General features: G+C 41.3%; 1 protein-coding gene across 1 annotated transcript; it reads right to left on the bottom strand.

Moving 5' to 3' along the window:
- Positions 1 to 17570: 17570 nt before the first annotated feature.
- On the bottom strand, positions 17571 to 20495 carry LOC148039485 (benzoate carboxyl methyltransferase-like). The gene is made up of 3 exons (XM_087665112.1): positions 19430 to 20495; positions 18983 to 19273; positions 17571 to 18338 (listed from the first exon to the last, which is right to left on the bottom strand). Exons 1-3 carry the CDS (start codon positions 20309 to 20311, stop codon positions 17973 to 17975), a joined length of 1539 nt encoding a protein of 512 aa, XP_087521238.1. The 5' UTR covers positions 20312 to 20495; the 3' UTR covers positions 17571 to 17972.
- Positions 20496 to 64172: the final 43677 nt, after the last annotated feature.

Raw genomic sequence — 64172 nt, 5'->3', positions numbered from 1 at the left:
TACCCATTGGCAACAAATGGGTTTATAAAGTAAAATGCAAGTCAGATGGTTTGTTGGAAAGATATAAAGCCCAGCTGGTTGCAAATGAATATGCATAACATTATGACCTAGATTATGAGGCAAATTTTAGCTTGGTTGCTAAGATGGAAACGATGAGAACGGTCATTGCATTAGCTACTTCTAAGGGCTGGAAATTATGGCAAATGGATATGAAAAATGCATTCTTGAATGGCGACTTGCTTGAAGAGGTGTATATGGAGCAGCCTGAGGGTTATGTACACCTTGACTATTTGACATATGTATGTAAGATGAAAAAGACATCGTATGGGCTGAAATAGGCACCAAGAGCATGGAATGCTCACATAAGCACTTATTTGCAGCAGCTCAATTTTTGTAACGTGTCCACCTGTTCTCTCGTAGGACACGCCTTAGCAGCCCATCGGGAAGAGAATCCAGAAGGCGCCGCCCGGCACTCCCATGGAATGTCACGGGGTTTGTGATCTAGGTCTTCCCGAGTCTGCCATGTAGCGGAAGCATTCCGGCTGTTCCCACTTAGGACTGACCTAAATCAGGGTTTTCCTAATGGTCAAGTTCCTAGAGAGTAACTAGCATCGAACCCTAGACGAACTACTTTACGCAAAAAGTCAGGGTCGAAGTGGATGCTGCACTTGGTTCAAGGAGAATGGGAAATGAGAGAGATGCAACGCTCAACCTCTTTGCCCGTAAGGCATAGTCCCATTCTGTTCCCCTAAAACAACACAAATTGGGGACTCTAGTACTCTAGATTCTAGGTCATCGTTCCTTGCTGTCAATTTCCTTCGAGAAAAGTTCCCGGCCAATCGGGACCACCCTTCCGTAGGACGGACCCATGGTCACATCCATCGCACTTTCCTCAGGGTTGCTTTAGTTATCTAATTATCTACCACATTTAGTTTGACACACAAAAACAACTTCCTTAATTAGCCAATTAATCACCGATTCCTTCACGTAATCTTAGCACTGACATAGAAAAACAATGTCAAGCAAGTTCATTTTCAACAATTGATCTTATTTATCAATCTTTGGAATACATCACATAATCCAACCCGAAGGCTATTCCATAATCCGCCCTAAGGCAATTCCATAATCCACCCGAAGGCTAATCCATAATCCGCCCAAAGGCAATCCAGCAATCCTCAGGGATTACTAATCCAAGTTTTCGCCCGTAGACTAGTATGCGGGCCTCAAGATCCAATCTCGAGTCACGTTGGCCTCTTGTGCAGGACCCGGAGGCAAGGGATTTACGGCCAAAGCCCCCCTGGCACCCAAGCGTCCTCCTACTCCAAGTAGCACCCACGGCGCGGCTAACAACCCCCTTGGATAGGGTCAGGCAGACAGTCGGGGGTAACTAACGCTGCCTCTCCCTCCAGGCCTTCAACCTGAAGCATTAATTATTTTTCCGGCTTTAGTTCCTTGAGCAAAGAAGTACAAACAATGCTCCTAACTATACAAACACAATCAATCCAGTGGTCGTTTTAATTTGGCCAACTGCTAAGGTGTGAATCCTTCTCTCCGAATGCATCCAACATTCAATCCGGGATCAATTGCGACTTGGAAAGTTCCCCAAGGGTTTTGTTGTTTGTTTACCCTTTTACCCTTGGGTTAGGGTTTATACCCTGTTAACCCAAATTAACAAACACATTAGGTTTCTTAAACTAAGACAGTAAATCTTGGGCAACCTCGTCGCCCCAACTTGATTGGTCAATTTCTTGCTAGGAAATACATAACTTCCCTAACTTGGCAAATCGGTCCAAAGAAGGGTGATGTAGCAGGATTTCTACTCATCCTCTTGCAAATTAGACTTGCATTAGAACCTACCAACCTTGTTCCAAGGAGTGGCAATTCTATTTTGTGATTTAACACAAAACCATGCGACGTTGCAACTTGTTGTATAGGAGTCACATCTGACTTGCAGATCATTTCTCCCAGCAAATGGTGTTCCTTGGTCAAGAAATACATTTGGTCAAGATGTAGGGTTTGGGATGTCTTCTTGACCCAACCCAACCCTAACCGTACTAGGACGACAACGTTTGGCCCTAGGGTTTCTAAACTCAATCGGAAGACTAGTATTAGGCCAATTTACCATAGGGTAAAACCCTAGATCGTTATTGTATGGGTGTCCAATTAACCCTAACATTGCGAGAATGTGGGTAGGATCCTTGGGAATTGGAAGTCTTGTCTTGGCATCCCAAGTGCGATACTAGGCAGAATTTTTAGCGTACTAAACTCTACCTAGTGCATTGAGGTAATCATCGTATGAGTTACACCATTGCAAGCGGAATTACCTAATCGAACCAATTATCTTGCGACAAGAAGTGATCTTTCCTTAAAGATGCTAATACTTTTTCCTAAAAAATGTAAATAATTTCAAAATGCAACATTCCTTGCAAATATGCGGTTCATGGACTTTTTCCTTCTATGCAACTATGAAATTTACAACGACCATTTCTTTTCTTTGCCTAAACTATAAAGATTGAGAATTTAGGACTAACATGTATGGAAACTTATGTTGATGCAACGAAATCAAAGCTTTGATAAAAATGCATTCATAAATTGACAAGAGATCTTCGTGCATGAGCGTCCTTTAGCACCTAGCCCGACTTTAAATGCAAACATCCTTTTCTAAATACAAGCTTCGATAAAAGACTCCATGAATGCCATGAGATCATTAATGATTTAATTTGTCCTTCAGCACTTAGCCCAACCTAGGATGCAATTTTCACCACATGCAAATTGCCATGCAATGCGACCATTTGGACATCATTCAATGGCGTCTAAGATTATCCTCTACACAATTCTCATTCATGGATTTAAATCATAAGTGCAACATGCGACAAGCTCTATCCTTCTTAGCACGATATCCTCATCTAATTTGCGTTATCATTTAAGAAGATTGTAACTACCCTTGTTGACGGGAGTGCAAGCAACTTCAATTAGCTGGCATGCACTAAGCTTTGTAAAAAGAATGGATAAATGCATTTAAATTCTCCTAAAATCATCATGCTTGACGCATCCATTTCATGCAAGAAAACAATTAGAACCTGGACATGAGGATTCGTAGCATTGTCCACGCGTGAACTTGGGTTGGAGACTCTTGCGTGTACGCCTCGCGTCTTTAGCTTTGGAGCCATCAATGATGTAGTGGACTCGAACTCTGCAATTTCTCATTGCCCTTATTCTCAATCTTCGAAATTGCCTACTAGGCCGATATTTCTTTCCTTGCGCAGAAGTTGGGGCTTACGAATCCGGTTTTTGAAACCGGGGAGGCACATGAAAACAAGTTTTAAGGAAGCCCTTGGTGGAAGCTTCCAAAGAAGCTTCTAAGCTTCTGATCAGAAGCTTACATGGAGAGAGAAGAAGATAAATGGGAGAGGGGGGAAGATGACGATGAGCAGGAGGATGATGATGATAATGATTGTGATGATGATGGTGCAGGTGGAGGCGAGGCGGCTTGGTGCAGCAGCAGTCCTTGGCGGATATGGTGGCAGCACGGCAGCCTGGCGGTGGACGTCACGACTGTCTTCTCTCTCTCTTCCTTCCTCCTCCCAAGCTTAAGGGGGAGGTTATATAGAATAAGGGGGGGAGAGATGGCCACCCATGTGGCTTATGTGCATGCCTCCTCCCTCCCCCATGGTCTCCACCTCTCAAGGCCTTCTCACACACTCCCTCTCACACTCCTCTCCCCTGCCATGCATCGGCTGAGGGGAGGGGGTAAATAATTAAAAATTTTGCCTCAATTTTAACCATTATCCATTTACCTTTTCCTTTGAAGGGTATTCTTGTGCGGCCTACGGGTTTTTAGCCTCGGCCTCCTACGCTCGATGCGGTGAGGTGTCTATTGAAGCATGCAAAGTAAACACTTAGCCACCAACATTATTCCTTTGCGGGAGATTATTTTTAACTACTTTTTGCGCGTCGTGTGTGGGGTCATTAATATTTGGTATGAAAATATTACAGTTTTCATATAGGTCATGCAGATCAAATCATGTTTAGAAAGAAGACAGAGTATGGTTATGTTATTCTAGTGGTTTATGTCGATGATTTGATCATCATTGAAGATGATTCTTGAGATTGAGAAAATTAAAGCAATCGTGAGCTAAAGTAATTTCTTGGAATTGAGGTTGTGTCTACGCCTCACGGTATATGGCTGTTGCAAAAACAATATGCTCATGATATGTTGCTGAAATATGGCATGATGGAGTGTAAACCTATGGAAACACCATTGGATTAGAATGTCAAACTTACAGTTGATGTTGGGACTAAGATCGAGACTATCACTATGTATAGATAGATGGTGGGCATCCTAATTTACCTTACTATTACCCCTCCTGACTTGAGTTATGCAATGGGGCTGATTAGCCACTTTATGCAGAAACCTCATAAGCCACACTTAGATGCACTTAGGAGGATTATGCATTACGTGAAGGGTAATACTAATTATGGGCTATTTTATGAGAATGGGAAATCATTCGACTTAATAAGTTATACGGATGGTGATTGGGTTGGTTGTGTCTATGACAGAAGGTCAACTAGTGGTTATGCCTTTAGCTTGGGCAGCAATATGATCAACTGGAGTAGCAAGAAGCAGCCGGCCATTGCTTTATCTAATATGGCAGCAGAATGTAGGGGTGTAACCTTAGTAGCATGCAAAGAAATTTGGCTTGTTAAACTACTACATGACTTGGGTATACAATTAGACAAGAAGGTCACATTGCATTGTGACCATCTCAGTAGTGTGATTCTAGCTAGCAACCTTGTCTATTATGCTAGATCCAAACACATAGAAGTTCATTACCATTTTATCAGGGAGATGGTACTTTGCTGGAAAGATTGATCTACTCCATGTGAAGATAGAAGACCAAGTAGCAGATATCTTTACCAAATCACTTGGCAAAGAGAAGTTTGTGCATTTCAGGGAGCTATGTGGAGTACAATAGTTCGCTTGAGCTTGAGGGGGAGTGTTGAGAATCAAACTCGTGATCATTATCATCGACATGATTAACCTTATCTAGATAGCCGTCGTCTTAATTGCCACTCTACATGTGTGTTATATTAACTAAGTTGGTTAGAATCAACCACAATTAGTGGTACGGTCAGTTAGTGACCTAGTGTATTTTTAGTTATGTGCGATTAGACTTTAGCAAGCATTATGAAATAATGAGAAGAAGAGAACAATGAGAGTTCGTGACTCTCTCTTATAGATCCATGTCTTTGTCTCTCTCTCTCCCTCTAAATCTTGAACAAATATGTGACTGGCCTTTCCTTTATTTAAATATCACTAGAATAATAAATAATGAAGTGATAACAATGGGTGCCCACCACCTGTAGTATGCAAGTTCAGGTACTGTTAGTATAGTAATTCATGGGTAGCTAGGCACATGTGCATTTACCCCCAACATAACAGAACCAATCAAGACACCAACAAAACATATCAACTCATCACTAATAAATCAAAAACCATTTCACTTAACCAAACTTGTTTAACCACAATTCAAAATATCCAAAACACTTTTAAAACCATTCATATATGATCATTCATACACTAAAACAACCAATCAATATGACAAATCTTACAAAAAAGAGCCAAAATACAATCTCTTTCACTCTCAATAATATGGTGGATTTTCTAGGGTTTTAGGCCCACCAAGTCTCCTACATATCTTGAAGGGCTCGAGAAAAATTAAAAAACCCATGTGGGTTGATCATTATAGGAAGTTTCATTGGATTAATGCTGTTAACTTGAAATCATAAAGTTAATGGCATGTTATTACTGTAAGATTATAAAAATATAGTCATGTCATTGTGACCATTGTCTCGAGCATGTCTTGTATGGCTACAATAGTCCATATGAGTTTGATAATGAATTTTCTCCATACCTTGATTGACGACACTCATAGACTATGATATTCATTGGCAAATCAAGGGGTGTGATTATATATAATGTGTTGCCATACCCCTTGGCAAACCAAGGAGTGTGATTATTTGTAATGTACTATTGAAGCATAAGAAAGGATGCTAGATTATTACTAAAATTTTGATTAAGTGAATGTGGTTTATCAAATATTATGAACACAATATACCATGCAGTAGGTGATGTGTTGATCTATCCATGCATTACCAAATTTCACTTTTTAAACTCATCCATTGTTATTTAAAAGGCATGATAGTCATGTGAGTTTCATACTTGCTTGTCATAAAACGTAAAGATTATATCTTAAGACTTCCAAACATTTGCCTTGCTTGATTATGCTCCACCACTATCAACGTGGTTATTAACAACTACGTTATGGATGCACTTCAACCTATTAAATGGAATTATTTGAGTAAGCTATATTATTTAACAAGGATTATTTGAGGACGCAAATAAAAATCTTCATGCTTTCACACCTTCAATGAAAGTTTCTTTAGCATGTCTAGACCATCCTTTGACATTTTCTCAACATTTTCAATCATCATATTTCCACTATCCAAACTGATGTCTTGCAATGACTTCTCATGAAATATGCCATTTCCTTGACATTTTCTCAACATTTTCCATTGTCATATCTCCACTGTCCAAATTGATGTTTGGCAATGACTTCTCACGAAATATACAATTTTCTTGACCTACATAGAACTAGGTCACATTGTCCATGAAAAACACATATAAAAGAAAAGTAAGTTATTAGTGATTTTGCATAAACCATGCATTGTACAAATTCAGACTCTAGAAAAGGAAATATCTAAGATTACTTGAAAAATTTGGATCTTTGAGGTGCGTGTCATATGTCTTTTTCCAATTCTTTTTGTCAAGTTTCTTTATCACATATACATAATATACACATGGGCTCTTCAAATTATCCCCTTCTAAAACATTGTATGTGCACTTTAGTGTCTTTAGATCACTTGCTAGATGCCACACTACTTTGAATCTTCTAAATCCTTCCATATCCAAATTTTGCCATTCATAAGCTCACTAATGATTTGGAACATAGTTGTCTTATAAAAAATATTACATATCAGGTTTGAAATTCCTAGATATAACATGGAATACACACATATTATAAGTATGTGGCACAACCACACTATTAGCATAAGCAGTACCTTAAATATAGATGTATTGATCATTTCAAAGGACCCTAGAGAGAATATATTGACCTCAGATTGGACACTAAATCATTTTAGACTTTTCTTTGAAATTGTTGCATCAAGTATCATATTAATAAGGGTGATGGTGGTCCATTCTAGCTTTGTATCCTTCGTAAACTCGGGGAGTCCACATTATAGAACATGTAAATATAGATTTGTATCCGTATAAACTTGGGGAGTCCACGTTTAGTAAAGTAAAAGGGGTTATTTTAAGGCCTTATAACATGTAAAGAAAGGGTATTTCTTAATATGCTTTGAACACATGTTATATAGATGATGATTTCTTATAGGTGGACCCCTCAAGTTCGTAATCTGGCACTCATTGTATAAATTTTAGGACATCATCACATTCATCTAGATTAACATCAAATTATTGAATAGAGTATGATCATAAGGCCTTTAAGCTATAAAATATATTGTTGTATTTAATATAAACCATCGCCTTCCCTATTGCTCCATAATATATATCTTTGATATGAAATGGAGTTCCTAGGATCTCTAGAGCTTTACCATTTACTTTTTTTTTTGCATTCTTTTGAGTGATGTTGGATTTCACAATATCAATCCATGCAGCTTAGATTTATTCATCTTTGATCGAAGAGATTTGTAAATAATTATATATCCATTATTGAATACAATTGTCTCATCCAACAAGGCCTATATGTCATTTGAGTTAAGTTGATTCCCTTTCAAGAAGGCATCAATCTCTAGCTTGTCTTGTAATCTTTTGATACTTTGGATTCAAAATTTCTTTCATAGCATCTTTATTGAAAAACATTTTAATATGTGTAATTGATTTCTCCATGCTTGAAACCTTTTTTTCATTGTGTTGTAGGATATCTCTATATTGAAAATCAAAATACTCAGTTATCACAAAGTACTTCTTATGAGATGGAAAAAAAGGTAACAAACAACTTAGTTACTTCACCGCATAAATCATTATCTCAATCTCATTTCTTTGTAACTTAATATCTTAAATACTTTAAAGTTTTATGCACCATTTACAAACTCCTAGTACTATTTCTTTAAGCTTCAATTGATATCTTTATTTCTCCATCTCTAAAATAATCCCCTTGTTCTATAGTAGTTTGTGCTTACATTGCTCTAGCATTAGCCTAAAAGAAACATTCTTCTTCTCTAACAAACCTCTTTATTACTTATATATATTGCTAATGGCATCAAAAATGTTATGTATATCCTAAATTTCCATTATAACTATCTCATGAAGCTTACTAAGGATATAATCTTTGTGAATAGAGGTGTGGAGTTATGCGAAATATCTTTTGAGTACAGTTTTCCATCAATCCATAGATCTATATTCCTCTTTCCTTGTCACCTACATAGTTCTTTGGATGTAGAAGACATGAGATAGGATTTATTTTTCTTACATTATGGCCCATATTTGTGCTCAAGCAAAGCTCAAACTCATCATGGAGATAATATGCCTCTCTTCTATATCTCTTTGGTGATGATTTGGGCATTGCCATCTCCATTTGCAATGTTGATTTCACTCTAGTCGTCTCTCGTTGTGAGGTTGATTCGACTCGAGTCATTCCTGATGATTCCACCCCCACCATCTCCATTTGTGATATTGATTTAGTCCTAGGCATCTACGTTTGTGTTGCTTCCAAAAAATGATAGAATATACATAGGACATTTCAAAATGTAGTGTGGCTAGTACAATTCAGGGCTTCACGTAGTCCTTTGGCTCATATTTTGATGAAAAGAAACTATGTCATTAGTTCTAATCAATCTAGATACGAGCCATCACTTAATTCCAAGTACTAACCTCTAGAATCTTAGTTAGGGCTAGTTCATAACTTAAAGGCTGAGATTTAATTTATAAATTTTTAAAAATGAGAAAAGTTTAAAAATTTATTAGTTTTTATGATTTTAATGATTTTTGAATTACCTCTCTTCATGTTGAGGTGGAATTTCTTACAATGTCCAAACTTGATTCCAAATCTCCACTAATAATATATTTGGCCATCGTCATCAACTTGGGAAAGGATAGCACCAAGGGAAAAATATGATTCATCAATCTCTAAGAAAAAAGAGTGGGATGGATATGCATGTATCAATATGGGGGCATAGTGAAGACTTACTTAAATGTTTGAAAAGTATTTTCTACATCAAAATTCTGCATAAATTGATAATTCTCTATTGATTTTGTGAGTGACACCATAATCTTGGAGTGCTCACCAATCAAGATTTGTTAAAAGTTTATGAATCCCAAGATACATCACACATCTCAAATTCATCTTGATATTTTTCATTCAAGAATATTTTTCACCTTCTTCTTGTCCATTGAGATTTTTTTTTTAAGGACAATATATCCAGTGAATTCTACTTCTTTGATTGATAAAAGTAGCACTTTTTTAATTTAGTATACAAGACCTTTTCATATGGCTTATCAAGAACTAATTTTACATTATGTCTAAGCTCTTTTTTATGATTGAAAAATATTAAAATATCATTTAAATATTTTACCACAAAGGCATCTAGGTACTCATGGAAGATGTTAGTTATTAGATGTTGAAAGATCGTTGGAGCATATGTGAGATCAAACAACATAATATATTCAAATTGCTTGTATGTTGTATGAAATTTGTCTTCCATTCATCATCTTCTCATATCTAACAAGATTATAAGCCCCATAAAGATCAATATTTGTATCTTTACTCTTCTAAGTCACTCCAAGAGTTCTGGGATCAAGGGAGGCGGATAATGATTCTTAACCATTATCTTGTTGATTCTTATGTAGTCGATATACATGTAAAGAGAGCCATGCTTCTTCTCGACAAATAATATTGAAGCTTTTGCCAGTGATATATTGTATGAAACCCTTTTCTATATTCTTATTAATATATTTTTGTAGGTATGTCAATTCATCTTGACATAGCTTCCAGATTGGGCTAAAGGTTGATTAAGCTCCGTATTGCAACTTGATGGGACAATCATAATGTCAATGCTTTGTTGAGATATCGAGCTCCACTCGTGATATGCCAGGGTGACCCTTGTGCATTTATGTCACCGACGTGTCAGTTGCAGATGCGATTGGTACATCGCCCATGAATAATAGCTAGATGACAACTATCCTTATCTACTCTAGTTCGTGGCTCAGTTAGTATGCCACCTTAGTTAGTTGTCTTTGGTTTGAGACCCATATATAGGGTTCTTCTATTTCTTTGTATGAGAGTTCTTTTTGGCTTACACAACTAAGAAGAGGAAAACTGTTTTCAGCCTCCACCTTTGTGTGTATTCCCCCATTGTGCAAGCAAGAAAGCTACAAGTGAGACTCCTTCCTTCTCTCCCACAACCTTGACATGGTATCAGAGCCTTGTTCGTGGTAAGGAGCTCAAGAAAGCAAGCCAAGCTCGCAGTGTTCTGGTAAGAGGAGCAGTGTTGCTTTCATTTTTTGTTTTGGGAGCAGATCTCTGCAGGTAGCACAACCAGAAATTGCAAGAGTGCATTGTCTCAGGTTGAGATGCCCTTCGCGGTGAAGCAAGAGGGCAGTATATGCTGCGGGAGAGGGCTTTAGCCTGTTGAGACCCTGTTTTTTTTATTTGAGGCCATTTCGGAGCCTGTTTTGGAGGCGGAAGTTTTCTGCACGCACTCAGGAAAAGGCCCAGTTTTATGCTGTGCAGCCCCACTGTTCTACAGGTCGGTGAAAAGTTACTGTAGAAATTGCATTGTATGCCTGTGCGCAGAGACATTGGGAGTTACAGAATCATCCTTGTTGCCTGTTGATGCAAAATCATCACTAAGAAGTGACTGTGTGGTTAAATACCACTTTCGTCAGTTTTGCAGATTTGCCCTTGTGAGGCTGAATCTGTGTTCTCTGCAGTGACATAATTTTTTGCAGTATTCTGTAATGGCGTCTGATTCTCTTTCACAGATTGTAATTGAAAATCTTGACAAGAACAACTTCCAAGCATGGAAGTTTAGAATGGCGAATTTCCTTATGGGAAAAGGATATTGGGAATTTGTTGCAGGAAATGAAGAAGAACCAGTTCTTCCTGATGTTCCCAATCAACAGCAAATGCAGGCATTCAAAGCATGGCATGAGAGAGCCAGGAAAGTTATGTACTGGCTGTCTATCAGTATTTCAGACTCTATGATTGTGCATATTCAGGATGCAAGTACGCCAAAGGAGGCATGGGATACTTTGTCAAAAATGTATAGCACAAATACACAAGCCAAGAAAATGCAGCTCAAGCAAGAGTTGCATAATGTGCAAAGAGAAAGTACGAGCATCAATGACTACCACATGAAGGTGAAGAAGATTGCAGATGCACTTGCTTCCATTGGGTCGCCAGTGGAAAATGATGATTTAGTTTCTGTGACCTTGAATGGTCTAGGAAAGGATTATGCACAGTTTCGGACATCCATTTCAGTTTGTGAAAGATTTCCTGATTTTGAGGAGTTGATTGCTCTTCTAATTTCTGAGGAGCAGAGAAATGGTGGTGTATCTTCTTCAGGAGGAACTTCAAAAGAAACTGTCTTCTACTCAAATGCTGGAAGAGGTAGAGGCAGAGGTAGAGGAGGCCGATTTGGAGGCCATGGTAGAAATCAGAATATGCAGCAAACTCAAGAAAACCAGTCCTATGGAGGAGGACATGGTAACTCTAGAGGCAGGGGGAGCCAAAGAGGTCGTGGTGGATGGCAAAAAGGCCAAAATGCAAACAGCAATGTTGAATGCTACTACTGTGGTAAAATGGGTCATATGGCTAAAGACTGCTATAAAAAGTAGAATGACATCATGAATGGGAAATTGCAACAAGGGAATTATGCATCTTCTAGTAGACAAGGTGATAACAGAAATGAGCATTTGTTTATGGTGCAGCACATGAACAATTCTGTGACAAGTGCAGAAGAAAGCAACGATGTGTGGTATGTTGACTCAGGTGCATCAAACCACATGACAGGTCATGCAGAATGGATGGAGGATGCAAGGAAAATGGAAAAACTAGGATTTGTGGAGACTGGTGATGATACTGCACATCCTATTGTGCAGATTGGAAAAATTCCTTTGTCTATGCAGGATGGGAAAAAGAAATACCTGTTCGATGTATTTCATGTCCCGAATATCACCAAGAATCTGGTTTCTGTTGGTCAAATGGTTGAGCAAGGCTTGCAGGTCAGATTTAATCCTCATGGATGCTTTGTTGAGGATATGAAAAATAAAGGTCGCTTGATAGCAAAAGGAAAGAAGAAGGGCAGAATGTTTACATTGGATGCAGACATGCCTGAATTGAGTGCAACAATGTTTGCACATGGGACCGGTGTAGTTGCAGATATTGATATCTGGCATAAATGCATTGGTCATGTTAATGTACAGCGACTTAAATCAATGCAGGCCCAAAATATTGTTGCAGGATTGCCTAAATTCAAGGTTGCAGAAATGCATAAGGTATGTGAAGCCTGTCAGTTTGGAAAACAGGCAAGGAAACCATTTCCTAGACATGTTCAAGAGAGTAAGAAGCCATTGGAATTAATCCACTCTGATGTGTGGACTACTAAAGCTGTATCTCTTGGAGGCTGTCATTATTTTGTCTCTTTTATTGATGACTATAGCAGAAAACTTTGGGTGTATTTTATGAAAAAGAAAAGTGAAGTTTTTGGGCATTTCAAAACTCTTAAAGCTATGGTTGAAAAAGAAACAGGCTTGTAAATAAAATGCCTAAGGTCAGATGGAGGGGGAGAGTACCTCTCAAATGAGTTTGCAAGGTTCCTGCACGAGCATGGCATAAAGCAGCAATATTCATGCAGTCATATCCCACAACAAAATGGAATTGCAGAAAGGAAAAACATGCATATTGGAGAGGTATCTCGTGCCATGCTCAATGAAAAAGACTTGCCAGATTTTTACTTGGCTGAAGCAATTGCTACAGCAGTCTATATAATGAACAGGACTCCCACTGCAGCAATACATGGGATGACTCCAGAGGAGAGGTATACTGGTAGGAAACCAGATATTTCTCATTTGAAATTTTTTGGTTGCATTGCCTATGTACATGTGCCAGATGAGTTGAGATCCAAGTTGGATCCAAAAGCTGAGAAGTGCATCTTTATTGGTTACTCTCTGCAGCAAAAAGGGTATAGATGCTATAACCCTTCTACTCGTAAGTTTACAGTGAGCAGAGATGTTGTTTTTGATGAGATGAGTAGCTGGTATAAACGAGCAAATGTGATTGATGATGTAGATGCACAAAACAGTAATGCTGCGCAGAATTCACAACAGTAGTCACAAAATATTAGTGGACCTGGAGCGTCCTCTAGCAGTGGTTTACATTCTTCGCCATGGACAGGTAGATTGAGATCATGAGAATCTTCTAAAAGCAATGCAAATAGTGGTATTCAGGTATCACGAAAAGGAAAAGAGAAGGTAGATCAGCCCATGTTTGATGTGAATGCAGGTCACTCTTATGTGGATGGTGAATCCAGTGGCTCAGAACAGAGCATTGTTGATGAGTTGGGTATTCCTTCTATTGTTACACTTGGAGTAAGGAAGACCAGGGATGTTTTGAGAGTACCTGGGAGTGAACCTACTTTGCGCAGGTCTACCAGAGTTAGGTATCCTGTGGATAGGCTGAAATATGATGGATTTACAGCCATTCAGTATGCATATATGGTCAAAGTGATACAGGAACCAGAACCCACTTCTTTTGAGCAAGCCATGGGAAAAGAAAAATGGGAGAAAGCCATGGATGAAGAAATGGATGCCTTGGAAGTAAATGCTACATGGGAATTGGTATCTTTGCCTAAAGGTAAGAATGCAATTGGCTGTAAGTGGATTTATAAGGTGAAGCACAATGCAGATGGTTCTGTGAATAGATACAAGGCAAGATTAGTAGTCAAGGGGTATGCACAAACATATGGCATTGATTATGAAGAAACATTCAGTCCGGTTGCAAGGATGACAACCGTAAGAGCAGTCATTGCTATGGCTGCATCAAAGGGATGGTCTTTACATCAGATGGATGTAAAGAATGCCTTCTTGCATGGTGATTTGCAAGAAGAGGTATATATGGAGCAGCCACCAGGTTATGTGCATGCTGTTCATCCTGAGTTTGTTTGCAGGTTGAAGAAATCATTGTATGGCTTGAAGCAAGCACCTGGAGCATGGTCTGACAAGATAGGATAGTATCTTGTCACTATTGGCTTTCAGATTTCCAAGGCAGATTTCTCACTTTATGTGAGAAAAACAGAGAAAGGTATTTGCTACTTGTCATTTATGTTGATGATTTGATTATGACAGGTGACAGTGATGAAGATATCCTTCATGTGAAAATGCTATTGAAGCAGAAGTTTGAGATGAAGGATTTGGGAGAGTTGCGTTATTTCTTGGGCATTGAGGTGATTAGATCACCAAGTGGGATACAGCTCTTGCAGAGGCAGTATGGATTGGACATGCTGTCCAAATATGGGATGACAGGCTGTAAGCCTATTTCAGTTCCTTTGGAGCAGAATGTGAAGCTGAGCGCAGATGCAGGTGAGCTTCTGGAAGACCCTACTATGTACAGACGCATAGTAGGAAGCTTGATTTATATGACTATTACCAGGCTAGATTTGAGCTATGTTGTTGGATTGGTAAGTCAGTTTATGCAGGTTCCAAGAAAACTGCATTTGGATGTGGCTAGATGCATACTCAGGTATGTGAAGTCCACATTGCAGTATGGACTATTTTATGAGACTGGGGTTCAGATACAGTTGCATGGATACACTGATGCTGATTGGGCTGGTAGCATTTCTGATAGACGATCTACCAGTGGATATGTGTTCTCTTTTGGGAGTGCTACAGTCACTTGGAGCAGCAAGAAACAACCTACAGTTGCCTTGTCCAGCACAGAGGCTGAGTACAGGGGTGCAGCAATGGCTGCATGTGAGGTAGCTTGGTTGCATAAGCTACTTTATGATATGCATCAGCATACAGATGGGCCAGTTGTCATTTATTGTGACAACATGAGTAGTATACACTTGGCAAATAACCCAGTTTATCATGCTAGAACAAAGCACATTGAGGTGCATTATCACTATGTGCGAGAGAGGGTTTTACTAGGTCTTATTTGATCTAGTTTATGTCAGTACAGAGGATCAGGTAGCTGACATATTCACGCAGGCATTGGGTGCAGAGAAGCTGTGCAAGTTCAGAGACCTGCTTGGTGTGCAGGAATTGGGATTGAGCTCGAGGGAGAGTGTTGAGATATCGAGCTCCACTCGTGATATGCCAGGGTGACAGTTGTGCATTTATGTCACCGACGTGTCAGTTGCAGATGCGGTTGGTACACCACCCATGAATAATAGCTAGATGACAGCTATCCTTATCTACTCTAATTCGTGGCTCAGTTAGTATGCCACCTTAGTTAGTTGTCTTTGGTTTGAGACCCATATATAGGGTTCTTCTATTTCTTTGTATGAGAGTTCTTTTTGGCTTACACAACTAAGAAGAGAAAAACTGTTTTTAGCCTCCACCTTTGTGTGTATTCCCCCATTGTGCAAGCAAGAAAGCTACAAGTGAGACTCCTTCCTTCTCTCCCACAATCTTGACATGCTTAAGAAGCATATTTTCTTTCTTCTTTTCAAACACAACTTGATAGTCTTGATAATAGGGTGGGTGAGCTTACATACCTTTATCACACAATTGGGAAAGCATATGTTAGAAAACTAGGATTTTTATTGGTTTCTCTCATTAAATTGGCATTCCATTTTCTCTTTTAGTAAATTGTACTTGAGCTTTTTAAGTTCTCAAATTGATATTGGGATTATGTAGTTTGAGCTAAGGTAGACCAGAGATGACTGATTACTTGGGTAACATATAGTATTGAATGCTATATTTGTTACAAAGTCTCTTGATGTTATTGATAGGATCAGTTTCATACTTGACATCCCCTCAAGCAAGAGGATGGCCATCTCTGACTTCTATGGAAACTGTGTCGGATTTCTCCACGATTGTGATAACATACTGTCTAGAAAAATTATTGTCCATGAATTATGCAAAAATTCCAAAGTCCAAAAGTGCTTTCACATCTAGTTTTCCATGTAGTGTATAAACTCTTAGCAACAACAAAAAACTTGAAGTAGCCTTGGTAGAAAAGGAGGGGCCTTCTAAGATTTTTTGTTTTTCATCTAGCCACATGGCCCCTACTATGGATAGATATCTATGTTTCTCACAAATGAGGACCCACTACAACTTCATATTAGAAGCCTCTTGTTAGGACAATGTTAAGAAATATGCATGCTCCTCCACAATAGAGATATAATCCTTGAGAGCATTGTCATTACTTTTCTTGAGCTACCAATGGAGCTTGTTAGGACAACATTGTACAATATGCCTACTCCTCCATAGTAGAAACACAATTCTTGAGAGCATCATCATTGCTTTTCTTGAGTTGACAATGGCTTAAATAAACCTGAATCAATCTACATTTACTTGATACTGGTTTCTTATCCTCCTTGGAAGGACATTGTTGTCGTGGCATCTAGACTTAATGAAGCTCCATGGCACTTCTCTTGTTCTCTCTCAAATAGTTGATTATCACATTCCATTGCTAAAGAAATAAAGTTGCTTAATGTTTGAACCTTTTTCATTGTCAATAAATATATTTTATATCATCATTTAGTTTCTGACAAAGTTGGCTAATAAAATAATCCTCATGTCGAATCAAATTACAAGTGAGTTTTTAACATTTAGATGCACAAATTGATGTTGATCTAGATCCTTGATGTAGGCTTTTTATTTTCGTATTGGTAATTCTAGATCTATTAGTGTATCCATAGGTAGCTAAGACTTCTTGAACAAGAGCTTTGAAATCATAAAGAAAAAGATATTCCTTCTCAAGTAGGGTGTGAATGAAGAGAGGGTTATACTTGAAAACACTCTGTTAATAAGCCCCTCTCGAGAAGCATCATCAACATAGTCCTCAGGCTGCACGTGGATGAGAAAATGCATCTATTCTACAAACAAACTATGAACTTTGATCTTGTTCCATCAAATTACTTTTTAGGTAGGCTAATCTTTGGCTCCAATCTATAACTAGGAGGACAACTACAAGATGTCAAAAAGCATTTTTCATGAAGACTTGCCTCTCGTAGTTTTTAGAGTTGATTTTGAAGGTCATGAATGCCTAACCTCAAAAGTTGGGATTTCTTCATTTGTAATCGGACATTACTCTCAAGAAATTCTTGACTTTGTTCTAAATTTTTTTAAAAGTTGTAATGAAACTTTCCATCATTGTATCCCTCACAACTAGGCCGTAGCATTAAGTATGTAGTCTTGCAAAATTGTTATGAGACGAACAAGGACTTGGCAAGGACAAGCATTGTCACCTCACAACTTACAAGAGAATAACTTGAAGAAGAAAAAAAAACTTATTTATTTATCCCAAAAGGATGAAGTACAGTAAGGTAATTCTTGATACAAGATTAGTACATAACATGACCTGGATACAAGACTAGATCAAATACAAGACAACAAATGGAGATACATAGATTGAATTGGAATAAGAGAGTACCTCACAAGAGCCTCCCAGCTAGCTTTGGCAAGGCTTGTAGCCCAAGTCCCCTATATATGCTAGACCTAAGGAGCATGTGAAGAAGCTTCTAATGTGATGTCATCATTGATGACATGAGCATCACTAACATAAATGATCACATAAGCAATGCTGACATAAGCATTGATCCAAAATCTTCTAGAACTTCCAAGAATCTTCTAGAACCTTCTTAGAATCTTAAATACACTCAATTCTAATCAACAGTACCAATCAACAATTATAAATGAGTTTATGTTCAAGTGTCACGGTACTCTAGCAACGTTTACATATTGCAATCAATATATCATATGTCAAACGTGTCGTACTGAGATGAGATTTTTCAATTAACATCCTTTCTAGCCTTTCAAAGAATATATTAGCTCGTTGCAGGCCAATGTGTTCTTGGACCAAGGGCTTTGCTAAACTTTTGGTAACACCTACCAAAAGCTTTGCAAAGGCTTGTGGATTTTTAAGCACGAATTGTTTTGCTTCTTCAGGTAGGGATTCTTGATCTTTTAATATCTCTAGCTTTACAAGCTCAAACTCTGGGACCTCCTTTAGTGCAAGCTCAAGTTCTTTGTGGTGGAACATATAATGTGGAATGTTGAAAGTATCCTTTTCCTCACAAGTTATCAGGCCCTGCATAGTGGTACATTGAATAAGTTACTTTATGGAATGCTAATAATGAGATATATCAAGAAACAAACTTGAAAGAATGTCACAAAAGTTGTCATCACATTAACATAAAGAGACACTAAGGAAAAAGATATTTTGATGATAGTGTACTCCAATAATTGTAATGTTCAAGACTTGATGAAATGTGTATGCAAGTGGTCATGGAATGAATTTGATATGTTCATTGATTTTATCATGGCTGTCAATAGATATCAATGTGATTTGAGCTTAGATGCATAGTCAAGGTTTTGGAAAAAAATAAGTGTGAGCATTGAAGTGAAGTGCATACCGCACGGGTTATAGCGCGCCTAACAAGTTGCTAGATAAATTTGGGTGATTTTCATAAAACGTGCTTAAACGTCTATTATTTTGTTTGTGAGATCACTGTCGGGATCATTGTCGTCATGAAGACTCAAGTGGGCTAGATAGGGGTTAGGAACCCTTGCAGCATCCGAATAGCAACACAGTTGAAGTTCCAAACAAAAATATTGATAATGAAGGCTTAACCCTTTCGGCTCAATTATAAAAGATGGACTGCAATTAACCCTATGGATCCAATTATGATGGAGCGATTAACAAGGAATCAGCAAAGGTTATCGATGACGCACCTCATCGATCATCTCATTCCATGTGGATTCGAAGTGGCCACCCCACATGAAGCTGTGATGGCTACGATAGTCGCCAACCGGAAGCTCTTGAGTACGAGTAGGTGAGAAAAGGAAGAGAACACCGTTAGAAACCATCTCTGCGGCCCTACACTTGAGAAAGCAAACCAGATCCGCCATGGATTGTCTAGCAAAAGCTTGCGCAACTTGTGGCTTCTGATCATCGCTAGCCCATATCCACACGTGACCGCCATTCCACGCAGGGGATGACTTGTCTAGCACGTCTGCTGGTACCTAAAGTTAGATGGGAGGAGACGATTAGTTACGTTCAAGTAAGGAAAGCTTAATAGTTGTAGTACATTATATGGTCCTCTGCACTAATTCTGGTGGAAGCTCGTAAGAAAATTAGATAGTAAGTCATATTAATTTATGTGTTAATTATCGCTCCACCTGAGAGAGCCAATGCAGCGAGAACGCTGAGATAACGAAGTTGAGGCTTCTTTTAGGGAAGAGGCGGGTGTAGAAGGAGCCCGGCACGCCAGCTACGTAGCACAGTTTCGAGATTAAAGGAGACGAGGCCAGAGATTGAAACAGGTGGTTAAAATCATTGGATGCAAGGTCCGAGAAGAAGTACTGGATCTCCAAATGTTCATGATCATCATCATCAATGGAATCACGACGGAGATCATCAGCATTACAGGCAGTGGCATGCTTATCACTCTCATCATCGTTATCTTCACCATTATCGCCAGGCCGTAAATCCACATTGGATAAGCCAATTTCACAACCTTGGTCGTGAAAGTATTGTTGGTCATCATCATCGTATTCTTGATCAGGCCGTAGCACTGCAGCAGGCACGCACCCATCCATTGGGTCATTATTAAGCATCTTTGGCCGAGGTATGTTGACAGTATTATCGCTTACTGGCTGCTTTTGCCGAATTAGGAAGCCCTTGGTCAGCCCATCGACCAGGAAGTTAGCATAGGCCAGGGTATTGTCCCCATGGGAGCACCCGAAGTCTGCTACGGTCACGCGACGTCGACATTCTCGATTAATTATAGCCATTCGGCCTCCATTTAATCCTGCTGCTCCTCCGCCTTCTTCTCCACTGACCCCTTGATGCTGTTCTGCTTCTGTTTCTTCGCGTTCTGCAGCTCCCCCAGCTTCGTCTTGCCAGCTAGAAGTACTGCTGTGCATGCGAATGAAGAGGTGGAGGGCTTCCGCTAGGTATGGCTTCGCATAGGCATGAAAGGCATAGTTCTGAGCTCTTGAATTTGCTGCATAACTGTCTGCGCTAGTTGATCCGTTAGCTCTTATACCCATCGACTTCATTAATAGTACTGACGGACCTAGCTGCTGCGAAGGAGTTTCCAGAGACGTACAAGCAACAGCGGTGAGATTGTGCTTAAGTTTCTTATCGCCGCGAAACCCTTACAGCTATAGAAGCTGCGATCCATTCTTAACCTCAAGCCTGCTAGTGTATAAAATAGCTTTAAGAACACTATTCATCATCATAATGACATAAGCTCGCGACCCAGCTCATCTGCACCACTTTTACGCTAAATATTGTTGTTTTACATGAAGTTTTGTATTTCACCAGCAAGTTCCCGCGAGCAACGCTTGATACCCATGATCGTCATCATTTGCAGAAGTACTGCACATTCATTCCATTGAGTATTCACAAAATATTTGGAAGCCATCTCATCGACAGATTTAAAAAGTTCGAAGAGTGATAGCTGGTTCGTAAATAGGCGCCAGTCTGCCAGGCGTCATGCCATAAGCAGCTAACCTGAAAACGATCGTTAACCCGATAATTCACTTGAATCTTGCACGATGGACCAGTCGCCGCTACTGGCTGATGCCCTATTGGCAAGAAGACAAGTCCATTCAAGTCACCAAGGAATCTCTTCTTATAGCTTTTGGTTCGACGCGTAACTGCGGTTCGGCGAGAGTTGTCCAGGAAGACTGAATCGCCCAGCCTTTCTGCTGCAGGTGGCAGGACCCCACCAGGCAAAGTCCAATGGTGCAGTAACCAGTTCAATGACACCATTTGAAGGCCAATCCAAAGTTTCAATTCGAAGGGCTATACTAAAACCTTAATTTCCATTGTGGAGACTTTAGAAGGGTAAACTACTCTTCCAATTCTAATTAGATCCTTATTTTGAAGGCTAAATTTAGACCTAGAACACGCACATGTAAAGTTTGCATCCACAAGTCTCCATAGTCAAGTTTAATAAGGTGTGGATACTTTACTTAACCACTTTTAACCTATGTGGTGAAACTTTTGGGAGTTCATGTAGTACCTCACAAAATGGAGGTACTCCGTGAAGTTATCAAAGCTCAAAAGACATGGCAGGACTATCTATTGGTTCATATTGTATTCTCTCTCTCTCTCTCTCTCTCTCTCTCTCTCCACATGTTTAATGGCACAAGTTCACTTAACTCTCTCTCTCTTCTAGATGGTTGAGTCAAGGGACTTTAGTGGTATACATGCTTATCATAGCTTAGATTTTATCAACTTGCATAGGTCGAGTCATGGCCCCAACTATTTATATACTTTATCATACAATATGTACTCACCTGAAATTACTTTCATAAGTAGAGGTAAGTAGGTAGGCCTATACATATCACCTAAAAAAGTGACCTTCTATAAGAACAACAACTCACATATGCTTATTAACTAGAGTATGCTAGTACTCTTGTCTATCACTAGCAGGAAACATGCCTATTGATGGGAAAATAGACATATTTTTTGAATTAAGAATACTACTTTTACTAGAATGTCTAAACTATGTCTAGAGACCTATGCCTATGTGAATGCTAGGTTTGCAACATAGACAAGCAAAAATACATGCTTATAGATGCATGCAAATTGCTGGTCTTTAAAAACATGAGGAAGTTTCAGCTCATGATAGTAGCTAATCTTTACTATAATAGATGGAGGCTATTTTGATGCAAATATCCAATAGCAGGGAGGTTTTTTGCCATGCCATTGGTATACATGCCAATATAGGACTGATATTTGCACCAGAGTATTCCACGGTATTTGCATTGGTATATACACTGGTGCATGTGTTGGTATATGCAATGATATACCAGTGGGATTACATGAGTGCCTATACCAATGTCGGTTTCTTTAAACCTAAAGGAAACTTTCCTTTGAATCTCTACTCATATGTACATCTGCATTATCCTATAGTATCCAAGTGTGTAAACATCAAAGGTAAGTGTTGTTATTCCCTCCATTTTTATGCATCTTTAGTTCTTTTTCTTACATCTCTCTTTCACAACATACATAAAAGAAAATGGTTGCAAGGTTTTTAATGTAATTTTCTTCATCTTGTTTTTACTTGTGGATAAAAGAGGTTGTGTACAAGAGATGGAGAGTGAGAGAAAATAGTAAAGGAAGCAAAAGAGAGACAATGAGATAATGTAGGGTGTGGAATTACATTTTTAGCTCCTTTTATTCCATATCATCATGGAAGTAGTATAAAAGAGAAAAAGAGAGGGAAAGAGGAAAGAGTGAGGGGAAGGTTATAGATATAACTTGGAAGTGTAGCTTGTGTAGATATGTTGTGTGTTGTTTTGTTCTCTCCTTAAAATTTTTGGCTATCTAACAAAGATGAAGGAAGCAAGAGAGTGAGGGAGAGAGTGAAATTGGATTTTGTATGTTAAGCGAGTGGTTAAACTCGTAAAATCGAATCTTTTTATTTGAAATCATGAAGAATGGAGAGAGAGAGGGGGGGGGGATGAAATACCCTTTCTCATTAGAAAATTAGGTAATGTATTTTCTTACTCAAATTCCCCTCTCCAATATATAGGCAATGAAGATACAATGGAGAATGGAAATTTGATACATTAACAAAGATGTATCAATTTCCTATGTGTGTCATAGTATTCCCTATTTGAGTGAGATTCCATGCACATGCAAGATATCCAACTTCACACTATTATTCAAGATTACATCAAGTATTTTTTTCTTTTTTAAAAACCATATGAAATAAAATATTTATTTAAGGTTTGATTAAATAATTGAGGTTCTATTATTATTTACAAGTATGGAAGATTAAATATACAAATTAGAAATTTCTTTATATGAAAAGAATATTTAAAAATTATTTATACAATAAAGATGAAGAGTAAAGAGATTAAAGATTACAAGAAAGTAGTAGATCAGACTTAGTAGGGCAACCTTCTCAATATTGCATAAGGATTAGGTGTAGATAAGCTTCTCAGGGCTACAAAAATTGAGCCAAAGTGGCATAGAGTTCTAGGCAAGACTAAGTGGGATAAAGCTTGCTTAGTAGTAGGCAAGCTTAAGGGTGGGATAAATATTTGTGAATTGTTTAGGTAGATCCTAAATTTTCTTTTATTGTTTAGCATCAGACTCCTTAGATGTCTTCCTGTTGGGGTAAAAGGCCCTTGGGCTTGCCCATGTACAGTGACAGCCCATATTCTTTATTCATATATATATATGAAAGTGCAATAAGGCTGTCATAACATTGTTGACATCACCTACATTGTGTGTGCTCTTCTCTCTCGTGTCTCTTGCATCCCTTTCAACTAGTATCAGAGCATGTCCTTCATGAATGCTTCGTGGCCTTCCCCGGCATCTACACGAGGTATGAGAGCTTGCTTCTCACTCAGTTCTCAGCGAATCTTTGACATGAACAGCAAGGTTTCATGAAGAGGCAACCATAGCCTCCATAATTGAAGCTTGTTCTCTTCATCTCTTGCTTGGACTTGTCCTAGGCTTGTGTAGGCCTATTGTAGACCTTGATTGGGCTCTTTCTTATCCCCCACCCACCCTAATTTGGCCCCTCAAGTATAGCAGCATGCTCATGTTTTATTTGCGCCTGTTTGCAAAAATAGCTCAAAAATCACTCTTTTTGTCATATCTCGGGCATTCGGCACCCGATTCAAGCAAGATAAGAGTCTAAGTTGGGGTTTTGGCACGCTCCAGACATGATGGTGATGTTAGATTTGCTAAATTTTGATGACAGAATATTTTGCAATAGATTTCAGGTCCGAGACAGCATGTATTTGTATGCAAATGACTTATGTGATGCTTCTACTGATGTCTATTGATATCGGATCACTTGTGGATGTTATGCCTCTTATGTGAGATGCATTTGGAGCTGATTTATCTTAGCCATTGATTGTTTTGAATAGTCCCAGATCTTTCCAAAACAAGGCAGACACCTGTTACTTCAAATTTATGCTTACAGGTCTCTTGGCATTTGATGCTTGATTATGCGTGGTTGGTGCCTATACATACGGGAATGTATGCCTATGTGGATGCTTTTACATAGATATTTGGGCTTTTATTGGAGCTTGATTCTTGCAGGTTTATTTTCCAGTTGCTGTTCTTGGCTGGACATGTATGTCATACATGGTATGAGACACTGCAAAGTTATGTATACTCCTATGTTTCGGGGATGCTTATGCATTTATGGCTCCGAGGCATGCTCATGCTGTTATGGCTGTGAGCTACAATGGTTGGATATGTCATGATTTTTTCTGCTAGGCTTGTTCGTGTGGGAGCTTTTGCATCCATGGTTGATGCCTTTGTGTTCTCCTCTTCTGGTTTGGATGAGTCCCCTTTGCAGTATGCTATGATGACTTCTAGCTCTTCTAGTCATGCAGACAGTCCTCTTGATGAGCATGTTCTCTCTGATGAGAGTTACCCTGATTCTTTGAGCTCCTTGGATGTATTGGATAGTCCTACTCATGTTATTATAGAGCACTTGTCCTCTTCTACAGGTTTTACAGGTTCTGTTTGCTTTCATTGTGGAAAGGTAGGGCATGTGAAGCATAAATGCTTCAAGTGGATTAGAGAGCAAAAAAGATTACGTCTCACTAGACATGAGAGCAGAGTCAGTGATATAGTAGGTGAGACCACTGTTGATAGTGGTATGGTGCATGTAGTTACACATGATGATGTAGCTAAGCCTAGACTCCTGGCATTTTGTTACCCTGCAGATTACTTGCTCAGTGATACGGCCTATACCTTTGATTGGCTTTTAGACAGTATGACATCTTGTCATGTTACTCCACATAGAGCTTGGTTCTCTTCTTACAGGGAGGTTGAGAGATGTATTACTTTGGGCCTTGAGCAGGATTGTCATGTTATTGGTACAGGGGATATACACTTGGCTTTGTCAAATGGGTCTTCTCTTATGCTCCATGATGTCTTGCATATACCTACGCTCAGTAAGAGCCTGAGTCAGTTGCATGTTGTAAGATATTATGTCTCTCTTGGGGATACTTCATGGAAAATTCGTTGTGCTTGCTTGGTATTGGCCAGAGGTGCTAGATATGGCAGTGATTATGTAGTGCATGTCTCTCATGTGAGAGATTCTATGGTTGCAGTTACGCAAATACCACATGTATTATTATGGCATTGTCACCTAGACCACGTACGACACACTGATATGGATGCTTTATGTGATATGGGCTTATTTCCTGCTCTTCCCCATGCTACTTGCCCTCATTGTACTCATGGTCCGTGCAGAGCCTCTTTGGCTTATGGTGATCATGTGAAGCATGCTCCTCTAGATCTAGTCCATGTTGCAGTATATGGACCTATGCCTTCCCAGTCACTTGGTGGAGCGTCATATTTTGTGACCTTCATGGATCATGCTACCCACCGTGTTTGGGCTTACCCTTTGGTATGGATTGAGGATGTTGTTACTATGCTTGATAGGTTTATGGACTCTGCTGGTAGCAGGCCTAGATGCTTGCAGATGGATTATGAGAGTCATGCTATCTCTCCTAGCTTACGGATCTATTGTCAGCAATATGGCATTGATTTCTTATGCCCATGGTATTATGGGATTGCTCATGGCATGTGCCTGAATTTACATGCAAATGTTGCTTCTATGCTTACCACAGCTAGGTTATCTTATGGCTTTTTGGCTGAGGCCCTTATGACGACAGTCTAATTGGATAATCAGACGTCGTGTTTCTCTTTGGATGTTATTACTCCACATGAGGCATGGAGTGGCATGAGACCCTCCTATGATCACTTGAGGATGTTTGGCTGCCAGGCATCTGTCAGTATGCCACATGAGCCTATGTCACGCAGATGCATACTCCTTGGTTATGGAGATGCATACTCCTTATGTTGCTTGCTTCATGGGAAGCAGTCATGGATTGGTCTATTTTCTAGAGCTATGGGATCGCTTATCTCTTGGATGTCATGGACTCAGGGATGCTTGACTCTTCTTGCGAGGAGGTTCCCACCACTTATTGCACAGCTCACTTTCCGATTGGGCATTGGGTGAGATGTCAAGATTCCTCAACTTGTCTATTTTCTTTTGTTTTGTTTTTTCACTCCCTGGCCCATTGGCCTTTTAGTGGGAGGTTGTTGGGGTAAAGGGCCCTTGGGCCTACCTGTGTATAGTGACTGTCCATATTCTTTATTCATATATATATGAAAGTGCAATAAGGTTGTTATAACATTGTTGACATTATCTACATTATGTGTGCTCTTCTCTCACACATCTCCAGCATCCCTTTGATTTCCTTGCCTCCTCCTTCAGTCATTTGTGCCTCAAGTGGACTAGGAAGTCTCCTTTGGCGTGTCAGGTCCTAGGGGGTTTCAAAATTTTGGGATCACAATCAAATCTTATTTCAGAATCGAAGTTGAAATTGCAACCTTCACTAGAAGGAGTCTCGCCAGGTGGTCAGAGCTCAGATGTTGATCCTACATCATATAAAGTTGTGACATCATGCTGGGTTAGCCGTGCATGCTCGTAATCCACTACATTTACATATTCCAGTCACAATCCACCCTCATTACCCCTTTCTCTATCCTAACAGCATTAGTACCTTTGGGTTTAGAGTCCATGATTATATGCTCAATGGTCCGCTCATTAGTGTCATAGTCATGGTTTCTACTTCTTCCTCACTCTCCTTATTTCTAGAGTGACAATCCACATACGCATCATTGGAATTCTCCCGCTTCAAAGGCTCATCGTCTTGTGATTCATTGTCCTGTATATTTTTATTTTCTCTCACTATAGGCCAATTGTATTGTAGGTTCAAATCATGCATTTTGGTTTGTTTCCATCTTGTTTCTTCTAGTAAATCCTTGAGAGGTTTTAGGTTAGCTATAAGCTTGTAGGTCAACTCTTTCATTAGATACTCAAGGATTTTGTGGAGCTCTAGGTTGTTTGATGGAATATGATAAGTCATGGATGATGGTTTCACATTTGAGCTTCATGCCAACATGCATAGAGGTACCGTAGGCAAGGTCTCATCCTTTGGTACATGAGATTTAACTTGGGCAATGAAGGTGCTTTCTTTTTCCACGTCGCTTTTGTAGTCATCCTCATCATTAAGGAATGGAAAGTCAATGGTTGCAAGCATGTGCATCCAATCCCACTCATCCTCCGAACAGGGTATATACTTGGTTAGTGGATCATAGTTGGGGCTACTTTGTAATCCTCCTTTGAGCATGGCTAAGATGGCATCAAGGTCAATGGGTGAGGTCTTTTAGGTATCCATCTCCACTCGCACTACTTCCTTCCTATTTCCGAAGAATATTAGTCAGTTACCCCAGTTCTCTATTACACGAACATTTCTCATCCAAGGTCTTCCAGCAAGATGTTATAGTCCATGCCTATCATCAAAATAAAATTCATGAGAAAATTACACTCCGTCTATCTCCATTGGCCAATCTTTAAGAACTCCAAATGGGAAAACTTTTGTATCATTAGCTAGGGTCACATTGAATTTGGCAATTTCCACCAACGGACTTTTCCAAGTCTGTAGTACAATGTGGCTAAGGACGGTCACTCATGCTCCTATGTTTTCTATGCATTTTAGTGTTGTATCCCCCAATGCCATCATGGGTAGGTTGGGATGCATCTCGGTTTCTTCCCAAAAGGCATTTAGTTGTAGTGATCCGGCCACTAGAGATTGCCACACTAGGTGGTATAGTTTTCTCTTGTCTCACCTACGCCTTAAAGGTATTGCACAACCCGCAATTTTGCCTCATTATTTGCTCCACAAGCAATGACACTTGCATTGACACAAGGGCTAATAGTAGTCTTGCATCAATCTCATTGGTTGTTCGCCATCTAGGAGGTTGAGTTCCCATCCCTAGGTTGAGTTGCTGCAAGGTGGTTTCCTCTAGTTGAGGGTGAGTTTCTTTCCCATGGCTAGTCACATCTCTCAAGTAGGTTGTCCAAGAGTATAGCTCTATGGCAGATATCTTGTGGTCCTCATTATCTGTTAAGGATTCTCCCATGTGTGTTTGAGCCTCTTCTACCCATCCTCTCACTTACTCTATAATTTCCGGCTGATGCCTAGGGTGGGGTACTCTCCTACTTTAGCACTCCCCTTCTTCTTAGCCTTTAGTGTAGATGTCTTGGGTTTTGCATCAAGCACTTGCCTTCCTGATATCAATTTTGTTACACTTTTACTTTTTAAATTGATTTTTCCTTCCACTCTCTTCTTCTTCTTCTTCTTGATGGAAGTTACATACTCTTAGAACTTCTGCAAGTGTGAGATGGTTACACAGAGATTGAAGCAAAGATAGTGGAGAGGAAAGAGATAATCTTGCTTTGCATTAATCATAGGAATGATTTACAATAAGGTTTCCAACATATATATGTGGCCTTTGAATTTAAACTTGGAATGGACCTCTTATCTCAAGGTGTCCATAGCCCATAATCTCTTGATGCTTGCTCTTTGAGCCCATTGTCCTCTCTAATTGTCCAAACTCACTCATTTGTGTACCATTAAATGCACATTGATTATAATTTGCACCGAGTGAGCTTGGTGCTTGAAAATAATTTTACAAAATTTATTTAGGCCTCTTTTTTAATTCCAAAATTTTTTAGAGAGCTTGACGCTTTTATGTTATTATTTGTATTTTCAACTTGATGAGCACTCTTCTTCTAAGATTTGAATTTTCACCACAACTGGATGCAATGATTATAATTTTAGGCCATCACTCTTGAATGCTACTCAACTTTTGTGCCTCTTTCTTTTTTAATATTTGGCATCCCTTGGTGTACTCTAGTAGCTTTTTTTTTTGCTTCTTGTGGCTTCTTTGCAAAAATCTTAACTCCAATAAGCTTCCCCTAAGTCCATTTTGACGTAAGTGCACATGAGTGTGGTTTTTCACTTTATCCCCTCAACCTCCATAGCCAATTATAGATCTGCAGACCTTGGAGGAATTGGTGAGGAAAAAAGAGAGCATTTTAGCCATAATTTCTTTTGAATAACTCCTTTCCAACGCAAGTTGTAGCTTCCTAGCACTTAAAGACCCAACGATCATCACCATATAGCCTAGCATTGTCATTGTTCAAGAATCGATGCAATTTTAGACAGTCACATGTTTTGTAAGCTGGCACAACCTATAGAGGATGCAACATTGGCATCTCCCATAGGGCTTTGGTAACTCCCAAAATGGGCTTTCTAACCATAAAAGGCTTTGGTATAATTCTCTTTTTTGCTAGTCACAAAGTAAAACCCTAACTATGGGCCTCCATAGTCATGAAAGCTTCATTTTAAGCTTTAGGTTTTCTTAAACTCACTCTTTATTTCAACTCTAACATTGATTCTAATCACTATCAAACAATCTTATGATCCCATTGCAAGTCTGAAGACTCATTCTTGAAGGTCACTCCTCTTAACCAATGGGGAGCACATATGATTTACTTAGGCTTTAATCACCTTTCTTCAACAAGTATCTGATAAACTTGGTTGAGTGGTGCTTGTGAGCATAAGAGTGTGTTTACACATTGAGCCACTATTGGTTGCTATTCAAATCACTACTTTTTAACACTTGGAAAAAGTTCTTAAAGTAGAACAAGTGGACAAGCATTTGTTTCAAATGTATGGTCAACATCCAGACCTATATCTCATTATGTTTTTCCTATACCATTCTAAAAGCTATGAAAAGTATAAGCATAGGGTAATCCAAAGTATCATTTGCATGCTAGTTTTTTAGAAATCTAAAGGTTTCTAAGCCTTTAAGCACATTTACTAAGTGCCTGACTAAAGCATTACCTTTCTTATGTAAGGCTATAAATACATAGATGAGTTCATCTCTTAGATCACTTTTAGCCTAATACCTATTGGTTTAAACATCATTTCATTTACTTTCGTACTTATTGCACACCTTGAAAAGGATTAGACATTACTTTTGCTTGGTGCAATTCAAATCTACAAATTTGATGGGAGAGACTTTTACTGATGGTAGGCGTTAGTGAAATATAAAATGATAGAGAGCGGTTTCTGGCCCTTCATTAAAGGGACTAAGCCCATTGACCCATCACACCCTATAGATGTAGAAGATGATGAAAGATCCCAAGCCATAATAATGTTGCACTTGGATGAATCCTTAATCCAGTGCATTGATCAACCAACTACAAAGGAGTGGGATAAACTTGAGAAATTGAATGGTGAAAGAGTAAGAACTCCAAAATCTTCTTCAAAATAGAGTTTTGCAACTTGGAATACAAGAAGGGAGAAGACTTGGAAAATTCCATTTCCTACATGAAGGGAGTGATGGCCCAATTAGCTTCAGTCCAAGCTCTAGTTGAAGAAGATGCCATTGCAATACTTTTAAAAGCTCTAAAGAAAGTCTTCCCAACTCTTGTAACTACTCTAAAAAATGTACCGAATTGTACACTTGAAGGTGTCATTCAATCTTGTTTGGGGGTGAGGAGAAAAGAAATCAACAAAAAGCCAATATCAGCTTAGCATCCACCTCAACAACCCGTGATTAACTCTTAGTTCATACTATTTCTACTAAATGTTCCTTTTGCTAATTGGATTGCTTAGGGCCATCAACAAGGCCAATATTGGTAGTCACTTATACTCAATAAGATTATCTAACTTCTAGCATGGTTAGAGTGGTCAAAGACATGGTTAGAGTGGTTGATGTAATATACCGAACACTACCAACCACGTGTGAACCCCCCTTTTATAAGTAGTGGGGATAACAATATTGCAATTTTTATAATTTACTAAGATATGGCAAAAAAAATTTATTATACCCCCCCAACCGACTATCGTGCTGGAGGGGGAGGGGAATAGAATGCATGAAAAAGCTCCTTGGTGGAGCTCGCTGGCGTCAAGTTGCCATGGCACGGCCACGCAGGGGAGGGAGGATCCCCCTCCCCTTACCTACATAAATGGGGGGGGGGGGGGGGGGGGGGAATGCAAGCAAAAAAAAAGAGGAGGGAGGCGCTGCCATTATCAGTGTTGCCGCCTGTTGTTGCAAGAGGGGAGAGGCTAAGAAGGAGTGGAGGCACCGAGTGTCACCAGGCCATCGTCGACCTCTGCCATCGCAGTCTGTGCCCCACCTCGTCAGCACGTCGTCGAATCGTGTGTTTTTTCCCTCCCTGCCCACGTGTAGAAGCTTCTAAAGGGCTTCATAAGCCCCCTTTCACCCCCCCAAGGTCCTTCTTATTCCCGTGTTTTTAAAACCCCCCTAAGGACCCCTGAGACCCCCTTTCCCATAGCCTTTAAGGCTACCCCTTTTCCCCCCTTGAAACTTTCCCTTAGGCCCCTTTCCTTCCTTCCAAAAGGTATAGCCTTTAAAGGCTACTTTTCCCCCCTTATAAAAATTTCTCTCTAAGGCTCCCTTAGGGCCTTTTCCCCATAAAAGGGTTTTAACCTAAAGGTTTTTTTTTCCCCCCGTGTCCTTAAAATCCCTCTAAGGGCTCCCTAAGCCCCTTTTTCTTTCCCCTCCTCGAATTTCCCCCCTCCCCCCCCCCCCTCTGGCCCTTTTCCCACCCCCTCAAAAGCTTTTATCTTATAGTTTTTTTTCGTAAATTCCCCTTAAGGGCCCCCATTAGGCCCTTTTTCCCATGTAAAAATGAGTCCTACTCGCGGAGGGTTTTCATAATACCCCCTTTCCGGGTTTTAGACCCCTTTCTGTGGTTCTTCCCTCCTCCACACACCCATCCCTTCAAAGAGTCTTTACGAAGGGAAGCAAAAGAAACTTGTAAAGGATGGTGGAACTTAAGAAGGAAATTCGCAAAGAAGCATCTGCAACGGAAAGACTACACTCGCAATGCCTCCTAAGAAAGCCCAAGGCATAGTCGCAGGAGGGTCATCTCCCAGCATCCACATGGACATCTCACCCCAAGCCCAGGTTTTCCTTCCTAATTTTTATTTGGTATTGTTATAACTCAATCGTGCAAAGGATAATTGTTGGAAATAGGATGCATTTTGTTGTCTTAAATAAATTAGCTCACGACAGAGGAATTTAGTCATTGATATTTTCAATAGAACATGCAAATTAAAGGGAGCATAAATGCATTTCTAGTAAATAGCTTTATGTAGTGCAATGAATTAAAATTAGATTAATATCCATTGTTATAGAACGGAATTAAAATAGTATACCTCGTTTAAACATGGAAGTATAAACTGCATATCCATATCCTCTTCGCAATGAATCATCATGGAAAGTGCTAGGAACCCTTAGGAAAGTGCAAGGCATGAAATGATTCTTATGATGCATAACTCTAGGCAATTACCGTTGTCTACTGCATAAGTTATAACGTAAAAAGTTGCTGTTTAGCTTGAATTTTGTTCTCAAGTTATAGGAAGATTAGTGGAATTAACCTAACCTATGCTTGCTGACCTTAATCGATAAGTTAAGGTTGTAAAAACAGTTACGCATAAACATCGAGCCATAAGTTTATGAAATGTTAACGTAACTATATTCAAGAGTTAAAACAAATTGGCACAAACCTAAACACCTAAACGTTGGAGTACTTGTTTAGAAATAGTTAAATTCCAAGAGATTCACTAGGAATTAATACGTGACCTAATCACACATATTACTAAAATTGAAACTCCTATACCCAAAATACATGCCCACATTCACCGAAATGTAGGGACAGTGAAACATATTTGGAAAGTGAACTAGGGTTTGTCCCTCAGAATCTTACAATATGGATCTTGGAACCCTAGGACTAACGACATCAGCCTAATGTAATCAGGAACAGATTGTTTTGTGACTCCGTTCAATGAGTAGAATAAGTCTCATAGTTCGATGGGACACTTGCGTAGCAAGTGCGGAGTCATATGATCTTGTGATTGGATCACAAGGGAATGGCCAAATTCTCACAATGAGGTTGGCAGGTCCTTACGCAAGTTATCTTGCAAGAGGATGAATAATCATCCTAATTTAGTATCTTTCTTGAGTAAAGATAATTGCTTGGAGCAAAGAACAAACCAATAAATTGGCATAACATATGAACTTAAGGTATTGACCAAGTCGGGTTAGTAGGGTACGCCCTAATCCAGGATATAGGGATCTTGCCAAGTTGCAAGTCATCCAAGATCGAGTGCTGGACGCATTCAAAAGGAAGGATTCATTCCTTAGCAATTTGCGAACAAAAAGGACCAATGAAAATGTTTGTGCTTGCTACAGATTTTAGAGCACTGTTTGGTTTTGTTTGATCAATGAATTAAAAGATAAATGGATATCTAATACTTCAGGTTGAAGGCCTGAAGGGAGAGGCAGCTTCAGTTACCCCCGACTGTCTGCCTGACCCTAACCAAGGGGGTTGTTAACCGCACCGGGAAAGTGGACCGAACCCGTCATGAGAGGTCTCTCCGTTAAGCGCTACTTGGAGCAGGAGGACGCTTGGGTGCCAGGGGGGCTCTAGCCGTAAATCCCTCGACTTTCGAGCCCTGCACAAGAGGCTAATGTGACTCGGGATTGGATCTCGAGGCCCGCATACTAGTCTACGGGCGGAAACTTGGATTGGTAATCCTTGTGGATTTCTTCGAGCGGATTGTGTATAGGCCTACGGGCTGGACTTTTGTATTTCAAAGATAAATACGATAACCCGTTAATAAGGAACTTGTTTGACATTGTTTTTCTATGTCAATGATATGATTATGTGAAAGAACTAGTGCCTAACGGGCTAATTAAAGAAGCTGATTATTACATGTCCAACTAAATGTGCTAGGTAATTAAATAACTAAAACAACTCGAGGAAAGTGCGGTGGATGTGACCAGAGGTCCGTCCTACGGATGGGTGGTCCCGGTTAGCCGGGAACTTTTCTCAAAATCACGATGGACCGCAAGAAGATCGTCAAAGAACACGAATAATAAGAGCATTGACCTAGAGTTATGATTGATCCCGATTTATGCTGTTTTAGGGGAACGGAATGGGACTATGCCTTATGGTAGAGAGGTTGAGCTTTTCATCCCTCTCGTTTCCCATTCTCCTTGAACCAAGTGCAGCATGAATCCACTTCAGACCTGGCGTTTCTGCATAAAGTAGTTATCTCAGGTTCGGCGCTAGTTGCTGTCAGGAAATGAGCAATAGGGAAAACCCTAATTCAGGTCGGTCCTAAGTGGAAACGGTCGGAATACTTCCGCTACGTCGCAGACACGGAAAGTCCTAGATCGCAAACCCGTAACATTCCATGGGAGTGTTGGGCAAAGCTTTCTAGACATCCTTTCCGATGGATTGCTAAGACGTGTCCTGAAGATACAAATGGACACGCTACAGTTGGTATCAGAGCCAACCAACAACGAAATTGTTTGTATGAAACCTTAATAAGATGAAGTAAAGCAAATGTTGCTGTTCCAAACATTTCCTTACTTCCAATGCTGCCTTGTAGAATTACGAAGCGTGGAACAAGTTCTTAGTATTTCGAATCATGTTTATGACTGCAATGCATTCTCTGCATTATCGACAAAGGGTTGAGATGATGAACATCCTAGAGCGAATCTACAATCCATCGCCTTTGTACATGAAATGAAGATGGGTGGGTGCATCAGGAATCTACTATATAGCTGCCCACCGGTTTACTTACCTACAGACCAACCTAGAGAGGATCAAGTGGTTGGAAGACCTGAAAGTTGTGAAGCTGTTCATTTTTGTGGAAGTTCACGTAAACTCAACTTTACATATTCGAGGTCGAAGGGTTGAGATGAACTCATATGTATATGAGGAAGTAACCCATGTGATCCCCGCCAACAAGATTAAAGTGTTGGGGCACCATGAGAACAATGGATTCCAAAGGAAAGGATACCCTGAACTTCCAATGACTTACCAATTCCTGAAGATCCATGACCCAAAACCATACTATATACAGTTCCTGTAGATAAATGTAATACGACGTTGTTATCCCCAAACTAAATGTAACAGTTGGCTTATCATCGCAAGAAATGTTGTATTCCGAAAGGGCTACGCCCATACAAATACAAATAAAACTTTTTTTTTATCAATGTCTGATTGTGCATGAGAATTGATAAAAAGTTAAGTAGCTACATTGCTTGCGTGATAGCAAAAATGGAGATGCAATATAAATCAATAAAGACTATCGTGTAATAACATTAAGAAACCTTTATCCAGGCACAACCCCAGGTAGTGCAGATTCCTAGTTCGCCTCCTACATCAAGCACTGATGTAATCCAGGAGAAGAAGTTTCTTCTCAAGCAAATTAAGCCGCCTGAATTTGACGAGACTCGGAATGGATTGGCTTAAGCCTAATGATGCCCACATTCATTGTGGAAAAGGCTAAGTTTCCTTTCGGAACTCTGAAAGGGAATTAGTCACAACTCAAGGTGAGGCTGGAGTGCCAAAAATTCAATTGGCCAAAGCATCTCGGATCATAAAAGGAGTCAGAAAAGGATTACTTGTCTACTTGATTACGCTCAACAAGTTAGATCAGAAGCAAGAGTCTAGTGAAGGACCTTCTTGGCTAAAGGAATATGCGGACGTATTTCTTGAAGAGTTGACAGAACTCCCGCCTCAAAGAGAAGTGGATCATGAGATTAAGCTAGTACCAGGAGCTGCGCCAATTGCAAAAAGACCTTATAGAATGTCCATACCAGAAGAAATTGAGCTAAAGGAACAACTCAAGCAACTGCTAGATTAGGGCTACATCCGGCCTAGCAGCTCACCATGGGGAGCTCCAGTACTATTCCAGAAAAAGAAAGATAGAACACTTCGACTATGTATTGATTATCGAGGATTGAATCAATCAACGGTCAAGAACAAGTACCCTATTCCTAGAATAGATGAGCTTCTTGATCATCTTCAGGGTTTTAAGATCTTCTCCAAGATTGACCTCAGGTCAGGTTACTATCAGATAAGGATCAAGGAAGAAGATATCCCCAAGATGGCCTTCAATACAAGATATGGGCACTTTGAGTTCCTAGTTATGTCATTCGTACTTATGAATGCACTTGCCACCTTCAACAAGTTAATGCAGGATATCTTTAGGCCATATCTTGATGACTTTTGCAAGTTTTCTTTGATGACACTTTAGTCTATTCCAAACAGGAAGAAGATCATGAATCCCAACTTCGGATTGTCCTTGAGACAATGAGGGTGCATAAGCTGTATGCTAAGATGAAGAAGTGTGCATTCTTCAAGTGTCAAATTGAATATCTGGGATTCATAGTATTAGTGGAAGGAATCTCAGTGGACCCATCCAGAGATGTGCTAGAATGGCCAATACCAACATCTGTCAAATAAATATGCAGCTTTCTTGGATTGACAGGATGGTATAGGGTCTTCATAAAAAACTATGTTTTGATTGCAGCACCTCTGACGGACTTATTGAAGAAGCAAATTTCCATTGTATGGTCAACTCTCGAAAAAAATAGCTTCGACAGATTGAAGCAAAGTTTGGTATCAACACCTATCTTAAAACTTCTAGACCTCAATAAGGAGTTCAAGTAGTAACTGATGCTAGCACACTTTCCTTGGGATGTGTACTCATGCAGGAAGGTCATCCTGTAGCATACTCTTCAAGGAAATTGAAGAGTCATGAGAAGAATTATGCTATGCATGATCTGGAATTGCTATCTGTCATCCATGCTCTAAAGCTTTGAAGACACTACCTGTTGGGTAACAAGTTTACCCTAGTGATTGATCATAAGAGTCTCAAGTGGATCTTTACCCAGAACGAGCTCAACATGAGGCAACGTTAGTGGATAGAAGTACTGGAGGAGTATGACTTTGAAATCAAGTACCGACCAGGGAAAGAAAATGTAGTTTCTGATGCACTTAGTCGCAAGACATTCCTTAATTCCCTAATCCTGTAGAATCCATCAACAGCTAGATCTCTAGCTACAAAAGTATCTATGCCAAACAATCCTATACTTGAGTTAGCTAGAGAGGATGCATGCCATGATCGAGGCTATCAAAAGATGCTAAGGGAAATCTCTATCAAAGATCAGGATCAAACGCTGTAGGATAAGTATCATGAATTCTCTATTAATAGTGGACTTGTCCACTATAGAACAAGGCTGTGTATTCCGGCAAGTCAGTCACTTAAGTAGAAGATATTGTGGGAAGATCATGATTCCCCTTTCTCAGGATATCCTGGCTATGCCAAGACTCTCAATGCAGTTAGGAAGAGCTACCATTGGGAGAGGCTTAAAGGTGATGTTCTCAAATATGTCACTGAGTGTTTGTCTTGCCAATGCATTAAAGCATTTCAGGATGCCAGGGAAGCTGCAACCGCTTGACATTCCTCAAATGAAATGGGAATTCATCAGTATAGATTTTGTTGTAGGCCTACCCCAAGTCTAGGGAGGATACAACTCCATCATGGTTGTGGTTGACATGCTGTAAGGTTGCACACCTTATTCTAGTAAAGAAAAACTATAAAGCCTCAGACATTGCTAGATTGTTTATCAAGGAGATATTCAAGCTACATGGGTTAACCAGAAGAATCATTAGTGATCGTGATTCTCTCTTCACATCACACTTCTGGAGAACTATCTTTGAAGACATTGGAACTCAACTCTGCTTTAGCACAGCTTACCATCCCCAAACGGATGGCCAAACAAAGCGAGTCAATCAAGTCATCGAGGATATGCTTAGGGCATACTGTTGTCGTGAGCCAAAAAGGTGGATTTAATACTTGCCTTTGGTTGAATTCGCCTACAATGCTTCTTACCAACAAAGCATTCAGATGACCCCTTTTCAAGCATTGTATGGTCATGACTATCGAAGTCCCCTAAACTTCTTAGATCCAACCTTAAGGGTTGAAGCTTCAAGGCGGATATTGGAAGAGATGGATGTCCAAATAAAGTCAATAAGACAGGACATCCAAGCTACCAAGGATAGACAAAAGGCCTACACGGATTTGAAGCATCAAGATAGAGTCTTCGAAGAAGGGGACATGGTCTTCATTCGTGTACACCCAAAGAAGAGTTCCCTATCCTTAGGAAATTGCAAGAAGCTAAGTCCAAGGTATTGTGGACCATACAAGATCATCAAGTGCCTAGGACCTAATGGTTATAGATTGCAACTCCCTGAGAACCTAAAGGTTCATAATGTATTCCATATTAGCCTATTAAAGAACTATATACCTAATCCTAACCATGTACTTGATGACCAACAAATTGTAATGCCTAGTCAAGGAGTCCTTGAACTAAGGACTGATAGGATCTTAGATGTTAGCGAGAGACAATTGAGATCCAGAACCTTGAGAGAATGCCTCATCCAGTGGAAAGATTATCCCGAAGAGGATGCCACTTGGATAGATGAAGGCACTCTCAACCATCAATATCCCCAGTTTATCTCGAGATGAGGACATCTCGATTCCTCTAAGGGGGAGAGAATGTAATATACCGAACACTACCAACCACGCGTGAACCCCCCTTTTATAAGTATTGGGGATAACAATATTGCCATTTTAATAATTTAGTAGGATATGGCTAATTTTTTTTCTTATCCCGCCCCGAGCCGACTGTCGTGCTAGAGGGGGAGGGGAATAGAATGCATGAAAAAGCTCCTTGGTGGAGCTCACTGGCATCAAGTCGCCATGGCACAGCCACGCAGGGGAGGGAGGATCCCCCTCCCCTTACCTATATAAATGGGGGGGAATGCAATCGAAAAAAAAAGGAGGGAGGCATTGCCATTATCAGTGTTGCTGCCTGCTGTTGCAAGAGGGGAGAGGCTAAGAAGGAGTGGAGGCGCCAAGTGTCTCCAGGCCATCATCGACCTCTGCCATCGCAGTCCGTGCCCCACCTCGTCAGCATGCCGTTGAATCGTCTATTTTTTCCCTCCCTACCCACGTGTAGAAGCTTCTAGAAGCTTCTAAAGGGCTTCATAAGCCCCCTTTCACCCCCCCCAAGGTCCTTGTTATTCCTGTGTTTTTAAAACCCCCCTAAGGATCCCTTAGACCCCCTTTCCCATAGCCTTTAAGGCTACCCATTTTCCCCCCTGGAAACTTTCCCTTAGGCCCCTTTCCCTCCTTCCAAAATGTATAGCCTTTAAAGGCTACCTTTCCCCCCTTATAAAAATACCTCTCTAAGGCTCCCTTAGGGCCTTTCCCCCCATAAAAGGGTTTTAACCTAAAGGTTTTTTTTTCTCCCCATGTCCTTAAAATCCCTCTAAGGGCTCCCTAAGCCCCTTTTTCTTTCCCCTCCTCGAATTTCCCCCTTGAACCCCCCCGTCCCCCTCCCCCCCTCCTTAGGCCCTTTTCCCACCCCCTCAAAAGCTTTTATCTTATAGTTTTTTTTTTGTAATTTCCCCCTAAGGGCCCCCATTAGGCCCTTTTTCCCATGTAAAAATGAGCCCTACTCGCGGAGGGTTTTCACAATACCCCCTTTCTGAGTTTTAGACCCCTTTCCGTGGTTCTTCCCTCCTCCACACACCCATCCCTTCAAAGAGTCTCTACGAAGGGAAGCAAAAGAAACTTGTAAAGGATGGTGGAACATAAGAAGAAAATTCACAAAGAAGCATCTACGACAGAAATACTACACTTGCAATGCCTCCTAAGAAAGCCCAAGGCGTAGCCGCACCAGGGTCATCTCCCAGCATCCACGTGGACATCTCACCCCAAGCCCATGTTTTCCTTCCTAATTTTTATTTGGTATTGTTATAACTCAATCGTGCAAAGGATAATTGTTGGAAATAGGATGCATTTTGTTGTCTTAAATAAATTAGCTTACGATGGAGGAATTTAGTCATTAATATTTTCAATAGAACAGGCAAAATAAAGGGAGCATAAATGCATTTCTAGTAAATAGCTTTATGTAGTGCAATGAATTAAAATTAGATTAATGTCCATTGTTATAGAACGGAATTAAAATAGTATACCTCGTTTAAACATGGAAGTATAAACTGCATATCCATATCCTCTTCGCAATGAATCATCATGGAAAGTGCTAGGAATCCTTAGGAAAGTGCAAGGCATGAAATGATTCTTACGATGCATAACTCTAGGCAATTACCGTTGTCTACTGCATAAGTTATCAAGTAAAAAGTTGCTTGTTCAGCTTGAATTTTGTTCGCAAGTTATAGGAAGGTTAGTGGAATTAACCTAACCTATGCCTGACCTTAATCGATAAGTTAAGGTTGAAAAATCAGTTACGCATAGACAACGAGTCATAAGTTTATGAAATGCTAACGTAACTATCTTCAAGAGTTAAAACAAATTTGCACAAACCTAAACACCTAAACGTTGGAGTACTCGTTTAGAAAGAGTTAAATTCCAAGAGATTCACTAGGAATTAATACATGACCTAATCGCACGTATTACTAAAATTGAAGCTCCTATACCCAAAATACTTGCCCACATTCACCGAAATGTAGGGATAGGGAAACATATTTGGAAAGTGAACTAGGGTTTGTCCCTAAGAATCTTACAAGATGGAACTTGGAACCCTAGGACTAACGACGTCAGCCTAATGTAATCATGAATAGATTGTTTCGTGACTCCTTCACTGAGTAGAATAAGTCTCATAGTTCGATGCGACACTTGCGCAACAAGTGCGGAGTCATATGATCTTGTGATTGGATCACAAGGAAATGGCCAAATTCTCACAATGAGGTTGGTAGGTCCTTACGTATGTTATCTTGCAAGAGGATGAATAATCATCCTAATTTAGTATCTTTCTTGAGTAAAAATAATTGCTTGGAGCAAAGGACAAACCAATAAATTGGCATAACATATGAACTTAAGGTATTGACTAAGTCGGGTTAGTAGGGTACGCCCTAACCCAGCATATAGGGATCTTGCCAAGTCGCAAGTCATCCCAGATCGAGTGCTGGATGCATTCAAAAGGAAGGATTCATTCCTTAGCAGTTTGCCAATAAAAATGACCAATGGAAATGTTTGTGCTTGCTACAGATTTTAGAGCACTGTTTGGTTTTGTTTGATCAATGAATTAAAAGATAAATGGATATCTAATACTTCAGGTTGAAGGCCTGAAGGGAGTGGCAGCTTTAGTTACCCCCGACTGCCTGCCTGACCCTAACCAACGGGGTTGTTAACCACGCTGGGAAAGTGGATTGAACCCACCGCGAGAGGTCTCTCCATTAAGCGCTACTTGGAGCAGGAGGATGCTTGGGTGCCAGGGGGGCTCTTGCTGCAAATCCCTCGCCTTTCGCGCCTGCACAAGAGGCTAACGTAACTCGGGATTGGATCTCGAGGCCCGCATACTAGTCTATGGGTGGAAACTTGGATTGGTAATCCTTGTGGATTGTTGGATAGCCTTCGGGCGGATTGTGTATAGGCCTACGAGCTGGACCTTTGTATTTCAAAGATAAATATGATAACCCGTTAATAAGAAACTTATTTGACATTGTTTTTCTATGTCAAGTGATATGATTATGTGAAAGAACTAGTGCCTAACGGGCTAATTAAAGAAGTTGATTATTACATGTCCAACTAAATGTGCTAGGTAAATAAATAACTAAAACAACTCGAGAAAAGTGCGGTGGATGTGGCCATAGGTCCGTCCTACGGATGGGTGGTCTCGGTTAGCGGGGAACTTTTCTCAAAATCACGATGGACCGCAGGAAGATCGTCAAAGAACATGAACTACAAGAGCGTTGACCTAGAGTTATGATTGATCCCGATTTACTCTATTTTAGGGGAATGGAATGGGACTATGCCTTATGGCAGAGAGGTTGAGCTTTGCATCCCTCTCGTTTCCCATTCTCCTTGAACCAAGTACAGCATGAATCCACTTCGGACCTGGCATTTCTGCATAAAGTAGTTCGCTTGGGTCCGACGCTAGTTGCCGTTAGGAAATGACCAATAAGGAGAACCCTAATTCAGGTCGATCCTAAGTGGGAACAGTCGGAATACTTCCGCTACGTGGCAGACACGGAAGCCCTAGATCGCAAACCCCGTAACATTCCATGGGAGTGTCGGGCAGAGCTTTCTAGACATCCTTTCCGATGGACTGCTAAGACGTGTCCTGAAGATACAAGCGGGCACATTACAGTTGAGGTGATTTTCCTTGCCCCCCCACGAGAAAGCAATGTTTCTTCTTCATGCAAGAAGGGCATTGGTGAATGGAATGTCTTGATGCCCATGCATATGATGCTCAAAAACCTAAAAGCTAGGAGGAAAGTTCTATGCCTTCTATTAGTACTTTGGTAAAAAGCTTAAGGCAGTATTTGATAATCCTACAAACCTATCATAGGTGGAAGAGGAGGCAAATCATCATTGGGTGGCAGGATGGTTAGTAGCAAAGTTGACAACAATGCAAGATCCATATGTTATTTCTATTCCACCACTTGTAGTGCAACCCACAAATTTGGGAGATTCGATTGTCAGAAATTTGGCCAAACCACTAGTCGGATCTAGTCATGTCCAATCTGCAATATACTCAACTTGTCCATTGTTCTTCATCACTATTCCTTTGGGCCATTTATTGGGCATTTACTGACCATCTATTAAAAATGATTCAAATAGATAATTCTATATAGCCCATGCACGAGGTTAGAGCTCTAATGGCGAAAGTAATATTTGAAGAAATTTAGAAGATTCAACAAGAGTATATGGTCCCACAATCTTTATTGGATCCAACCATTCAAATAATCTCAATTCGATGTGGTGGAAAAGTGATCGATAATGTTCTCTTGGATAGTAGATCCAAGGTTAATATCACTGCATTAGCAATAGGTGAGACCATTGGGCATTCTTCCATAGGTATTGATCAAAATTTTTGAAATTCCTTTTCTAGTTTCCTTGGTGGTGCTCAACATGGAGCAAGCAAGAGAAGATTATTACCTCTTTTTAGGTAGGTCTTGGTTGTGGCAAGTCAACATAACTAGGATCATGATTGCTTGACCATTCACCATGGTCATCATAAGGCTTGTTTCTCACTCAATAAGATTTCTCCCCCACTTCTTGGATTTTGACTGGTGGTGGTAGAGATAGTCAACATGATCGAAGTCTTGGATGATGACAAGGATGTTGCTTTTTTGGTGGAGCTACCACTAATCTGTAGCCTTTTTGTTTGTTGTGGATGCTTTTCAAAATCAATCAACAATACCTTAGTTCATGGTTTGTGGCCCCTTTCCTTTCGAAAGATGTTTTGGAAATGGTAGAGGCTAAATTAGGGCAAGCAACAAAGAAATCAATTGTTCTAAATTCAAAAGACGAAGCTATTGCTACTGAGGCAATTGCAAACTTTAATGTGATGAAAATCCTATGGCAAGAAATGGAGCTCAGGACCTAGCTACAAAAATTAACTAGAGTTATTAAAGATGATATTTCTAAAATTTAATTAGGACCTACTAACATGAAGCCTCTTAAAATCAATGCACACTTGGCTTTTGAGTTCTAGGAGTAGCTAATCTCCTTAAGACTTCAAGAATTCAAAGATGTAGTTGCATGGGATTACTATGACATGAAAGGTCTAGACCTTCAATTTTATCAACCTTGAATTCCTCTCAAGCCAAATGCCATTGCGGCCCATATGCAATGGTATTGGTTCCTATCACCAAACTAGTGGAGGAATAAATGTCTTCACGTTAGCTTTATCACTCTAGTGTATAGAGTTGCATGAATTTTTCCTAGTATCATTATCCCAAAGAAATATTAGAAGTATAGCATGGGAATATTGTGTAACCAAGGGTGCATGAGTGTAGAGGGAGCTCACGCTCAACCGCTAAGACCCACGGACTGCTTATTGTTTCAAGCGTTTCAAGCAAGCCCTAATGGCTATCTCTCACCTAGCCGACGTGCCGTCGATCCTATGAGTGTAGTGAGCTTACCTTGATGCCAAAATGAGTTGCCTCCTCTCTTGCACATGCCGGTAGCTCCACGATCCTAAATGCTAGCTCAAGCATCCTTAAGCCTTCTCCATCTCCAAGCTCCATCCGCCATAGCCGCGGTGTGTGCAAGAAAAGATAATAGAAGAGAAGAGAAGAAGAGAAGAGGAGATAGTGAAGAGCTTCATCCTCTTGATCCCTCACTTCCACACACTCACTTCCTCACACTCTAACACTCCCTCTCTTAAAAGCGCACACAAGCAAGGAGAAGAGAATAAGAGAGGAAGAAGAGAACTCTTGTTAGCCACACACCAAAAGAATGAGCTCTCATTCACTTTTGAACTTTATATACAAAACCATAAATTCCCATGGGCGCCCATTCCTTTTTACATGACCGGCCATTGTGGCAAGGTCCCTTTTTCTAATTCCCTCTTCTTGCTTCATGGCCTCAATCTATACCCATCTATTCTTTTACAAATGGCACAGGAGGGAGCCTGTTGCTCTTTTACAAGAGTTTTTTGAGCTTTTTGAGGCACCTTTCATTTAAAATTGCGCTTTTTTCCCCAGCTTAGCTTTAGAGGCCGCCTGCATGTCTTTGCTATTTTTCCATCTTTTTTTCACTTTTTTCTCATTTTTTCGTCATCATTCTCCACCATCTCAACTTGGGGTTAACATTACCCTCCTCCTAGATGGGTGCCAAACCCATAGCACTTCTGGTTGTTATTGGGGAATGGTAGGCAGTTGGCAAATTGTTCGGGTGAGGGTAGGGCCACATGTAGACTCGGGTTCTTGTGGAAGCTTGTTTGCCGGAGAAGCCAATTGGATGCCAAGTGGATGATGGGGGCCTCCGAAGTTGGTGGTTTGTCGCCTTTTGTAATGCCTGAAAGGAGAAGGTGCGGTGCGCTACCTAAGGGGAGTGTCTACCTTATTGTGCGGTGCATCGTGCTCATGCTAGTGGAATGGGGAGGTGGATCTAACCACATGCAAGCTTGGGTGACATCCCACACTTGAGGACCCCATTCGTGCAAAGGGAGGTGCAGTGCAAGTAGCTTAGGGTGACAAGTCTAACCATAGGCGAGTGTTACCTCCCTAGGTATGTCCTACCCTTGATGGGCCCTGAGTGTGAAGTGGGGGATCAAAAGGGCTAGGGGGTTAGGAGTGGAGCCGGCCGACCGAAGCCACCGGGTATGCCTGACTTGAGAACCCCTAGGTGCAGTGATCGTGTTTTATGTGGTGCTAAGTGCTTCTTCAAGTGAGTCGTTTTTTCCATGTCCTTGTGTGATGTTCTTCTTGCTTTTCCTTTCATGCTTTTCTTTTTCTTCTTTTGCTTCTTCTTCTTCTTCTTCTTTAAATAATAATAATAATAATAATAAAGTATTACACCAGTAGGACGACAACCAGTGCCTAATTCTCATCGTCTGAATTAGGTGGAGAAGGGGTCAGATGGATTTGATAAAAAAATTGACAGCTCTGCATGTATCCTTTAAGATTCATGCGAACGTGGAGTGAAGTGATGGAGAGAAAGGGATGATTACATCTTGTGAACTTGGTGTCGTTCATATCTTCTAGGAGAGCTAGGCAAAAAGAAAGGAGGAGGCTAGCCCTTATCATCAGGCGTGCCATGGCATAGCTATCGATGGCGTTAGGATCAAAGAAGAGGGGAGGCAGGCCACGTTCTTGTGGAGTCGGGTCCTGATTAGGTAATAATTTAAGAAGCCTAAGATAATTACATGTAGTTATGAAAGCTAGATCAGGGCAAGAGGAGAAGTCGGCGAGAAAGCAAGTCATGGAGTCATCCAAGCTTTTCGAGTTGAAGATGAGGGCATGTTCAAAAGAGACAACCTTAGAGTTGTAGATAATGGAAAAATCATATCGCCCGTGGAGGATGACATCAAAATCCACTCCTACCCTACGAGGGTACGCCATAAATGTGGGCTTGTTTCTCTCGTAGGGCAGGGTATTGCAAAAAGCCATCCAGGCAAGCATGCTGATGTCGCACACCCGACTACTCCATAGGGACTGGCAGTTATAACCTTGCACCGAATGTGCCACTTCAAACACTTTATTTTACCAGAATTTGACTTCTTCAGTTCCCCAAAAAATGGGATTCTTCTCTCTTTCTTCCAGCCACTTCTGTCCTAGCCGGCTGCCAACCCTAATCACCTCCTCCATCACCTTGAGTGGTAAGACCCTCCACAGGTTGTTGGGCATGAGAAAGCTGAAAGTGAATGGCTCTTTTTCTCTTTCTTTTCACTCCCAAACTACCAGTTCTGTGTGGAATCCTATGGGAATGTCATCAAGGAATGGTGGGAGGGGAGTGGACAGTTGCACGACTGGCTTGGCCCTTAGCTGCTTTCTAGTTTCTTCTACTAATTTTTTCCTTCTTTCCCTAAGTGGGGCTTGTTTTTCCGTAGATGTGTCGGCCGGTTGTTGCTCTTGGGAATGCGTCGAGGGGGGCTATGAGATCACCTCTTCTCTAAACCTTCCCATATCGAATTGAAGTTCAGCTTCATCCACTTGCCAGTCTCCTTGTTGTGTTTCCTCTTCAAACCCTATCGCATCAATTTCCTGGGGGGTTAGGCCGGCCAGTAATAGGTACTTTCATTGATCATGCAAGCTCAGCTTAACCTCCGTAGGTTGGGGTGGCATCTGTAGCCCTACATGCAAAGCTCTGCATGCGATACTGAGTTTCTTCTTAACCATCTCCAATGACTCTCCTTCTTCTGGGCGGGTGGTGTCCATCAGTGTATCTAGGAAGGCCTTTTGCTAGGTATTAAAGGCTACCTGGGCGGCTTCTTCTTTGTTCTCTGCAAGGATATTCTCTTTCTCTACCAGAGCCAAGTACCACACCAATGTCTTCACCCTTCTTTCATTTTGCCCTACCCATTCCTCGGCTCTCTTCTTCATCTCTTCCATGCTCTCACCCTGCCTCTGGACCAGGGACATGAGTTTCTGCTCTTGGTCCTTTAGCTCTTTGCTCATGGTTTCCTGTTTTTTCTTTCCTTGGTCCAGCTTGTCGGCCATGGTTTCGATCTCTTTCTGCTACTGCTTTAACTCCTGCTTTCTTTCCTCAACCCGGGTGGTAAACTTAGCCATAAGCTTTTCAATCTCATCGATTTTTGCAGTCAACTCTTCATGTTGCATGATCAAGAGCTTGTATTCTCTTTGCATCTTCAGGAGTTTCTGTGTTTCATCCTCTAGTTGCTGCCTCTCTTCCCTGTCATCCTTAGCCTTCAGCTCCTGTTTGACATCAGAAATCTCCCTTTACTGCATGGCTATTACTCGGGTCTTTTCGAGTTGAAATGCAACCACCAACTCTTTTTCTACCGCCAACTCAGCCACAGCTATCTTCCTTTCCTCCTTAGCCTTCTCCAATTGAGAGAGCAGCTCAGCGAGGTACTTGTTGTAGTTAGTTGGTGGCATCATTTTTGTGTGGATGGGAGTGGTCGATGCCTCAACTTTTTGGCGCTTCGAAACCTGCCTTGACTTGGCGTCTGTGGCTGCGGCCTTTTCTGCCCTGTGGCTATGGTCTTGGTGCTCTTCCCTTGGGCCAGTTCTTTTTTAATAAAGTATTGCATCTACGCCACAAAGTTTGAGACATCTGTGCTGGTGGGGATGCTCGAGGTGAGGGCTTTGCTTCGATGGGAGGCACTAGGAGGGTCAGAATAGGGTGGATGGGAGCCTTGCCTTTGCCCTTAGTGAGACGGCCGACGATACGATTTCTGGTACCTGCATGCTAGAACCAGGCCCTTCCTCTCTGGGTAGGCTCATAGCCCTTAGGTCATCTCCCCTGCTTTGCTATTCGATTGACCGGCATGTAGCTTCGACCAAGTCTTCCTCCTCCTTCCTTCTTAGCTCCTCCTCTTCTTTAGCAGCTCTTCTCTCCCTCTCTTTCTCTATTTTCCTAGACTCTTCTTCCAATCTATCTGCTTCCTATTTTTTCTTCTTCTCCCTCTCTTCGGCCTCCTTGGTGGATTCCCTCTTTGCCCTCTCTAAATCCTCTTTCTCTTTTTTCCGGTCTTCGTCCTGCTTCTTCCTTTGTGTCGTCTTTTTAACAGGTTTCTTTGCTGTCTTCGTGCTCATCAGTTCCTTCTATTCTTCCCCTTCTTCTTCACTCTCAGTTTTGTCACTAGATACCTCTTTGTCTTGGTGAGAGGGCGATCTCTTGGGTGTTTCTCCTTCTCCTTCCTCTATATCCTAAGCCTATTTTACCATCTCCAAATTGAGAGCAGTCAAAATGCTTCCGTAGCCAACGGATGAGGCTTTGGATGAGGCCTTCTTTCTTTCTGTGGTCTTGGACGCTAGGGAATCCCCACCTGCTGGTTTACTTTCCAAAGCTAGTGCTTTTGCCACACCTGGCAAATGGTCTTACGTACATAGCCATTCCAATCGACTTTGTCCAAGGTGCGAGCTGCTACGTTCTCTAGCACAGGCATGCTGATTCGATGCATCAAGGGGTTGTAGTGCTGGCTAGAGAAGAGCAAATGCACTAGCTTTGCTTGTGGACAGACTTCCGCATCAAGAATGTCCTGGATGCTGATGCCATCATTGGTCAGCACTTCTTCCCTCTTCATCTTAAGCATGGCATAAACATCTCTCTTATGCTTTTTCTCTACCTTCGGCTCCAATCCCAATGCCTTTTCCACCAAGGCTGGGTTTAAGTGTATTTGCACCTGCTTGGCCTTTTCTCCCCTTCCCACTATCACAATGCCGCACTCCTGGTCTAGGTTGTACGTCTTGAGGAACTCCACACACTTCGTGTGGTCAGGCTCTTGTGAGAATTTCTCAAGGTACTTTGTGAGGTTGCACTGCTCAACAACTCTCTTGGTTGTTTCCTCCTTGGCCACCACAACTTCTATGTTATGGATGGTTTGAAATTTGAGCTCGTTGTAGGTGCGGTTTTCTAGGGTGATGTGTGTCCTTTCCTTCTTCGTGAACGGGAGTCGGTGGGCACGGTCTTGCTGCGACATCTTTCATTCTTGTCATGAACCCAAGTTTTCATTAGTGCTTTCAAAATAATAATTTGTTGGAAAAGAAAGACTCTATGTGTTTATTGAATGAAAGTATTAAAATCCAATGTAGATTCTTCCCTTCAGATCTGACTTTGTTTTTTCCTTTATTTCAAAGTTCTCGTGCCATTTTCCTTACCTCACTCGTTTTTTACCTGTTTATGTGTTTGCTTGATTTTCCTTGGTTTTGGTTTGATTCACCTTACCCCCGTCCCACTTGAGAAGAATCCTTCCTAGGATTGAAAGTTAGGAGGTCAAGGGCATTCTGCAATGTGGTCTAGGATTTACCTGCGTAGGAGCCAAGTATAGAAATTGAGATTGTACTCTAACTGAGCTTCGCGGTCTAGATCAAAGGGTCAAATGTCTATGTGTGTGATGTATGTGAGAACATTTGTTAGGAAGTCACTGGAATCGATACAGCTAGAAATATGTAACTCTTTCTCAGTCAGTAGCAATCGAGGTAAGGCTGTTCTTTGATGTGCTCTTCCATGAGTCGGCCATGAAGAGTGGTTAAAACTCTATACAAGGTTGGCATGATGTAAGGGGGGTCGTACTCCGCTGTTTTGATTGCACGGCACTGCTCAGCATTGGTCATTATTTGGCATACTTCAACTTCCCATTGCAATCGAAGAGTGTACTAATGCCTTAAGAATGGGGATTCAGTATCAGCAAGTTTTGATAATTCTGCGATTTCTAGGTCAGTAATGGCAGAAGTGGTTCATTTATCATATGATGTGATGAGGCGTTGTTTGTTGGCCTGCTCTTTGGATATCTTGCTTCTGGTGAGCAATTCAGCAGTGGAGTTAGAGGCTTTTGTGAATGCAAATTCAAATGTCTCCCAAGAACAAGGCATCGTTTGAACTTCATTTGCAAAGGGTTCTTGCAGTATGCCTAAATCCAAGTGATCATAGCTCGAAGATAACGACATGAAAGTGGGATCGAGTTGTTTAATGCAATCAACCACATCCTCCTCTGTGTCCTCAGCTAGATTGGCGGCCAGTGTTAAGAACGATTTCCACTCATAAGGGGGTCGAAGGCCTATTGGCGGTTGGGGTTTGATAGAACTAGAGCCTTTGACAACAAATAGTTGCGGTTGCAGGTGTTCTTGAGATTGTGGTTGGACCTCTTGAATTAAGGCTGGAGTAGTAGCAATGACGTCTGACAAATTGCTACCTTCGGTATGGATCGGGGAAGTTTGAGTAGCTCTATCGAGTGTTAATTTATGTGACAGTGTTTGTCATTTGGGTTGATAGACTTGTTTGACTTTCTTGGGCGTATGTGCGGATGAGCTTGATGGATATGGGTCTTGAAAGCACTACGGCTTCTGGATTTGAGGTTTTATGGGGCTTGGTGTGATCAAACTTGAGGGCGCTGTGCGAGTAGTGCCTCCGGCCGTGCGGGCCTTAGGGATCCATATCTAGGCATTTCCCTCATAGTAGCCTTGCGCATGAAAGAGGGCTTTAGGGACCTATCTTGGCTTGATCATGCGTCGATTTCTATAACTGCACCTTGGCCTCCTAGGTTTAGAGTTTCTGGTATTATGAGGATGTGAGCGTTGACTCCTAGGTGGCGGTTGCGGTTGCGGTTGCTTGGTCCTCCATTGAAGCCTAGGCTGTTGGACCAAAGCCTTTGCTGCTGTGAGAGGCGATTCTAGAGATTCGGTGGTGGGTGGTGGCCGAGCACTATCCCCCTCCTTAGACTTGGCTGCTAACATTTCTACCGGTGGTCTTGCGGACTTTGACGAGGTCACGCAACCCTTACTTAAGGTTGTAATAATGCGAACGTTGCCTATGGCAAGGTGGATATGCTGTGATTCATAATTAACATTGCAGTGAGTTTGCTTCTTAAAGATTTGCCCTAGCAACAATTTCGTGCATGCAACTTTAGCGTTTGGCAACACGTAGAAGATCATTTGTATGGTCTTAGGCTCAATAGAAACGACGGCCTTGCACTTGCTGAGAGGTGCGTATGAGCGGCCCCCATATAGGCTTAATTTGGCATTGGTGGGCTATAGTGGTGGTTTGCCCAGTTGGGTCCAATGATCGTGAGTCAAGACATTGAAGTCTGCACCATAGTTGAGACTACAACACCTTGGAGATGTCGTGTCTTCGCTAAAGTGCCCACTAGCGATTCCACTATGCGCCTTTGAGAGCAGTTCGTGCATCTCATGCTCGCATATGCATGTACGTAGCAGTCCATCTTGCCCTAGTCGATATAGCTAGCATGCTATCAACTGGTAGGGTTGGATCTTGAGGATGAGTCACCTAAGTCTTGCCTTTTCTATTGATCGCTCAAGTAGTCCATGCTCAAGCACTTGGACTATGTCATCTGCCCAATATGGCATTAGATCAGCCTTAAATAAATCTCTATCACTGGAAAGGTTAAAGAGGTAGGTGTCTGGCAATTCATCGGCAATGCCTTCTCCAACGGCCTTTCCCGTGGGGATGCGTGACATATGGTTAGCCATATAGTGTTGTTTTTCTTTCCGTACAACCATGGAGAAGTTGAACTCCAAAAGAAGAAGGAGCCACCGAGCTATGCGTCCTATAGCACAAGGTTTATTCACTAGATATAGCAAGGCTTGATGGTCCACAAAGAAGGTAAAGGGTGTAGCCAATAGATAATGCTGGAATTTCTTCACAGTAAACACCATGGCCAAGCCCTCTCTCTCTGTCGTCAAGTAACTCATTTCCATCTTAGTGAGTTTTCTACTAGCAAAGCTCACTAGGTAGTCCATGTTGTGTTTGCCAGGTTGGCACAACATAGCCCCCACAGCAAATTTCGAGGCATCGATATGCACGTGGAAGGTAATGGTCCATCTAGGGCTCGTAGAATCGATACTGTGGTTAGAACCTTCTTCAACTCTTCATATGCTCATTGTCATGATTCAGTCCATTCAAAGACAATCAAGAGCTTATATAAAGGTGTGGCAATCAACGTGTAATTCAACACAAACCGCCGATAGTATCCCGTATGGCCTAAGAAGCATTGAACTCCCTTATAGTTGATTGGGGACGGAAGATCAACAATAACCCTGACTTTTGAGAAGTCAGTGGTAATGCCGTTCTTTGACACCATGTGCCTTAGGATGAATCCATGCTTCATCGAAAACTGGCACTTTAAGGGGTTCAGGGAGAGACGATATAGGTGACATCGCTCAAAGACTGCTTGGAGTTTGTCTAAGTGTTCTCTCCAAGTCAAGTGAACACACAAGTCATCTACAAAGACTTTCAACTCTTTGCGAATCATGTCTTTAAGTATGGCGCACATGAGGCATTGGAAGGTGACGGGGACATTAGTCAACCCAAAGGGCATGACTATGTAAGTAGAGACGTCCCACTCAGTGGCGAAGGCAGTCTTATGCCTGTCAACAAGATACACTTGCACCTAATTGTATCCCAAGAAGCCGTCCAGAAAACTGTAGCCTTCCTTGCCAGCCACTCTTTCAAGCATGTGCTCAATGTACGGCAATGGATAGTTGTCCCTCTTAGTAGCAACGTTCACCGTCTTGTAATTGACGCACACTCTGATTTTTCCTTTCTTCTTCATGACAATGACTATGGGCGATACCCAGTCTGTGTGCTCAATTTTGTAAATGAATCCTACTCTCATCAACTTATCAATCTCTTCCTTGACCACATGAGCGTGTTTTGGATTCATAGGGTATAGTCGCTGCTTGACCGGCATAGCATTTGGTGTCGTGGTTATGTTATGAGTCACTACACTCAAATCTACCCCCTTAAGCTCTTCTAAGGACCAAGTGAATACGTCTATGTACTCTCACAAGAGAGCGATAACACTCATTTCCTCTACCTTAGTCAAGTCATCGGCAATGAAGACTGGTCGGGGTGTCTCCCCTTCTTGGGCTAGGTTCACCTCCTTGACCTTGGCTAGTCCCTCGATTGGTTCACTTGTTTGCCCTTGATGTTCGGCACCCAATAGGATCACTACCCTATCCCCTTTCTTGAATTTCGTAAATCTTTTAGGGAGGTTCTGCGATTTTCTCTGTTCTTCCGTTCGTGTGTCCCTGGGTTGTTTTATCCTTTCCTCTTTCAATCGTCTGCGCCTCAAGTGGATGGGTAGGTATCTCTAGGTCGCTATTTGAACTTACCTCCGACTCAGAGTTGAACTCCCTATCTTTGCTAGAAGAGGTGGTCTCCCCTGGTGGTCGCAACTCAGATGGTGATTCTGTCCTAAGCACTGATGTTGTACAGGATTGGGCTAGGCTGCTTGATTGAAATCTATGGCTCCTACGTGTTCCAACCAACCGCAATCACGATCGATGCACATGACCCCTCGTTCTATCCTGAAGGCACTCTTTTTCTGCGGCTTGGAGTCTGACCGTATTTGTTCTATTTCCCATCCCTCAATGTCATATTCTACGGTATGCATCTCACCCTCGCTTTCGTCCACTGAAAGATCAGTAGTCTTTGTATTCATCGTTGGAGTCCTCTTCATCAGACTGCTCGTCATCTCCTAGGTCTTGGTATATCTCTTGTCTTTGATCGGGGATTAGGGCCCAGTTGTACATAAGGTTCAAGTCATGCACCCTGGTCCATTGCCACTTGGATTCATCTAAGAGATTCTAGAGTGGTTTGAAGTTTGCTGCTAGATTGCCAGCTAGCTTTCCCGTTAAATATTCCAAAATCTCTTGGAGTTTCTTCTTGAATTTTGGAACTTGGAAGGTGGCATGTTTAGGTCTCCCCTGAAGGGTTCCTACCATCATGAAAATTGGTACAAAGGGTGCGTCATTAGACTTACTGATTGTCTTGATGGCTTGCTCGTATACCTCATGATCCAAGAATGGCAGGTCGATTATAGCAAGGACATGCATCCAATCTCGCTCGTCCTCTGGTCATGAAATAAACTTGGTCAAGGGTCCATAGGACTTCTTGACTTGAACGTTCCCTTTAAGCATCGCAAAGATGGCATCCAAGTCGACTGGTGAGGTCTTCTAGGTGTTCTACCCTCATGTCGTTCATTCTATTGCCAAGGAAGATTAAGCCATTACCCTAATCTTCGATGACTTTGGCATTGCTCATCGAGGCGCATCCAGGGTCGGCCTAATAGGATATCGTAGTCCACACCTTTCATGACTATAAAGTCAATCGAGAACTAGATACCTGCGATTTTCACTGGCCAGTTTTTTAGCACCCCGAATGGTTTCACTCTCATACCATTTGCTAGTGTGACATTGAACTTAGCAGTCCCAACAGGTGGGTTTCCCCAAGTTTGAAGCACTATCTGGCTAAGCACACTAACCCTAGCTCCTATGTCTATGATCCCCTTTCTCATTGTGTCGCCTAGGGCTAGGATCGGTAAGATTGCATGCATCTCGGTGCTCTCCTAGAAGGCATCAATGTGCAAGGACTTTGGCACAAAGTACAGCGTTAGAGTTGGTATTTGTGTCTCTGCATCATGGTCGTGCAGATTAGCATCTTGCTCTCGTAATCCTTCAACCCACTATTTCAGGTCTTGCCATAGGGTGGGATGCTGCTTAAGCAGGTCTCCCTAACTTAGCGTCATAGAGGTGGTCACTAGCATGGTAAGGAGGTCGTTGGCTACTCATCTCTCTCCTAATCCAGATTGTCCTGGCCAATGGTCGTGACTGATTTACGGGCTCGCAGCATCAAGACTTGGCCTAAACGACACTACTTGTGGTGCTGTCATATCCCCCAACTTTGGTCGAGGGGGTGAGACTAGCTTGCTTATGCTGGAGAGATCATCGATTTCATCCTCTAGGATGGGCTCAGCGTCCTTTAGGTGCTCTTGGGCCTCTTTCACCCATTCCTTCACTTTCTCTATGGCCTCTAGTTGGCGCTTCAGATGCGGGTATTCCGCTACCTTAGCAAATCCCTTTTCGGCCGTCTTAGGGGCTGAAGTTTCTGCCTTTGCATCAGTGACCTTCTTACCAGCAGGCAGAGTAGTAGCACTCTCAATTTTTAAAACAACCTTAGCTTCAGGCCTCTTCTTTCTCCGCCTACGGCTCTTCTTCCCTATTGATGTTGCATCGAGGTTGCTTCGTCTGGGCATGAGTCATGACCTACAAATCGTCTGGGCATGAGTCATGACCTACAATGGGATAGGTGTGGCCTCCCCATTGAGGTCCTTGACACCAAATAGTCCCAATGGGACAGATGGCACGTTGGTTGAACTCGAAGATGGTTTTTGCTTTGGAAAATCGATGAAGAGATGAGTGATCCCGCACTCAATGCACCTTAGGTCAGCTTTGCCTCTATTCTGTTCCTCCTCTCAGGGCAGCGTGATGAGACATGCCTTGGGTGACTACAAGTCCAACAGAGTATTGGATCCTACGTCTACCCTCCTAGGCCTCTATCTCGTCCACTTTCTAATGCCATCACCGGTATTGGCCGATAGTCCATAAGGAGTGCATTGCCCTCATCTTCGTGCAAGACGTAAGGGTATACGTAAGTCTCTTCCTCATTTGGCTCTTCCGCATAGTGAATTGGAGCATCACTCGGTGGATGGGTCACGTAGGGACCATGCGGTCTAGGTATGCATGTAGGGTTTATGTCCATCCTAGGAACAGCTAGCTTAATGTCATTAGGCGCAGGAAGGGCCAATGGGACTCCCCTTCTGAAGAATGGCTATGGCCTGTTCACTAGGTAGGGTTGGCTGTATGGTTGTGAGTACGGAAGTCTTCTTGGTAATCTACAATGCGTGACGTCATGACTGAACCTACCGCAATTAGCGCAAGGTCTTGACCTAGGGTCTTGACACTCGGCTGGCAAGTGGTTTCCGCCATAGTACATGCATTGGACGTGTGAGTGCATTGGTCGTCTCAACATGTCTTGTAGCTTGTCTATCTCCATCTTTACATTAGCCAAGTCCTGGTTTGTCTCGGTGGCTTTTCCCTTATCTTGGGTGGTTGGGTCTGATCATTTGTTAGAGGTTGAAGATCTCTCTGAGATCCGCGAGTTGTTTTCTTCTGAGTTTAAGCTCCTGGAGCTTCTCTCTTTTAGTTGGTCATCAACTCTGATGGTTTCCTCAAAAACCCTAGCTAGTGCGTCTCCTGTAAGCTTGAGTTGCCTGCCAAAGCCTTATACAATCCCTCATTTCGAATTCCACTGATGAATAGAATTGACACTACTCTTTTAGTTGGTCATTCACCTGTAGGGATTCTCTTAAAGAGACTCCTCAAGTGGGTCACGTAATTGCAAATGCTCTCCTTCTCCTTCTACTTGACATTCATCAGTCGCACTAGCAGATTGTCGGAGTATCTAGGTCGGAAAATCTCTTAATGAAGATATTTTTGAGGCTGTTGAAGTTAATTAAGCTTTCAATTTTCCTTAAGTGTACTTCAAGTGCGAAAATTCAAGGTGAGTGTGACAAACAATATCTAAGCGTCTTGCACAGTCTCGCTTTGTTTTGGGCTTGATAGGCTTGTCGATCAATTCTATGGCCATCTTGACAAGGTTTGAGGTTTTCTTGCTATGTTGCCTTGCTCATTCTTGGTCCGGTCAGGGTTTATGGCTCAGCAGGCTTTCTCTAGGACTCTAGGTCTCACGAGCTGCTAAGCAGCTGCACCTTACAATTTTGCATATTCCTTGTGCCAAAATCGAGTTCTGAGTGTCAGGAGGACTCACGATAAGTTGTGCGGTTGAGCTCTAGCTAGGTCTGGTCAAATTTTTGGAAAATTTGAAAAATTCCACACTCAGCCCAACTTGTCCGAATTACAGGGGCCGAGTGGGTGACTCGGATAGGCCGAGGGCCAAATGGACGACTTGGACAGGGTGGACTTGGACGGGCGACGAGGTAGCACTGAGGCGATTTTGATCAAAACTGATGATTTAGCTAATCATTTCACACAAAACCTTCCAGATCACAACTAGGGTGCAAGTGATTGATATACCTAAAGCAATTGGTAGGCTCTCCGGCAACCAGATCGAATTGATTCTCCGCAGGCTCTCTCTCTCTCTCTCTCTCTCTCTCTCTCTCTCTCTCTCTCTCTCTCTCTCTCTCTCTCTCTCTCTCTCTCTCTCTCTCTCTCTCTCTCTCTCTCTCTCTCTCTCTCTCTCTTTGCAAGGGTTGTAAATGAGCTCTCCCTTTGCCTCTTGGCTCTAAACCCCTTCTCGGGTAAGGTTTGGGCGCTCCCAATCACTCACTTGCCGACACTAAGCATCCCAAGCAATCTTTTTGCCATTTTTTGTATGATTTATGCCTTGTTTTTTCCTGTTTTGCAATGGTAAACCCTACCCTTTTCTGATTCAATTCCTAATCCTAACCTACGCTAAATGCAACAAGAATCGAAAGAAAAAAATTGAAATTATTTCTCCATGTTTTCCAATCATCAAACAGACAAAATAACCCAAAATACTTACTTGCTTTGAAGATAAAAAACCCAACTTCCTACCTATCTCAAGCTCCAGTTCGGGGATGAATCCCTTACTTCAATGCTCGATATGAGGCACGCAAGTGCTCAAGCTTGAATTTGTTGGTCCCAGCAATGGAACCAAAATGTAGAGGGAGCTCACGCTCAACTGCCAAGACCCATGAACAACTTATTGTTTCGAGTGTTTCAAGAAAGCTCTAATGGCTATCTCTCACCTAGCCGACGCGCCTTCAATCCCACGAGTGTAGTGAGCTTACCTTGAGGCCAAAACAAGTTTCCTCTTTCACACACGCTAGTAGCTCCACGATCCTAGATGCTAGCTCAAGCATCCTCAAGCCTCCTCCATCTCCAAGCTCCATCCACCATAGCCACACGTAGGAGAAAAGAGAAGAGAAGAGAAGAGAAGAAGAGAAGAAGAGAAGAGGAGATGGTGAAGAGCTTCACCCTCTTGATCCCTCACTCCCACACACTCACTTCCTCACACTCTCACACTCCCTCTCTCAAGAGCACACACAAGCAAGGAGAAGCAAAGAAGAGAAGAAGAAGAGAACTCTAGTTAGCCACACACCAAAAGAATGAGCTCTCATTCACTTTTTGAACTTTATATACAAAATCCTAAACTCCCATGGGCGCCCATTCCTTTTTACATGACCGTACATTGTGGCAAGGTCCCTTTTTCTAATTCCCTCTTCTTGCTTCATGGTATCAACCTATACCCGTCTATTCTTTTACAAATGGCACAGGAGGGAGCGTGTTGCTCTTTTACAAGAGTTTTTCAAGATTTTTGAGGCGCCTTTCATTTAAAATTGCGCTTTTTGCCCTAGCTTAGCTTTAGAGGTCATCTACATGTCTTTGCTCTTTTTCCATCTTTTTTCCAGTTTTTCCTTCATTTCTCCGCCATCTTTCTTTGCCATCTCGACTTGGGGTTAACAATGAGGGAAGGTGAGGTGTTAATGGACTAGAGGATAGGGGAAACCCTAACCCTAGCTCTAGTAAGGCTATATATACATGGTCAAAGGTCACTCTCAATGTAGATGAGACAATATACTAGTTGTACTCCATAAGCAACTTTGTTCTTGCACTTTGTGACCTCTCTTCTCCCTCTTGTGCACACATTTCCATGTTAGCACTTGGATATTTGAACATGGTATTAGAGCCATCCTTGATCCAATAATCTTTCCCAAACTCCATTTTGACCTAAGTGCACATGAGTGTGTGGTTTTTCACTTTATCCTCTCAACCTTCATAGCTAGTTCCAGACTTGTAGACCTTGGAGGAGTTGGTGTGGCCAAAAGAGAGCATTTCAATCAACAATTTCTTGTAGACATCTCTTCCTAGCTCAAGATGTAGTATCATGGCACTTCAAAACCAAACATTCATTGGCATACATCCTTGCATCGTCATTTTTTAAGAATCAATACATTTTCAGATAGTTGTGTGTTCTATTAGAGCTGGAATGACTTGTAGGAGATGCAACATTGGCATCTCCCATAGGGCTTTGCTAACCCCCGAAATGGGCCTTCTAACCATAAAAGTATTTGGCATAATTCTATTTTTGCTGCTCTCACATAGAGAAAAACCCTAACTATGGGTCTTGGGGCAGCCATGAAAGATTCATTGCAAGCTTTAGGTTTTCTTAAACCCACTCTTTATTTCAACTCTGACGTTGATTTTAATCACTATCAAACAATCTTATGCTCCCATTGCATGTCTGAAGATGCATTCTTGAAGGTCTTTCTTAACCAACGGGGAAGCGCATATAGCTTTACTTAAGCTTCAGTCACCTTTCTCCAACAAATATATGATAAACTTGGTTGATTGGTGCTTCTCACCATAATAGTGTGTTTACATATTTAGCCACTATTGGTTTCTATTAAATTCACTACTTTTGAACACTTGGGAAAAGCTCTTAAAGCAAAACAAGTGGACAAGCATTTGTTTCAAACATATGGTCAGCATCTAAACCTATATCTCAATATCTTTTTTCTATACCATTGTAAAAGCTATGCAAAAGTATAAGCATAGGGTAATCCAAAGCATCATTTGCATGCTAGTTATTCAAAAACCTAAAGGTTTCTAAGCCCTTAAGCACATTTACTAAGTGCTTGACTAAATCATTATCTTTATTTTGTAAGGCTATAAACACATAGACCACTTCATCTCTTAAATCACTTTTAGCATGATATATGTTGGTTTAAACATCATTTCATTTGCTTTCGTACTTATTACTCACCTTGTAAGGGATTAGCCATTGCCATTGTCCTATGCAATCAGTAAGACCTTCATATCATCGCTTATGTTGATGTAAAACTTTGAATCTACGAATTTGATGGGAGAGACTTTCACCAATGGTAGGTGTTAGTGAAATATAAAATGATGGAGAGGGGTTTCTAGCCCTTCATCAAAGGTACCAAGGCTACTGACCCATCACACCCTATAGATATAGGAGATGATGAAAGAGCCCAAGCCATAATAATGTTACACTTGGATGAATCCTTAATCCGCCACACTCTTTAACTTGCAGCTGCAAAGGAGAAGTGGGATGAGCTCGAGAAATTGTATGAAGAGTAGGAACTCCAAAATCTTCCTCAAAATAGAGTTTTTCAGCTTGGAATACAAGAAGGGAGAACACTTGGAAAAGTTCATTTCCCACATGAAGGGATTGATGGCCCAATTAGCTTCAATCCAAGCTCTAGTTGAAGAAGATGCCATAGCAATACTTTTAAAAGATGTAAGGAAAGTCTTCACAACTCTTGTAACTACTCTAACAAATGTACCAAGTCCTACGCTTGAAGTTGTCATTCAATCTTATCAAGATGAGCAAAAAAGAAATTAAAAGGAAGGCAACACTAGCTCAACATCCACCTCAAGAACGAGTGATCAACTCTTAGTCCATACTATTTTTGCTAATAAGTGTGCCTTTGCAATAAAAAGGAACATATTATAATCAAATACTAGAAAAAATATTCCAACAAGGTGAAGTGCAACAAATGTAAGTAAACAAGACATCTCACTAGTAAATGTCCTAATTGCACTACAGCACCAAATGAATTGGAGGCCAACTATGTCTCTAAAGCACCTGATGAATGCCTCTTTTAGTATCTATTGTATCATCTTTGCAAATAATCAAGCTCTAAGGATGTACCAAGTCTCTGAAGCTATAGGTTAGCTTGATGACATGCATGGTGTCATAATGTTGGTCAAAACCCAGGGGGTCCACTAGGGTTTACCATATGGTACCACGTGAGTGTAAGAGAGGGGGGTTATTTAGGGGAAGGAAGGACCTACATTTTATAAGGTAAGGTCCCATAAATAGGGGGTAGATAAGGGGTATTTTCATATATTTCTTGCACACATGTGACATCTCCTTATTACTACTAGTGAATCCCCCGTGGGTCAAAACTAGCCGTACTAGTTAGTCAGTAACTAAGTCCCTTTACATTGTTAAGTAGAATTAGGTCTTGCTTGATGGATAATAAAAATGAAGAAGACTGAAGAGAGTACTATGCTTTCTGTGCTCTTCATATGTTTTTTGTCTCTCTCTCTCTCCCTTTCTTTGCATATTGAACATGGTATCAGAGCCATGAAACCCTGAGGAATTGTGAGCCTGGATTGTGGGAGCTAGAGTGTGAATCTAAAGGGTATGTATAAGTATTTGTGAAGTCCATATTTTCTTGAGGCTATTGAGGCCTAATAGTAAGGATCATTGACATGTATTTGAGCTTGGGAGCATGCCTTAGTGGCCAGCATGACTGCTACAGAATTGCACCTGTTGTTGACTACATGGAAATCACAAGATTTACCATATGTTGATGGTGCTAGAAATGCTGGCTATTGCAATTGGAATGATGCTTGCATTATGGAGCATCATGTGAAGCTTATTATTCAGCTTGTATGTCATTGATAAATGCTCAATAATGAACTCTTGAACAGTAGTAAGAATTGGCATGACATGTCCATAGGAATTGCACTTGTTGTTTGGGATGGAATGTCAGATGTACCTCAGTCATTAGATGCTTGATGGGGTACACTCAAACTTCATGAGATGTTTGACAATGCTTGATAGTGAACATAGTATTAGTATCATGCATTTGGACATGATTAGGCAAAGTTAAAGTTCCAATCTGGAAGTACATTCACAAGATGAAAACTGTCATGAAATGAGTGACAATTATTGAATCTCTTGAGCTTTCTGAAGGGAGTTTGGTACCTGTAGATGCTTGAGCACTATTCCATGATTAGAGAATTTTTTTTTTGGAATGCAATGAGCATTGAATGCTCAGTCCAGAACTGATGTACTACTGGATAAACAGTTTATTGCTTGTCCATAAAAACTGAGAGAAATGTGTTTTTGCCACTGCTACTAATTGTGTAATCAAGCATTAATGCATATATGACTATGTATTGGTTTCCTAGGTCGAGGCATATGTCCACTATGACTTGAGCCTAATGGTGAACTTCCTATGCATCCAGAATGAAAGGGTTGGAATTTTCATGACTACAATATGTTCAAATGAGGTGCACTAAGTTGAACTAAACTTATGGAAGGGTACAAATTGATATATTTGTGTTGATTGGATGCTATACAACTATCTTGGTCACTGAAAGATTTAGTTGGTTTGCAAGGATCGAGGCACTGATAGTTGAGGACTACAATAATACATAGACATGTACTCATGGCAAATGTTGACAAGATTGACAATGTCACTCAGATAGTGGGTGAAAATTTGGATAATAATAATTATGCTATCTAGAAATTCTACATGGAGGACTTTCTCCTCGGGAAAGGCTTTTAGTTTCTTGTGACAGGTGATGAAGTTGAACCTAAGTGCTTGCAGATAGACATCCAACTCCTAAACAGGAGAAGGCACACCCTACTTGGTTTAAAAGGCAAAGGAGCTTCAATAACCAAGGATGCAGATGTGGGGTAAGGCATGGAGTAATTCAAGCTCTTTGTTTTTATTTTCTTTGTCAAATTTGAAGACTAAAGACTCAAGCTTGAGTTCTAGCTACATTTGAGATGAGGAATCCAAAAGGTGCCTCTTGCTTCTTTGGAGGATGAAAGAGCATGTCCATGTCCACTGTTGCTTCATTGGAGGCCTTTGAGAAGATGCTTGATTGGGGGTAGATTGGGATATGCTAAGATTATGAAGGGTCTTGACTTCCAACTCATATTTGGGAGCACTTTTTATGGATTTCATAGAGAGACTAGGGATTACAGATGGCCTAAAGTTTCCTTGGGGTGAGTGATAACTCAATGGAGCTCAAATGGAGTGAATGGAGTACAAGGCCATGTTTTGAACTATCAACCTTGCGAAAAGGAGGGAGAACGACCTCCCACTAGACCTTAAGGTCTCAATACAAAGGGTGGAACTAAAAGCTTTAACCAAAAAAGAAGGAAAAAGCTAAGAAAAGGAGGTGAGAGAAGTACTAGCTTTTGCATGGCGCAGACGTTCGGAGGAAAAGACGTGTGGGAAAATAGAAGTTAGGATGGCATGAGATTAAGGGGGAAGTACTGTGTACAACTTCCTCAGAGGTGCAAGTGCATGAGATCTGTCAGTAGAGGGAAGTTCAGAGGGTTCTCAAGGAACGAGTTCAAGCTGAGATCACAGCCAGGAAGTTGCAATAACTGATGTCTGTGACAAGAGCAATAGAGCATTCAGAGTGAAGGTCCCAGGATCTTTTGAAGAGTCCTTGTTACTTCCTATGACAGTCCATTGTAATAGTCGATCAGCTCTGAGTATCCTCGCAGCTTCTGGAGATAATGGGAATCTTGGGAAAGTCAGCGATCCTATCAGGGATGTAACAAAGATATTCTCAAATCTTGGTGGTGTATTGCCCAGCAGTGCGCTAGCCCGTCAACTGCGACACTGCAAAGCCTGCATAGCGACGTGTCTAAAGTTTTTGAGTTTGTAGAGATGTGCATGAGATGATGATCAGTAGAGAATGCAGAAGAAATGACAATTGCATGGCATGATTGAAAGGAGGAGGATAATGTGGAAGAAGCTGCCTCGATTTTCAGTGGCACAGGCAGCAATGTTGCTGCATTGAGCTCTCATGTAGAAGCTTGAAAAAGAGTCTAAACCTATGGCTAGCCTGAGAGGTGATGGCGTACTTTCTAGAGGCTGCGGTCTCCTGGCTCATCACCACCTCTGACAAACAACCACAGGGAGCTGAAGCCGATGGTCTGTTCAGAGAGCATCTGCATGGCACTTAAGGATTCGATTCTACCAGTGAACGGACACTGCAATGCATTATCACTTGCTCAACATGTTGTGATGCACGACCTCCATCTTCATCAATAAATTTTGTAATTTGACAGCGTTTAACTTCTTCAATATCTGGCATGTAGGCAATTTATATGATCATGGCGAACAATGCAAATTAAAACCAAGGATAAGTCGACTGAGCTGCAATTTATGATTCTTTTGAAGGTGGGATTTTATGTAAGAGGAGGTGGAGAACAATAGCTGTTAACATCCACTCTCTGAAAAGAAGTGCATGATTATTACTCCCAGTCACACTGTCATCTGTTCATCATCTTCATTATGATCATTTTAGCAACTTGAAGCATAATCTAAAGATAGTTATTCTCGAGATTTTGTGTCTATAGTTTGTGAAGGAGAGAAGAGAATGAATGACATTTATCGAAGCTGAAGCCAAACCTTAGCGAATCCTCTTCATTCATTTCTTATACTCAGCATAACAAGATCAAGTTGTCCAAAGTTCTATGTTGCAAATACTCTATACTCAAGCTGAAACTCTTTGTGTAATCTAACTGAGAGTTCCTGGAACTTAAAATCATATGTTCCTATGTCATATCCCTTTCTTCTTACCTGGCATGCCAATGTAAATGATTG

This window comes from Lygodium microphyllum, chromosome 2 (assembly GCF_053477565.2).
Source record: "Lygodium microphyllum isolate KBCC chromosome 2, Lygodium_microphyllum_v1.1.10, whole genome shotgun sequence".
NCBI classification, from domain to species: domain Eukaryota; kingdom Viridiplantae; phylum Streptophyta; class Polypodiopsida; order Schizaeales; family Lygodiaceae; genus Lygodium; species Lygodium microphyllum.
The sequence above is the reverse complement of the archived record's forward strand: the minus strand, read 5'-3'. Positions and strand labels throughout refer to the sequence as shown.

What these genes read in the sequence shown, in the direction of transcription:
- LOC148039485 (XM_087665112.1), bottom strand. Translation starts at nt 20,311, where the DNA reads ATGAAGTCGATGGGTATAAGAGCTAACGGATCAACTAGCGCAGACAGT. An exon ending in CGCTGCATTGGCTCTCTCAG is followed by an intron (nt 19,274 to 19,429) that starts GTGGAGCGATAA and finishes ATCTAACTTTAG; the next exon opens with GTACCAGCAGACGTGCTAGA. An exon ending in GGAATGAGATGATCGATGAG is followed by an intron (nt 18,339 to 18,982) that starts GTGCGTCATCGA and finishes ACCACTATGCAG; the next exon opens with GGCCTGATAACTTGTGAGGA.